At 33.4% G+C, this 69,529-nt stretch overlaps 3 protein-coding genes across 4 annotated transcripts; 2 read left to right on the top strand and 1 right to left on the bottom strand.

Moving 5' to 3' along the window:
- Positions 1–18,625: 18,625 nt before the first annotated feature.
- LOC128235187 (uncharacterized) lies at positions 18,626–27,028 on the top strand. The gene is made up of 9 exons (XM_052949936.1): positions 18,626–18,700; positions 19,942–19,981; positions 20,329–20,376; positions 20,556–20,873; positions 21,202–21,317; positions 21,464–21,695; positions 21,825–21,941; positions 23,367–23,470; positions 23,747–27,028. The coding sequence occupies exons 2-9, from the start codon at positions 19,969–19,971 to the stop codon at positions 24,362–24,364; spliced, it is 1,566 nt and encodes a 521-aa protein (XP_052805896.1). The 5' UTR covers positions 18,626–18,700; positions 19,942–19,968; the 3' UTR covers positions 24,365–27,028.
- A 21,526-nt stretch (positions 27,029–48,554) lies between these two features.
- LOC128234219 (uncharacterized) lies at positions 48,555–58,672 on the top strand. The gene is made up of 6 exons (XM_052948302.1): positions 48,555–48,654; positions 54,721–54,825; positions 56,077–56,376; positions 56,903–57,024; positions 57,323–57,536; positions 57,709–58,672. Exons 2-6 carry the CDS (start codon positions 54,756–54,758, stop codon positions 57,813–57,815), a joined length of 813 nt encoding a protein of 270 aa, XP_052804262.1. The 5' UTR covers positions 48,555–48,654; positions 54,721–54,755; the 3' UTR covers positions 57,816–58,672.
- A 5,429-nt stretch (positions 58,673–64,101) lies between these two features.
- On the bottom strand, positions 64,102–69,261 carry LOC128234221 (uncharacterized). Of its 2 annotated transcripts, none has more exons than XM_052948307.1 (9): positions 69,154–69,261; positions 67,946–68,278; positions 66,893–67,204; positions 66,141–66,185; positions 65,745–65,793; positions 65,437–65,495; positions 64,995–65,054; positions 64,610–64,722; positions 64,102–64,261 (listed from the first exon to the last, which is right to left on the bottom strand). In XM_052948307.1, the coding sequence occupies exons 2-8, from the start codon at positions 68,031–68,033 to the stop codon at positions 64,637–64,639; spliced, it is 699 nt and encodes a 232-aa protein (XP_052804267.1). In that variant the 5' UTR covers positions 68,034–68,278; positions 69,154–69,261; the 3' UTR covers positions 64,102–64,261; positions 64,610–64,636. The 2 variants fall into 2 exon arrangements, with proteins under 2 accessions (XP_052804267.1, XP_052804268.1); XM_052948308.1 differs by lacking the exon at positions 69,154–69,261 and adding an exon at positions 68,946–69,044.
- Positions 69,262–69,529: the final 268 nt, after the last annotated feature.

The following is a 69,529-nucleotide window of genomic DNA, read 5'->3' as shown; positions in this document are numbered from 1 at the left end:
AATAAAATATATTTTCAATAAAGCTGTACAAATAGAGACTAAAACATTTTTATACGTGGAGTAAGTGCAACTTATGTTTAATAATTGAATTTAAAAGATTCTTATCACGGAAGATGGCTATTGTATGGCAAATGTTGGAGACTGCATTTATAGAAAGTTTTTTTAATTCAGGTATGTTTCGTGGTGACAATAAGCATTATCAAGTTCGTGATAACTGTTCATGCGCTTTTAGACCGATCGAAGGTTCACCTTTGTTGGTAGCACATAGAAAGGACCGTCCTTATTCAACTTGAAAAAAAACTGAGTTTACCCTTTTGAGATCCTTTTAATTTAAATGTGAATATCAAATATATATGCCAACTTTATCTAATGAGATTTGACTGGTTAGGGAACGGGAAATTCCTGGGTTTTCAAATGTAGTAAGCGAATGCTTTTAAAGTCGATTTACACATTGCAACGGCTTGTTTTGTATTGATGCTTATCAAAACTCTGCCAAATAGGTCCTTTCTAATTGATTTTTTTAAGAGGTCTGTAAGGTGTCTAAGATACTTATTTGACTGCACCAAATTCAGGCACATGAGAGAATCGCTAAAACGTTTTACCGACATAACGTGCATATCGCAACTCGAGAGAATCGTATCAACACGAGCATATCATTTTCATAGACTTTTGGTGCTTTCGTCACTGTATACGAGTTAACACGACTCGATTCTCCGAGTGGCTAAATGTACTCTGTGTTTTGCAATTTACTTGGTAAATCAGCATCACCAATTGATATGTGTCCATGCATATATGGTGGAATAATCAACTTTAACCCAAAATGCTTTAACTTCATCAAGAACCCTTTATTCACCATGATGACCCTGTATTTAGCCACTTGCAGTCAATGAATTTCATTAATACATTTAGCAGTCCACTTTGTCTTGTTTTATCCTTGTGTCATATTGAACACCTGAGTAAAGCATATGAATGTACAATGAATCCCTTGGGTGACTACCACCTAAGCCTTTCAGTGTTATGCTTGACTATTGGTCTAAATAGCCTTGGTTTTGAGGTCTCAAAGATCTTGGCCACTCAAATTTTAATCCAGTTTTATCTTATATAAATATTTTTTTGGAAAATCAGGTCTGGATTAAGGTGGCATATAAGTGCACATCTCGCTCGGGCCTTAATAGGCACTTACCTAAATGGATATAGATATAACATGTAGTGTAACAACACTCGGAGAACCACTCCTGTGTCTTGAGGCGACATGTTGAACAGGTGCCCAAAATGGGTAAACTGGTGGCTGCGTCTAAGTTTCATCATCGTGAACTGTAACTGAATTTAAACGTTGTCCGTGTAATACTTAAAGTATCTTATTGGCTGATCCAAAGCCTTTCCAACTTAAATTCAGGCCTTGACTTTGATTTGTTCTTAGGAGCTGTACTTCCTTTCTCAGATCAATTTATTTCAGTATTTGATCAGTTAGTCTTTGTTCTAAGGCTATTTATTTGCATAATAAGTTTCTCACAGATTCTCTTATGTTGATCATTTTCTGATAAAATGGCTAACATCTACCAGCAAAAAGTTCAGTGCAGTTTTTGTGGTAATGGAAGAGGCTAGATAAAAAGAGATGAAGACTCAAGGTCGAGCAGACTGTGGACTTTGCCTCGTTGAACGGAAAAACAGAGCAGTGCATCCAATGTCGGGCGCATCATGAATGAAACTCGCCGAAGTTTTCGAACACAGTGAAGTCAAAAAAGCAGTTAACAGCCGCATCAACATCGACATAACTTATTCGATTTTAAATGAAAAGGTGGGCAAGAGCATTAATCAGGAAAAGACACACAATCATGTACATGACTGTGGAATTGATATGAAATAAGGCACTGCCTTGTACGGGCTCTCGGTATGTTATCAACTGCAGAAAATGCTAATGCAGTACATTTTTTCTTAGGTAAACAAGTGTCAAAGGCAAAATTCATTTTATATGACATACTATGACTTTGACTGCACCAATTAGATTATTAAGGTGCATAATAAGTAAGGTTAAGGCAATGCAAAGCAAATTTAATATTTTAATGTTTGAAAAAACTCATAATAACAAACACAAGTATATTAATTTACCTAATACTGAATATCATACAAACATTTACAGTACAAATAAATGATTCCTACTTTAAACATAAGAAGGTAAACGAAACAGATTGAGTTTACTTAAAACTAATTATTACAGTTATCTGACAATTAACCTGTACTAAACTATTTTAATATGTAAAACAGCATTGTGTATATTTTAGATTTTTAAGGTTCTGCAAATAACCTGGAAAAATGGTTTGACCACCTCAGCAGTTTGAAATGAATATAAATTCCCTGTAGTTAATGTTGTTAGCACCATTCCATCATTAAATATAACGATGTATGTAGAAAGTATGAAAATATTTCATTATTTAAAGTATGAGTCTTTAAACTAAATTATACATCTATAACAGTTAAAAAACAAGAGGGTCCTGAAGGCCCTGTATCGCTCATCTAATCCAATACAGATCAAGAATAACAATCTGATCAAGTTCCATGAACATATGGCCTCTAGAGTGTTAACATGCTTTTTCTATAACTTGACCTGGTGACCTAGTTTTTGACTGCACATGACCAAGATCGAACTTGGCCTAGAGCTAATCAATATAAACATTCCGACCACTTTTCAGGAAGATACAGTCGTAAATGAGACCTCAGGCCTCAATTTCTCGAAACTTCTTAAGTCCCGGATTAAGCTGAACTCACTATTTTTGGTTTTCAATAATTTGGATAGTATTTACTTCTTTAAGAGTTTTTATACTTTAGATAGCAATTATCTATATGTTAGTTAAATTAAACCATTTTTCATTTATCAAAATTCCATTCAAGAATGTATTTTGAGAAAATGAAATATTAAAAGCTACTGAAGCCTGTTAAGCTTAAGAAGTTTCGAGAAATTGGGGCCTAGAGTATTAACAAGCTTTTCCTTCAATTTGACCAGGTGACCGAGTTTTTGACAACACTTGACCGAGATTCGAGCTTGACTTAGATATTATCAATATTAACATTCTGACCAAGTTTCCTGAAGATACAGTCATAAATGTGACTTCTATAGTGTTAACAAGCTTTTCCTTTAATTTGACCGGGTGACCTAGTTTTTAACCCCAGCTGACCCAATGTCGAACTCGTCAAGATTTTATTGAGAGTAACATTCTGACCAAGTTTCATTAAGATATTGCCCAAACTGTGACCTCTAGAGTGTTAACAGTCAAATTGTTGACGACGGACGACAACGGACGACTACGACGGATTACGGACACAGGGCGATCACAATAGCTCACCTTGAGCACTATGTGCTCAGGTGAGCTAAAAACAAGTACATAAATTATTCAACAAAACATTAGATCTTGTTATTGATACATATATATTTATGTTGTAAACTTGTAATATATGCACAATAAAGCAATTTAACTGTTCACAACATTATCAGAACAAAAATATACTATAATTATGCTTACATTAGCTCATTCATAAGCTCATTCAGTTTAAAAATACAAAAAGTATATACTTTGCCAATACACTTAATTGTTCAGAACATATTAGGCTTTATTTTAATTTTAACAATGTCACTGTATTTTAGACATAGTAAATTGCACACCCCCCCCCCCCCCAAGCAAGGGTTTAGCAGCCTACTGACAAGATGATTGTAATAAACTATGATGTATTGATCTATTGATAGGGGAATACTTTCCAATAAAATTGACACATTTCTCTGCATTTGATACATATATGCTATTCTTGTCTCTTATTACAATTGTTCATGATGATTACAGTACTGAAGTCATTGATCCAAGATACATAATGCACTCTGGTATAGGGTACTGAAGTGATCGTCCCATATGCCAACTCTGGTATCCTGGATGAAATGTTACTGGTGAATACAGTACTGAAGTGATCAAATCCTGATGCCACTCTGGTATCCTGGATAAAACGTTACTGGTGAATCCAACTTACTGAAGAGATCAATCCCAGATGCCACTCTGGTATCCTGGATAAAACCTTACTCAGGCTGGTGAATACGGTACTATAGTGATGAATTCCGATCTGAAACAGATTAACACCTATTTTAAACTCAGAATATAATAAACAAGGGTCAATTTGTTTACATTGACGCAGATGAAGGGACTATCACACTAACAAATGAAGTCACCGTTGTTAAAAATATGTAAATATGGCCTAAGACCTCATTATTCTAACTATATGTTTCATATAGACACTAACCAATCTTACAATGTATCTCTTCAAAACAGTTTTTTCATATAATATTTTTGCAAAAACAGACTTCAGAACTCCTATAGTTCAATTTCATGCTGTATGCAACACATACTGAAAGTTTGGCAATAATATATATTAAAAACTTTTAGAATGAGTATAAGCACCAGTGGTGTTTTCATAAAAAGCAGAAATAGCCATTTCCATCAATCGGTAAGCCGCAAACTTTTAAAGAGCCATTATTTCCTCATGCATTGGATTAATCTGACCTGCCTACTCTATTAAGATTTTTTCAAAGCAAAATAAGATTTTTCCACTTTATCAGCTGAGCGTTGATATAAAAAAATGACATAGAGCCAAACTGAAATGCTTCATGGGACAAATGGCGCAGCAAAGAAAATGGTAAAAAACACCAAAACTGAAAGATTCATGACAACTGCTAGTTTTTTCATGTATGAGATGGCTACATGATGTAGAAAATGCAGTGATAGCATAATTATGCTAAGTTTAAAAAAATGCTTGAAGCATCTGTTTTGAAAGCTAGATTTGCCTTAAAATTAAGATTACAGCTCTTAACCAGTGTCTATAAGTTGCTTATTTACACCTGATTAGTATAAATCTCACTCTTTGGAATCATTTACACACAAAACAAGTACTGCAAAGTTAACTTACATCTTACCCAATCAATTCTGCATCATGTGTAGTAAGTTGTGATACTTGTTTGCAATTAATGCAATGTTTGCTAAAAAGAGCAAACAAAATGTGCGAATATATGCACAATACAGTCCAAAGACCAATGAAGGTCAGCAGTTTTATTAGAAAATGATATTATCTCATAGCCGCAACAAAAACGGCATGAAAGAAATTCAATTCGGAGAGAAACAGTTCATCAATGAGCTATTGAAATAAACACTGATCATGATGTCATAACAAGCGAATGTTAATATCAAAGAGCAAGAAACATACTGGCAATTTATTTCAGGGAAACCTTGACAAAAGTCTGGTTTATTTCCAAACTTATTGGCTCCAGTAATACATAACATGGCAATACCTGCATTGCTGAAAATCTGTCCAGAGCAGTAATATCAAAAACCAGGTGGCGTGGATGCAAAAAAAATACAAAAAAAGTCTGTAATTTGTGCTAATCTTACATATCCCATTTACAAGTGATTTACACTGAAATCTAAACTATAGTAACACAACTTCTTTATGACCAAACAAATTGCTATTGAGCATTAGTACACTGTATGTACATGACTTTTTTATTTTGTATGTCTTGTTTCTTTGCCCCAATTTATGGAAATATTTTATAACAGGTTCAAGCTTTTTTAAGTCCGTTACGCTTAAGATTTATCGAGAAGCTGGGGTCTTATGCACCAGTCATTTGTAACCACGCCCCCCCCCCAGGTCCGGGGGTATACAGAGGATAGACGGGAAAATGGGCCGTGTGTTTACCTTTCAGGTGGCCCTCAGTGCCGGGTGAATGCGGTGGTTTTGTCTTCGCTTTAAATATAACGGGTAATGGGCCTTACCTAGGGTCCTTGGGGTGCAGGGGCATTTCGCAGGGATCTTACCATCTGTTCGTCCCCACAGGGCGGGGATTTTAGGCAGGGTTGGCTGGATCAAATGTCAAAGTCCCCACTATTCCCCAGACCTGGGGGGGGGGTACAATTGACTGGTGCATTATCGCATGCAGATTTGAGTGAATCGCAGAGAGTGTTTACAGTATTTACTGTCAACAACACAAACTTCTTTAGGCATCTCATATCAAAGCAAAACCATTCATCTTTACAGTCACAATAGCTCACAAAGCCATGGTGTTGGACCGCAACCGTCCATTTATCTTTTCAGTCATAATCTTGCGCTCCGCCATGGGTTTTTTTGGCAGGAGGGGAAACCCCTCCCGCACCCTCCTCTTCCAACTTCTTAAATTAATAACATCTGTCACAAAAAGTGGTGCTGCATTTCAGTTACCTGGTATTTGGACTGTAGTTGTGGCCAGTCGAGCTATCTGATTGGGGCGATTCGGTCCCTTGGGTGATCTCTTGGTCTGAGAATTATAAAAAAAGTCTTTGTCACTGTGTGCTCTATGATACATATAATAAACAAATAATCCACTTTTGGTCGTATATTTTTACATATTAAATATTTTAATGTTACATACAATCTTGTTCATTCACATGGTGTCGGACCGCAACTGTCCATTGATCTTTTCAGTCATAATATTGCGCTCCGCCTTGGTTTCACTTGGCAGGAGGGGATATCCCTTCCGCACCCTCCCCGCCCAACTTCAATATTTAAAAAAACATATGGTGTTGCATGGCACAATAGTTTACCTGTCACACAATTCCTGTATATCTTTTTAGTTTCAATCTCTCAACCAGCGTGTTAGTAATTGAAAGGTGTTCCCATCTTTTGATCTCTGTCAAAACATCTCACTCATCCATTGTTGAGGTTCACAGACGGTATACCCCATCCATCTTTTCAGTGACAATATCTCGCTCAGCCATAGCGATTTCTGAACTGGTAAACCGCATGTCATAAGTTTATGAAATTGATATCTTCATTGTATGATTTACTGAAAAGTGGTTTTACATTTTTACAAAATAATCATACTGTACCTGGCTGACGTGACAAGCTCTGCTATGTGTACCGGTATAATCCATGGTCGTAATTAAATCGGTAATCCAACAGGAATTAATTCTTCGCAATTTCTATCCGATCAACAACTGTCAAACATCTAAATAGTATTGAAATTGTAAAGCCTAAAATGACAACTACTAACTGTCAAGTGTGACCTTCGTATAGAATGGTAAACAATGCGTATGAATATCTTTAATAAACAAGTGAAAACAAAGTATATATCTCAGACAATCTATAGAAATATGTTTTATGTGTGTTTTTGAGTCTACCAAAAGTATTCATAGTAATTGCTTATAAGCATATTTTAAATTATTTTAATAACTAGTAGGGCGCTATTTCGCCGCATGTCATAGTTTAAATTTCATTCTTCCGTATCGTCACGCTCTGATGACGCTGGTGTCCGGCATGCACGCGCTCAATATAGTTTATGAACAGAAAAATTACTGGTTCCATCACCTTTACGTCTTTTTTCAGGCTGATAGTATGTTCAACTTTTGAACGAAAGTAGTGCTATGTGTGACCGTAATAGGGCTCTGCCGAGCTTCGCTCGGTTTAGAGCCCGTTTTATCCATCCGACGTTCCCTTGTTTAGGGGTCAAAACTGATGGGAAAGTTTGCGACAAAATGAAATATGGCATCCTTGATATTAAGTGACCTTTTCTGCAAGAGACTTGACCATCCAGCCAGCCAAGGCAAGTAAAAAATACTTTGGTTTAGAAATGGACGGCGAAGACATTTCCTTAAAATAACTCACCAGTATTGGTTTCAGGTACAGGGATAACTTCTGTTTACAGGTTCAGACTTTTGTGAATTTGTTACATACACTGCAGGCGCCCAATGACATTCAAATATATCCTGACAGAAATAAAATGGAATAAATTGTCAAAAATGTTTGCAGTATTTTGTAAATTGTTCGAGAATTAATTAATCAGAGAATCTGTAGAACTTGACTTTGGATCTGTTTTCGGATTTGCATTTCCATATGGTGGTGTTGGCGGACTGTTCTCATCATTCATAGGATTGCAGTAATATGTCAGAAATATTTATTTCTCATAAATGTTTGTATGAACCATTGTGTATATTAATGTTTAATGTGTCGTGTGACCAGCATCCAGCTATTTTTTTATTTTTCGATTTAAGTAACCATTGTTTTATATCTATGTTTAATGTATCTTGTGACCAGCATCCAGCTATTTTTTGTATTTCGATTAAAGTTTGGCTCTCTTTCGAGGAAAATAAGTAGATGTATTGTGTTTTCATCAGCGTTGTCTGCAAATAAATTTGCGAGAACACAAAGGCGCTCCAGGTATTCACATTATACTGATAGGTTAGCGTGTAAGAAGACCAATGTGCAAAAACAAAACAGATGAGCAGTGACATCCGGTCTATACTTGTTAAGTACCAAATAGAAAATACACAAATATTATAGGTACTGTACGAAAGACACTAACTTGAAAAATTACTCTGTATATGCATTATTGTTATGCCAGGTTAAGGGTGTGGGACAAAAGGCAACTACAAAATTTGATTTGATTTGCCCATATATTATCGAGTGACTAGTTTGATTGACAGACTGCGTCGTGTCTATTCACTACAACTCCACCCAAGCTGATTGGGCTTCCACAGTGCAAAGAGGATGAGGAAGGCCAAACATTAATATGTTTCAAAGTTTTATTAAGCTTTCATTAACAATCTTTTTAAAGAGAAAACATGCATATATTCAACATGTGTTAGTGTGACAATGAGTTGTGGAATTTGCACGGGAGAATATTTTATCAGATCTTCGCTCAAACAGCATTTGCAAGTTTTCGAAAAAGTATGTTTACCAAATAAACTGTGTGTGTGTGTCAAAATGCTTCAGACTACCCAATTAACAATGTATTGTGGGTTTCTTTGGTGATTTCATTTTAAATCAGAAAGATATGCAATATAATCGTGAAAAAAGGTGAAAAATATTCACTTCCTGATTACAAAACTGCAAATATATTTTTAAGGTAAAAGTTATCTCCATAAGCCACGACTTTGTTCATTGGAGGGGGGGGGGTAATAGGGGAATGTATTGCCACAAATACATATTCAATGTGTAGAACGACTTTTTCGTTAACATGCAAATGTTTATTTTCAGCTAAAATGCGATAAAATCACATTTCGTAAATTTGCTCTACACTTTTTATTACATACACATATTGCAAAGAGTGTATGTATGAGCTTGCTAAACATTGAACCTCAAATCTACACAATACGAATTTTGAAAGATTTATGTTTCGGGCCTTCAAACTTACATTTAAGGGGAGGCATGACTATAATTGTTAGAGTTTGAGTAAAAATGATAAGAAAACAGCAATTTCAGGATTATGATAATTGTCTTGTTTCAGGTAGGAATAAAAATTAGTATAAATCATAAACATGCGCTACATGTAACTTATGATATGTATGATAGTAAAAAGGTAATAATTAACAAATTTCAGTATTTTAATGAACTAGTGAAGCTGAATTAGAAACTAGGTAAACATTTTTTGACCCAATATTACCAAAAGTTGAGTGCTAGTAAGTATGTGCCTATAATATGTCTGCAAGTTGGCACGCTTCTCCCCAGACCTTCATGAATTCAAAATGATTTGGCAAGTTGACCTATATATCTCAGTTTTTCAGTGCATTTCTGTATTGAATATTTACTATAGTTGTTGTCCAAACTGAAACCAAATTATTTTTCCCGGACATATTAGTTCTTGGAATCGAGTGTCAGATTTTCATATTTCGGATTGTCAGATGAAGAACTTATCTTTTCGCAGTTATCTTTTATGTGTATCTCTGAAATAAAAATTGTTTTTTTTTACAATGGAAAATATTCTACGTATTCATAATAAAAAAATTATCATTTCTATATTATATAATAAAATCCTTTAAATGGATGTTACATAATAAAATCATTTTAATTCATTTGAAATATAACAATGATTTCAATTGGTATTATATTTTTTTTTATTTCGTACTACAATTACTGCGGTTGCTTATCATTGTTGTTGCAAAACATCAATTTAGTAAGTAGACATATATTATTCAAAACGGAAAACTTAAGAGACTTCATAAGAAAAGTCTGAGTTCAGTAATACAATCGAACACATCTGTAAATGCATTTTGTTTTTAATCATTTATATTTACCTAAATCTGAATATTCCACTTTTTGTGTGCGAGTCATACTGTTGAGGTCTTCGTAGCTAAAGGAAAACAGTTTGTGTAAGTTGTGTTATGCAGATTCATACACGTACTACGTAATATTATATCAGATCAAATCAAATATGATAACATTCGAAGAATATTGTACACAGAGAATCATGTCAATAAAAGCTGATATGCTAGATACTTATCGGCAAACAATGATATTTGCCAAACAAAAACCCATAAATCTTGACACTGTCATTCATAACATATAGAATGAATCTCACTAGAGCTTGGACTAGTATACATGAACAATAGAAAGCCTTGCGTGTAAAATGTGTATCACAGATGCGATTTAGGTCGAAATTTACCTGGTTTGGTCTTGCACAATCTCATGACCGGTAAGAACACCGTCTAAAAGATAATGTTTCAAATAACTTGATCAAATAAGTCATTAAAATGTAAAAGTATGATATATATATATATATATATATATATATATATATATATATATATATATATATATATATATATATATATATATATATATATATATACCCCGCTTTTATCTACCATAGTAAAGGTCCATTACCCCAAAAAGGGATATTTTGACTATTAGAAACATTTTCAACCTTTTTGACACGTGAGCAAACGAAAATTCACTGTCAGGTCATGTGACCGCAGTGGTATTTTGAATGTCATATAAGGGCATATATCTGCTTCAATATTTTAGCTAAAATCATTACGTGATTGTCTCCCCTATACACTCACAGTAGTGAAGTTACTATTCAATGTGTACACAAAAACATCCGACGACAGGAATTGTTTATTTTTGTTCACCTTGTTAAACTTATTTAAGTATATGAATTAAATATATTTAAAAAGTATTTACATTATTTTGTTCGGTATACATAAACAATATCATATGGCACCATGAGTGACACTGATATTGTCAACCCTCGAAACAGAATGTCACCTTCGGTAAAATGCATCGGGTGACATTCTGCTCTCGGATTGACAATATTAATGTCACACATGCTGCAATATGATATTTTTATAATATCATTTCTGTTTATTTTTGAAAGGTTAAGAAGAACGTGCATTAAACAAGATGACAGAAACCCCTAGATAGATAATACACAACAAAACTACGTTTTAGTAACGGGTTTTGATCATGAAAATTGTTATCACTATTTAAATTTTATCTCATTTTGCGGATTTTTCGATACTCGCGGGGTTGCTGGTCATGGTATGATTTGTATAAGGGCATGCGCAACTCCGTTACGTAAATAATTTAAATAGTATAGACTCTGAGTGACAAAACTAATATCTCACTCTTTTTAAAACCGTTTATTTTAAATGCCAGAAGTTTATGAATAGCTTTTTAAGTGTTAAGTGTTCACTGCTAAGTTAGCACTAAACTACGTTCAAACCGTTTATTACAATTTGAACACATCTAATTATTAAAAAAAGATCTTTATCTTTTTTAAATGTTCAAGTCATACAGGATTTATACGAAGTTGAACGCTAGTGCGTTATTGCAATTCGCATTGTCCATTTAGTCGAATAAACGATATGGTTATATATGGCCAACATGTTTTTAACATGCTTGTTAAGACCAATAATTTTGTTCGACGTGTATTTTTAATTGTCGACGTTTTACCATCAATGGATAGGAAAGTTACAAAATTAGAGATAATGAATGTATCAATACTTATGATTACCTAAATCTGTATAAACAGCATTGTTTCTTCGACTACAAGACGCAAGTTCTTCATACCTACAAATGGAAAAGTAGATAACAAAAGTCTAAATCCGAATTTCTGGAAAATTTTGATGCCTATAATATTCTCGCAAAATATATCTCGCACATGTAGAAACATTACATTTAATATTTAAGTTTCAGGTTTACCTTTTATTTTCTATATGTTTCCTAATGGCATTGTCTTTATCTGCAATAAAGGTCACAATATTTACACAGTAGTTCGAATAGTTTCCTGCAGTGTGACATATGAACAAATTCATTCCAATGATGCAACTCTTATTTTTACTGTAAATTATTTATAATGAACTACAGGGACATCCCTAGTACACCAAAACGTAACTATGGCTTTTCTTAAGGGCCACGAATCAAAGCCTAACAGACACACAACGCAGCAAGACAAAAATCATAGATTACATAGAATTGCAAACACAACTTGATCAATGAATGCCTCTTTGCCAACTTCGAATGGTCAGTAAAAACATTAATTCAGTGCAGGATTTATCTAATTTATATTGAGCTACCAATTTCTATTACAACATATGTTAAAGACTGCAAGATATTCGTTTAGCGATCCGTTTTCTCACAAACAACATTAAATCAATTAAACGTTTATAATGGAATTTGCAAAGACAACAAATGTGTACCTCTCTTTTGTCGCTTTAATTTCAAGACAATGGCAGCCACAACAATAGCCACCAACAAAGAAGCACCGAGTATTCCACCAATAAGAGCACGGTTGTTCCTCGAACCTGAAACTAAATTTGTAGGAGATTTTCCGTCAGTCGTATCGTGAATTTCAGCTTCCATAAAAAATGACTATCATATATTTTCCGGTATAAGAGGGACGTGATGATGTGAACAAAATTTTCACAGAAGCAATACTATTCCACTCTAAATTAATGGAATTATTCTTAAGTAAACGATAAAAGTTAGAACGTGGACAATATATCACTATTATGTATGTGCAGTGACTAAAGTACATATACATAATCATAACCCTGTGTCGTGTGTTTTCGATGGTGTAACAATATTTGTCAAACAAACATTTAAAATGAAAAAAGAACATTGATTTATTTAAATAGTTGTTTGCTACTGACAATTTTCTACAAAATAAACAACTTCTGATAATAAAATATTGCAAAAGTATCAACAACACATATATACAGTTTCTGCAAGCTTCCTATTTAGTACGCAATTTGTTTTCGACAGTCGCGTGTTAGGTATGGGTACTGCTCAATATGGAGCATGGCACACTGTGCAATAAAAAAACTAAAAATATTTGCTGAGTAATTTAAATATTTTTCATCAATATGCGTCAATACTGAGTTTCATTTAACAGAAAGGTCAACTTGAACATGTCCCGCTCACCAAAAGCTTACTCAATAGACAGAAAACCAAAATATCTGTATAAGACTTTGAACTAAAAGTATTTGCTTTCGTTTGCATCAGGTGAATTTTGTCCGAGTCTAAATTTTAAGTAGTGTTTACAACCAGATCATTAGAACATAGCCTTAGTCTATGACACTTGACATTTCCCATAAAAGGCCCAGTAGCGTCATTCTTTAACAAAAACCCTATTTAAAGAGGCTAAGGCCGTACAGACACTGACATTATGATATGACCATTCAGTTGATACATTGTACGTTCTAATGCCCCTTTTATAAAGATCGTCACTAGATATAATTAAATAACCCTTACGCGGAGTACGTACCTGTCTCAATTGTTGAAAAAACAATAATTTCGGTTACACTCGAATTGCCGTGTATATTGGAAGAGTACATTTTTGCCTCATACTTTGTTCTTGGTATCAACTCTGTGATTGTAAAGTTAATAGCGTATGTTCCCGCGTCTGCAGAGAACCAGTTATTTTTATGGAATTGTCTCCAAAACACATAGAATGTTTGAAGTTGACCTCCGTTAAATGAAGGTGTCCATTCAATGACAGCGCTGGTGTCGGTAATTACTTTGACAACAAAATGAGAAGGCCTTTCTGGCGGTCCTGTACAAACAAACGAACAATACTTAAGGTTTAACTTTCCGGCAAAATCACTTTATGACAACACGGTAATGATAAATAATTAACATCAATTACCTTCAGGAATTATAAAGAATGTTTCACTAATCGATCCCAGGGTGTTGTGCACAGTGACTGAATACTCTCCAAAATCATTTGGTCTTATTCTTGAAATCCTTATATCGGTTGTCATATTGTCATTGGAAATGTATATTATATCTTGTGTAACATTTTGAGGCCTTTGTTGCATATCCTGTCTAAAAGACCACAATGCAGAAAATGGTGGTGGGTTCGAAAATACTGTAAACGTTAAAATCACATCTTCTCCGGACCTGGCAGCGACATTCAACTTCGGCGAATATCCTAAAGGATACAGTGGCATACCTAGATGGACGAGAACACATATGATACAAATGTTCAGGAACAACAACAACATACAACTATACATGTACTTGTTCTTATTAACTCATTTCGTAATTATTTCTCAATTTTCTCATGTTGTTTCTCTCGCATTTTAGTTGTACATTTGTGAAAATAAGAGTCTATAACATACTAAATGAATAAAAAACTCGTGGTGAAAATATTAAATACCGTATTAAAGTATTGTCTTCACTAGAAAGAGTTCATGCTTTCTAAATGAACAGTTAGTATTAATCGAACAATCTGTGCGCTCGAGTTCATTATGCTTTCCAGTAGCAATACAATGAATGTTCTTGTACTAATTACGTTTATATAAATACCAGATGAGTATAACTTTGACAAAGTAATTTGACTTACACTTGACATCAACATCAAGTGTTTTATAACTTGGTATTTCCAAATTCAACTCATTTTTGGCATAGCAAGCGAACGTTCCTATATCTTCCAAGCAAGAACTTCTTTTGCTCATTTGTAACTCCAGACCAGAATGCACTGAAGCCAGGATTTCGTCGTTTCTTTTTATGTATATATCAGGCTGAGGGTCTCCGTTTATAACACACTTCAATTGTATTTCGTCGCCATGATCGACAATGTACCGTTCGTCATTTGTATCGTTGTACCCGCGAAATGATTCGATTCTGGCAGCATCTACAAGTATAATGCACGTTGTACCGGATATTAGAGTTAGAGATATGACTAATAGATATGGCATATAATTGACATGGTCAGCAAAAATGAATAATGTGGAGAACAAAGCACCTTTTCCATTTTGCAATGTATAATGCCATATTATTTTAACTCTTGGTAAAGTGATACTTTGATTTCTCAATCTCAACATCTTGATACTACTCTTTTTTCTCAATAACGTAATTGCCTTAATAGAACTCATTTTATCCATCAAAGAATGTATAGGGACAACATGCAAGTACCTGAATCAACTTTAAGATACATGACCATAATTGTATATTGGATATTGGAAACAAACTTTCAGATATAAACTGTTGCATGAGGTATAAAACTGACATTTTACGTCGAGGAAGATACTGCGGCTGTCAGTTACATACGTTCCGTTGAATCCTGTAGGCTCCATATAATTTTCGACCGTACAGTTATAAAAACCTTCGTCTGTAATAGATATGTTTTCAATGACCAGGAACATACTGTTAGAAATTTCAAAAATGTTCATCCCAGTTCTTGACCATGAAAATATGGTTTTATTTGGGTTCCCAGGTGTTGCGTTGCATGAATAATTTAGATGAGTGTTCTCTGCTGCTGTAATCGTCGAATTCAAATCTTTAATCGACGGCGGATCTAAAATGCAAACAAACAAAAGATAAATTAAAGTTGCAATAATATATTTTATTGTGCAGGAGGTTTTTTGTGTTGTTGTTTTTACAATTATTTTTCTCATCCTTTTAAATACAAGCGAAACATTTGACAAAAATTGGAAAACTTTCTAAGAATATCTTAAGTATTGCTCCTAAACGGATCTTCGCGAACTTGTGAGTAATTGTGATAGTACAATTTCAGTAGCCAATCAAAGTGCTTACATTGAACATTGATATTAAACATATCATTTCTCGTTCCATTCTGTCGATTTCCAACACTTGGCAACATTGAGTTTTGTATCAATAATATATAGGATCCCCTATCTTTAGCTTGTATATCACATATGGACAAAATACTGCCTGGTGTCATTTTTCCACTTGGAAAACTCCATCTAAAATTCGGTTCTGGGTTTGCTTCGCTATAACAGTTTAAAGTAAGATTGGAAGACAAAGAAACGTTCAAAGTTCCAGGTGCAATTTCGGAGTTCCCAACTTCACATATTGGAGACAACGGCGGATCTACAATACAGGCAATAATATAATTATCAACAAGTTAATAATTAATAAGTATTTAGATCCAGAATGGATACATATTATCTTTTCACTATTATTCTCACTTAACCCGTACTATATAATTCATTTTGTCAGTTACTAAAAGCAAGATATCTGTTGCGTTTTGTAATATAAAATGACTTCGTAAAGTGAATGATATAAAAAAAAAAACGGTTTAACTGACATAGGACTTTCACTGTAACGTTCTTCTCATCAGACCATTCCATTTCATGCGAGGCAAAACAGGTGCAGACGGATTCTGTAGTATGGCCTGCCCTCCAAGTCACAGAACTAACTGCCCTGTCTGTGGTGTTGCTGTAAGTTTGATTTCCATTGTAGCATTTCCAAAAGATATTTGCTAGCGGATTGCCTCTTATCACAGAGCACTGCAGCTGTTGTATCGTTTCCGAGTTTCTTATCATGAAGTAAGTATTATTTGCAATCACAATGCTACCTTCCGGTGCATCTAAAAATTGTTAAATAATAAATATGTAATTCTAATGATTTCACCCTAATAACTCTATGTATTGAATAACCGGAAGAAATAAAATATATATATTAAATTTCAGATTATTCGTTTGAACACTTTTATTCCATACTACCTAAATATAATATTGAGATAGATATTCCTGCTGGAAACTAGGTGGTATTCCATATTACTTGCATTGCAATACACTCCCATACGATGATTTTGCCTTGTCACACTGTATGTAAGAGTGCTGGTGACATTTTTGGTATTATCATCATTGTCAAAGATCATGGTTTCTGTCGAATTCATAATAGGAATATCATCCCTGTAGAAAGGTGTTCTTGAGTTGTCAAAAAGCCATGTGATATTTGCCGCTGGAATTCCGTTCGATGCTTCACAATTAAGCTGAAGTGCATCGCCTTCTTGTATGGTGATAGTGTTGGACCCTTTTCCTAATATTTCAACCAGTGTTATTGGAACTATTAAAATATAATATGTTTGTTTCTTGAATACGTTTGAACATTTTATAACAATACACTCAATACACTTATACTTTTAATAAAGTGCATGACAATATAAAGCGATAAGTTTCATTTGTTTAAAATATAGAACGCTAATATTTATTGAGTCGATTATTTACTAATGAATTTACAATGGCGGATTCATATCGTTGTCATGAATGTCTATTGCTAACCTATGGTTGCTACATTATGTTTTAATTTCCTACCTCTTATATCTACATGTAAGACGTTGCTGTTGTTGCTTATTTGAACCCCTTCTGCAGTAGAGAAAGTACCAAAACATTGCCAAGGATCGGTGTGGTTGAATCTTGTCAAAGGTTTGGTAGTACACTTGTAACTTTTGGGGCTTACACAGGAACAGTTCGATGCGTATGCTCTTAATTGAACAACACATTGTTTTTCAGTGTAGCCAATGATTGCAACATACTTATCGCTTTGTGTAAAGAATTCTACAAAATTTGCAGATCTGTTTGTGGAGCATGTAAATATCTGTGTCATATTTTCCTTGACGAAGGCATGTTCCGCCGTTAAATTGACATTGCAACTTGCTTAAAAATAAACGAAATGACCAGTCAGTTATCAAATAATTATTACACCTTTGTTGCATAGTCGTTGTCAGCGATGATACCAAGTCGCATAAAACGGTAATTTCACTTCATTGATGTATAATTTCCCTCTGTAAGTCTACACCGTTGACATTCAGTAATTTTATCGATTATAAAAACAAGGATGAAAGTTTTTCCAAAAAGGAAATCTATGTATTATGTCTTGCTAATTTTTTTTTTACTTTTTATAAGGTTAACAAGGATCATAACCTTAATGAGGATTGTGTGAGCACAATAATTCATCGCTATTAATTTATATGAATGTATAATTTCGGTACCGTTTATTATTCAATGACATCGCTGGTAAAACTTAACTCTCTGACTAGTTTTTGTTACATGTACTTTAATTAACGGATTTAAAGAATACTCACCAAACTGCAACGATATCAGTAAATTATATAGTGAAAATATCCTCATATTCGAACCACTTTTCTTCAGAATTATGTTAAACATGAGCACAATATATCGATTGTTAACTTCCGTGAAACACCGCTGGTAGAATTAGTATAAGGTAACCTTTTAAAAACCTATCATCAATATTCAACGCTTAAATGTTGTATGCCAAATTTATACATTCAACTATTTATCACCACAACGGATCATCGCTGAAATATGAATTTTGAATTAAATCACGAAAATCAATGAACAAATAAAAAATAAAAAACAAAAGGCCATACTAAAACATGCGAAAACAAATGTTCTCTTTTTACACAAACAAAGCCGATTCAAACATCCAAATTTAAAAAAAAAAAAATTTTGCCATTGTGCGTGTAAAAGTAATTGTACAAATACAGATATGATTTCTGTAAGACAGTATAACTTTAAATATACGTTATGTCTTGGGCTACCTAATCGATATTTCTGACTTTGAGTATAACTTCCTTCCTTGTTAGTGCATGGTTATGTCTAAAGGATATTCATTGTACACACTAGTTGTTACATTTTAAATCTAGGTAAGTCAAATATAATTTTACAATAAATCACTATTTTTCAATACCTAAATGTACTTAATTATAATCATGAAAATGTCGTTTTATTTAATAAATTTCTAATGCTGATGTTCAATAATGTTCAATGACTTTCGATATCAATTATTTTAAGTATGTAGTTAAATGGAATTGATTTGCTTAACTGATTCTTCTGATTCACAATCGGTTTACAATAATGCTATTTTTAACGGGACTAAAGTTAACAACGATTTGATGTATCTAAAATGTACCTTTAAAGTATTAATACTAGGATTAAAGCAGGTACAAAATCATTTTTGATCCGAATGACACAGCCAAAATAAGCTATATCCACTAAATATTGTCTGACTGTATTCAATCAATAGCTACTGCACCCACTACCCGAGTAATTGAAATTATACACAAACATCAACTCTAGTTTGTCTTCAATATATAACAAGTGTGTGGCAACTTATTCAAAAATCATAAAACATGGCAACAGACAACAAGTTCTAGGTATAATGGAGTCCTTATTATTATATTATGTTATGTGAACTTGCGTACTTTGTGTGGTAGACATTAATCTATACATATGTTAAAGCTACGTTGACATCTAATACCGTTTTAAAGTAAAATATTATCTGTGTTATTGAATGCTGGTGGATCGCTAGAACAAGACAAAAGAGAAATAACTATATCAAATTTAAAATAACCTTGTACAAAGTATAATTATCAGTAGTTTATAACGTATTGAAACATTATAGATTTTAAGTGCTTGCAATATATTGGTAGGCATTTTTCTTTGCAAGGTATAGACAAGTGCTGATATTTGTAAACGCTTATTGCAATACATTGTAATTAAAATATTATTACCACTAGATGGTTACAATTGATGCGAATATTACTGCAACGGAAAAATGAATAAATGGAATGACTCCATCACCAATTTAGTTATCATATACAATTAGGAGCTGTAGGTGGCTAACTCTCTCAGTCAAACAAAAACAGAAATATTTGTTTATTAATGGCAGGTACAGTACATTACCTAAGTATACAAGTTTTCGATTTTATTAAACATTTAAACCAAAGTTTTGAATGCAACATGCTCTTAAGAATACATAAATACAAGGAGTAATACAAAAGTACGATTGAGAAATCACAAATAACCATGTAAAACTGGTCGATTGGGTATTATCACATACATGCATTATTTTACGACAATTTGCATGTTTATGTTTACTTTATAGGTAAAGGGGCATAACGAACGACTGAACATGGATTTACTCGGTAAAATAAAGTTTATGAGCTTAATGGAATGAGATAAGATAGATGAAAGCATTGATGTGTTAATAGATGGACAAGTGGATGCCTTGATGGAAATCCGCTTTTACAATTAAGTTTGAATATGACATAATAACGCATTAGATGTTGGGGTATTACCTGTTCGGTACTAATTGAATCTTAGTCTATTTAAAATCTCCAAGTAAAGACAAGTGAATATATGTTTATTGTCGGGTATCATTAAATATTTAAAACATAAGCTGTGTATAGCTTTTTACCGACATAAAGCTCCTTCCAAGGACAAAAAGCTAAGTGATAGCAAGCTTCTTATTAACTGCTGCTCCTAATTTCAGGATGCTTACACCCAAACATTATTCGTTTCTCCATTCTATGTTACACCGGTAAGTTTCGATTTGCATGTTTTTTATCGATATAAACCTAAAAATTGTTGTTTTTAATATTTTGAGAAATTATAACTTAACTTAATCTAATTGTAAGTATTTATGTCATAAAAACATCAAAACTCTAAAATTGTTCTTTAAAATTCATAGAGTAAATACTTTTGTATACTACATTACAGTTTGTTCGGCAACAATAATCATTCCCGGGGATGGTACTTTGATTTTAGAAGGAGATACGCCACTAAAACTTACATGTGTGAACGATTTGCAAACCGCTGTGGACTTTCGTTTCAATTCGAAGTTGATTGGTACATGTTACAAAGTATTTGGTTGCAACAGCAAGGATCCTAACTTTGCTATTTCTGGAAATAGGTCATCTGCACCATATACATACAATTTACATACAGTTAGAAATTTTAACGTGGCGCATTGTGGCACATACCGATGCAGCGACATTGACAACGAAATACACGACTCAATTATTGTTTCATTCAAAGGTAGGACATTCTCAATAAAGGAAAAGCTGATTTAAAGTATACATGGGACAATATCTATTAGCACATGTGCATGAGAATTGGGTGTTGCATTCATATCCAAGTAAAGTTAACAAAATTCCAGCACCTGTTTTGCAATTTCTTGATATTAAACTTCACTTTGTATTTACAAATAAACATTAAATAATAGTATGTTTAATATTATCCACGTGAAGGTAGCATAGTGAATCACTTGTTGGTACTCATACACGCAATTGCCGCTTATTTCGCCGAATAGTCATTAACACATATAACTAGAATCTCTTTAAAACGAAAACTTTGCATATTGTAGGATTCGACAATAATACATTCACAACTGACGAAAAGAATGCATCGTTGTCCATTACAACAAGTTGTACCTTTCACGCAGCGTTGCAGGATATGACAATTTCTTGGTTTTACTTCGATGTTAGTAAATTAGTTTTAAAGGTCATGTTTGAAAATTAGAAATATACATTGTACTTTATATATATCTTGAATATTTTTTCTCGTGTTGAATTACTATTCACACACGCTTAATATTATAATATTTTTTAAGCATTAAAACGTTTCAGAATTCATCTTTACGGTACATGGATCTTTCCACTGTGGCCGAGTTTAGCACAACTAATGTATGTCCTGACTCCCGGTGTGACTCTTCTCTGGCCGAAAACTTCACATTTGGATTAAATTTCATAGAAAGACCAGAACGATTCCGTTTGGCCCTTATTGAAATTAAGGTTGTGTATTCACAATATGTATACAAACCGTTGGTGTGGCGATCTTCAAAGATGTACCCCGTTAAAGGTATCCTAAATGCATGATTTAATTGGTTGTGTTACAATTATTAATATTTAAAAAAATGAACAGAAATTCGGTAATTCGTTGTCCAGTTTATAGATCTGCAATACACGTGTAATATTTTGTCCCTTTCAGATGGCTTTTCGGAAAATGCACAAACTCAAGGATATGTAGAGCGGTCTATCCTTGTCGTAGGCATTACATTAGCTGGTGCCTGTCTCCTTGTAGTAATATGCCTTTGTAAAAGAAAAGGTATGCTAGGTGATAACATTTATATATTGATATAAACTATCTACAAATGATTAAAGCTTTGTAACGCGCTCTGATGTAATTTGCAATAACTGGTCGTGAGATTTTCATTTTTCTAATGATATCCTATGTAAGAGTATTAATTTGAATCCTAAAACAATAATATATTTTATTTTGGAACATTTTGACAAAATCTATGATCGTTATGATACAATAGCATAGATCAATGTTTAATATAGCTAAACCATGAAATACTTGTTAAGCTAAGTATCTTTGAATAAAGTGTTTCGTTCAAAGAAGTGCATTAGTGTGTGAAAACTATATTATCTATAGAAAATCATTGAAAGGACTTTATTGATTATAAAGAAGTATAGAATTATTGAAAGTTCGTATCAATACATAACTGAAGAGCATACATTCCAAAAAATAATTTACCGAAGTTTGTCTTAAATAGGCGTGGGTTTTTGCAATAGTTTAAGCATATACGATGCTCTATGTATCCAAGTGCAATACAGTCAGATGAATTATATGTCATTCCTAAAGAAATTTATTTAATGGCTATTGGAGATTTTTTTAAGTAAAGCAGCGTAGTCAAAATATACTCTGCTAGGTTATATATAACTTCAGTATACAATAGGATTTATCCTCCTTGTTTAGTTTTTCTAGGCAGTGAAAACTACATGAATGTGTTTGCAATAAATAATTGATGATTTATAGTACAGAGTTATTTTGTTTACAGAATAACAGTTTTAAGAATATGTTTTTGTATTTAACTCAAGCTTAAAATCAAACCAAGTAGTACAATTAATTAATAGTTGGTAAAAACCAGATGTGTTTTTATTAAATTATTTGTTTTTAAATATAGTCCCTGTAGGTCGTTAGTCAAAATAAGATTGTATAACTGTAGAAATGAAATGTCCATATATGTATATATAAATATTCATATATATTTATTCATATTTATATATGTGTGTGTGTTGTAATTATACTTAAAGTTAAAGACGTCGCTTTATTAAGATTCATTATTTTATTTTAGTTGGTTTATAAAGATTTATCCGTCAAAGTATGGATTTGATTGTGTTTATTGATTAGAAATTTAGCCCCCTCTCACGTCCAAATACAACGTCAGGTGCTCAGGGATTGAACAAAAGTTCGACGACGTCGTTTTAGGAACGAAGTTACGAGTGCATATAATTTGGAGCGCTTTTCTAAAAAAAACACAATTAACTGTCATTTTAAATCCGTTTTAGTCTAACATTAAAAAATAAATTGTTCAGTTGCAATGAATAAACCAACATCAAAATTTACTATTTGAATCTTGGCTACGACACTAGTGGAATATGTTGCGATCTTACACTTAAACAACAAATATCCTCTATATAGCTATCAATTTATGTAAAGAAATATATATGGGAGTTTTCTTTTCAGGATGGAAAATGGAAAATTGTTTCATTTCTGAGGGAAGAACAAACAGACAAGACGGTATTAGCATTGAGAACAATTCATGTGTAAACTCACCATTAACAAATAATGTAAGTATTACTATATTACATGGACACTTCATAATATTTTCGATAAACTTGTAGATTTTTTAAAAGTTAAGCGATACATAAATTGATACCACTATGAATTACTAACATTCAAATTATTATAATTCTCCGTTTTTTGGTTTTTATGTTTCCAATATGTATCATTTCCCTTCTATAAGTCAAGTTTATAACTTGAATGTCACAACAACAAGTCTTAGCTGTGATTTTTTCATATGATTTATAAAAACACTGATGACAAATAAATCATGTTTTTAATAGGATGAGGAGGAACATTCAACATCCAATACCAATTCGCAAACCAGAGAGGAACATCAAACAAATGTTCAACAAACGAGTGAGGACATTCCAACAGCTCTAATTCATCCGCATACGATATATGAAAATCAAAAAGACCTGAGTATCCCTCAAACCAATAAAGGAAATCAATTAGACTCAAATCAACCGAAAGAGAGTGAAGAAGATCCAGTATGCCAACATGTTCCTGAATCAAGCCAAGAATATCAAATACACTCAAAGCACCCTCAAATCGGCGAGGAAATTCAAACTGTTCAAACTCACCCGCTACCGAGCGATGAAATTCAAACAGACCCGACTATCCCTCAAACTATTAAAGGAAAACAATTAGACTCAGATCAACCGAAAGAGAGTGAAGAAGATCCAGCATACCAACATGTTCCTGAATCAAGCCAAGAATATCAAATAGACTCAAAGCACCCTCAAATCGGCGAGGAAATTCAAACTGTTCAAACTCACACGCTACCGAGCGATGAAATTCAAACAGACCCGACTATCCCTCAAACTATTAAAGGAAATCAATTAGACTCAGATCAACAGAAAGAGAGTGAAGAAGATCCAGCATACCAAATTGTTCCTTAATTAAACCAAGAAAATCAAATAGACTAAAAGCACCCATAAATCGGCGGGGAGAATCTAATATCCGTAAATCAAATATCCGTAAAGCTGACACAAACGATTGAGGAAAACCAAACAGTTCTCACTCACTCGCTATCGAGAGATGAAATTCTCCCGCGCTCGTGAGAAAAATCAAACATACCTGTGTTGCTGTTTAGATTTAAACTCATTATTTGTTGTTTTTTATTTTAAGGGCGGTGATATAAAAAGTCACCCAGTTATTTTTTTACAATGCATTTTGTTGAATATATCATAACCTGTATATGTATAGAAAATTATGAACTTCATTGTTTAAATGTCTAGTTTAACTTTAAGGTCGCCTAGATTCATTAATGTAAATTATGTTTTTCCCTATGATAGTATTTAGAATACATTAATCTACATTTCTTTAAAATATTTAAAATGTTCCATTTATTCCAAATTTTGAAGATGTAGAATAAACAACATTCTTATAGAGTTTGAGAGAACGTAATTTCGTAGACTGTTTGACGCATTCATATTTGGTATATAAGAGCAAACTTTGATGATCTTGGAAGGATATTTCTAAATACATTTTACCAGTGCTAAAACCTTTCTAATTAATCTGAGAAGATAAACTTTCAACCTTTTGTGGGAATTATTCCCATGTATAGTTATATAGGTCTATATGTGTTGTTGGATGTAATTAGTACTCATATAGTGCGTTCATTATTCAATGTGGTTTAAATTCTGTGAGCTTTAAAAATACCAGGATCAGTGAAGATATTTGTACTTTGGGCATTTTGGTTTAATCTAGGTATGTATATTTTAGCATTTCTTATTTGAAAATTATTTTTTAAAACTATCTTGAAGAGAAACTTGATCACCTTTAACCATCTCACAAAGAGATGGAAAAGAACACTTGATATTTAATGATGAGCACTTATTTCTCAATATTCCAACAAGAACTGATAAAATTATCATAGTGTCATTGTGGAGGTCATTAAACCAGTTAAACATCATCCATACAGTTTGACACCTTTTAAAATCAAAACGTTACAGACAAAAGAAAAAAATAGTTCGATAATGATATGTTCCCAACAAATTGGGCGTAATGAATTATAGTTCCAATTTTGAAGAGGCAGCCGTCATCGAATGTGAATAATTACAAGGGTATAACGCTTATTAGTTGTCTAGGTGAATTATTTACGGGCATTGTTAATGAACGTTTGAAAATGTGGTCGCTTAAGTACGATAAATTGACGGATGTGCAGTTTGGGTTTAAAGCCTGTCACAGTACGACGGATGCGATATTCATCCTACACAACATTGTTAAAATGTACTTAAATGAAAATAAGAGAGTATACCCTGCATATATTGACTATTCTTAATGTTATGATTTGATCAATCGTCATGCTCTGTGATTCAAGCTTATGAACGAGGGCATTGTTGGAAAATTATCAAACATTGTCCGTTCTATGAATAGCAACGTCAAGTCGTGTGTTAGACATATGATAACGCTTTCGGATTTCTTTAAAAGCAACGTGTGTCTATTTCAAGTGGAAATAACCTCTCCGATATTATTTTCCCTATTCGTCAATGACCTTTAACACAATTTGCATGAAAACATACCTAACGGATTAACTCTTGACCAATTGTCACACCTCGACCAGCTCGATAGTTACTGTAAAAAATGAAAATTAAAAGTTAAGATTGAAAAGAGCAAAATAATGATATCTAGAAAAGGTGGACAACAAACTGGACGAGAAGCATTCATTTTTATTTGCAGCAAGATTGAAGTAGTAGAAAAGTTTAACTATTAACTATTTGTTATGACATCGAGAGGGTCATCTAGAAAGGAATTGAGAACTTGGCCAGTAAATGACTCAAATCCATGTGTTCATTAAATTCAGTTATTAAAGACATGTGTAATCCAGTGCACATGACGTTTGATCTATTCGATACATATGTAGCATCAGGGCTTAACTATGAACTTTGGGAGTTCTCCAGTGCTAATAACATCGAGAGGATACATAAAAAGTTTTTGAAGCAGACATTTCTTGTTTAAATGACCACTAGTAGTAATGCTTTGTATGGAGAAGGTGGCATGTTGCCCTTGATAATAAGCAGAAAGATAGGCATTAAAAAATATTGGTTTAAGCTCATGACTTAAAAACAATTTTATCACCCAGTGGAAGGAAACCGTTAGAACGTCAACCGGTTTAACACTATTTCATGAACTGAAATCTAGCATTGAAATAAGTGATTATTTGATTGTATTAGATAACTTTAAACACAGGCAAGCTATCTCGAAAATAAGGTTATCCTCACATAAACTAAACATCGAGAGAGGTAGGTATTCAGGTGTAGCGAGACAAGAATGAAAATGCGAACTTTGCAATTTGAATGAGGTAGAGGACGAATATCATTTTAAGATTGTATGTAATGTATATAGTGACTTAAGGAGAGAGTATATGCCTTCTTATTATATAAACATGCCTTGTATGTTCAAATTTATTCAACGTTTCAATGTCAGAAATTAACTATCATCAAAGCTTCTAAACAAAGAGACGATATTATCAATATTGTACAGTAGAATATATTGAGTAATTAATTTCCTTCTCCAGTGTAGTTTATTACGTGTTACACATAAGGAAGTTAATTAGTGTTATCAATTGTGATTGGGTTGTGTATTTATAAATTACCGATTTATGTATATGATGATTAGCTGTATATGCTTAAATCAAAATAAAATTTATGTTATGTTATGTTATGTTATGTTATGTTATGATAATGACTTCATTGAACCAACTCAGACCAATTTCAGTGTTCCATGTATTCGTGTGGCAAACCAAATGGAATATACCGAATGTTCACAAATAACCGTTAAGTGAAGTTTGTGATTTAAACGGATTTAACGGATTAATTTGGTATAGCGTGAATTAATGATTGCATAAATAAAGTGGGAAAAGCAAAATATGTGACAATTTTATCTTCTCAAAGGATTCTTGCAAGGTTCATTTACAGAATAAGTTAAGGAGTAACTTCAGCTCTTTTAAGACATAATGGCTTATACCAGTACAATGTTATGCCATTTGGGATGCAGAATTCGTAAGCTACATTTTAGCGGCTTGTAAGTATGATTATATTATTGGTATTGATAGTTGTGACGAAGTCTTCATTGACGCCGCCACATGAAATGACTATCAAGCATGCAAATAACTTTTCGGTGGTCTATAAGTGTGTCAAAGAATTAGGAGTGTAAAAACTAAGATACTGACAGCTGGTAAACTTATTTGCTCAAATATCGTCTTTAAAGAGCACAATATTGAAAACCGTTACTCACGGGTTTCAGCGATTCGTTGTAGCGTGATTGGTTGATTAATATTATTAATGTTATCAATGTATTCTCAAAAGGTCAAAATATCCATAAGACATTGTGTCTTAGTAGCTAAAGCGACGATATCGTATTTTTTCTTTACTTTACCGGCGTGGTTATGCACCCCGCTACAACAAAACTATTTGTTTATACTTTAATTGTAACTTTTTTAACGATTTAGGAATCAAAGAGTAAAATAATGATTAAACATGTTTTTTATCAAAATTATCAAAAGATTTTGACACTTTATTTGGTTTAAAAATAAAAGTAAACATCAACCGAATAAATGTTTCGAAAGCAATCTTTCGGCATTTTGGAAAAGTAAGATTCATATATCAAATAAAAAAAGTTATTCGGTTCTATATTAAAATATATATTCTAACATGATTGCTTCTCCCGTATCTTTTCGCTAGCTTTCAACGTGACTTTCAGATAGATTTTCAGACATTGTAAAGTAGAAAACAAAACTACCCTGATATATTCGAACTATTTACTTTTCGTTCTTATACAATCGAAATCAGATAACTGAATTCAAAACAGACCACCTTAACAATGCACTATCGCGCAGAACATGAGATTTTATTGTAAGGATTGATTTCTGTTTTGTTTTGGTCTTTGACCCATGTGCCATTAACCATGTTCACATTTAATTGTCAATAAAGATACATTTGTTTCAAGAATGTCATTAAAGGTTCTTTTAGCTACATGGTTAAGTACTTTAATATAAAACAATATCTGAAACGTATGACATAACATAAATTAGAACAACAGAAACAAAATATTTTGTAGAAATATGAATTTTAAAAAAACACACACAAACGTTTTCATACAATTTTTTGCCATTATCATTCGTCCTCTGTTATTCATGTTACATACATAAACACAATTTATAAATCCATTGAGACTAAAGAATCATAAAGAATCATATATTTACAGAGCGACAAGTTTGCCAACTAGTTTCACCATCAGGTAGTTTGGTTAAAACAAGTAGTCAAGAAGCATTATGCAACTTGTTATTTAGCCAAAGTTCTGAAGGTCAACAATTTAGAGAGAGTGCCTTTCTTGGTGAAAGTATTGTGACTACAATGGAAAATGTAACAAATATATTACATCAACATTATTTCATTTCCATTAATAAAAAAATCTACATGCTCATTTTTTATTGTTATCTCCTCTTTCAATGTGAGTCATTTTTGTTTGGCTATTGACTTCTAGTCTGTCTATTCGTCCATACATACATATATCCGCGTATATTGTCAATAACATCCGGCCTGATTTCGTTTAAACTTCACATGATACTACATGATTGTGCATATCATTTGTACGTTCTGCTGGATTTTTTGTTATCGAATCATGGTCACTTTGTTTGCTTTACTATTTTATGGTTGTTTTTGTATATAAAGCTAGATAAATATTGCATTTATTTACAGCCTTAGGTACACAGCCATTTTTCCAATCCCATATCCGACTACACTGTGAATCACCACTAAAGGAGAAACAACAAAGTCACTTTCTTATTTCAGATGTACATAATTTAAAAAAAAAAATGACATTAGCATGCATGGTAATACGTTTATACCATTGTCAATGATGTTGACGGCGTCTTGCGACAAAGGTAATTTATTAAATAACCTTGAGATTTAATTTGTTGATAAAAAATAAGTGATAGATGTATATCCCAAACCTCTAGCTTTTGCGGAACGGTTTCGTTTTCACAAACGTAATCAGGCGGGGCCGTAAATCTGTGTGTAATTACTTTATGTAAAAAACTACCGGCAGACGTCTTGAAAACGACTGACCAATACATATTATATGTATATCCTTTAAAACATGTTAACGTACACATAAGTATTCAACGTGAACGTTTGTTATTTTAAGAGCGCTTTTCATAAGCATATTTAAAGAATTCAATTTTGTTGTTTGGAAATTATTATTATTCTCAAAAGAATTGTTTTATTTTCATGGAAATACTATTGTTGTTAGAATTAAAAATCACAATACGAGCATACAAGCGTGAACATGCATTACTGCCATGAGCTATAACCGCAACGCTTTTCAGACCCTCATATGTTGAACCTATTGCTCCTGAAGCCGGTGTATATCCCTAATGAGTTCTTTCTTAGTTTGCAATGACCGTTACAAGCCGGTTAACCTAACATTCACCAATGGCGCTATGTGGATAGTTGTTGGAAATGTGCTTTAAGCATTGTGTCTTGTTGGAACGGGTTATTGTACCTAACACAGTATCCTGGCTATGATATAGGCTACCTGACTTATTCCTGTGGTTTTTATTGCTGTATTTGAAAACAACAAGTTTAGTAAGGGGTAAATAAATTGATTTCTTGCACAAATGTTAAGAACCGGGATGATGCCTTGTATATAAGAAATTCGGATATGTAATATTTAAGTAGTCGTCTTTCCATTGTTAAACAATGTATTGAGATTTTTCAATTATCATCAGAAAATGATTGTATAAGCTTTAGACATTATAGTATTCCAAAATGTTTGGATAACATGATTTGGTCGTGCGGTGTAGGATATTCTTTTATCTGGAGTGCATTGGTTCATTGCTCAAAATTGTCTTGTATTCTGCAAACAACATACCTATTATATTTAAGATCACTGTATTGAAACATCTTCTGGTTGATTAATGTTTTTGATATCTATGTTGTACTTCTAAATAAAATTTCTTAAAAAGCTACCCTTTTATACTGATTGCTAATATCAGTCTATTAGTTTGTGATATATAACAAATATATTTCATATAACATGTACATATGTATATATTGAAATGCTATCCTTGTTAGATCCTATTTGTGTATATGTTCTAATTATCAATTAATAGAGGGTAATAAAGAATATATCTAATATTTGGTTACATTAGTCGGATAACATAACAAGTAACAAAACTGAGCTTTTTTACAACGACTTACATTATACATGCATAACAAATGTGTCCAAGTTAAGAGCCAAATTTAAACATGCAAACATGTTACAATATAAAAACTATACATCCTCTATTTCTGATTAATTTGTCAAACAAAATACTGTAAACGCCATCAAACTGGAAAATTCCTCGATTCGAAATAATAATCATTCAGGAAAATGCCATCATCCTGAGTTAAACACATGTAACAGTTTCGACTTGCATTAAACAAGAAAGTTATATATCATTTTAAAAAATCCATCTAAAATGTTTTTTGTATCTCTATGAAAATCAAAAAGAGAAAAAACAATGCTGATTAAAATATCTGATATGCAAATGTCGTTATTTATGGTTCATTTTCGTTGTGCATTGTTTTCGACATTTGTAGAAAGAGACAATCATTTCTTCGTGTAGAGTGTCAGGTTTTCATATTTGGAATTGTCCGAAGACGACATAATCTCTTCGCAGTTTTCTTTCATGCGGATTTCTGAAATGTTAGTACCACACAGGTGTTTTATGAAGGATATGTTTCTTACGTAGGCATGCTAGTATATTTATTTGATACTTTATGTTCTTTTATTGCTTAACATGTATGTTACAAAACTTCAAATGTAATATTTATATAATCTAATGCACTAAACATGCATAATGTTGATAAACTATATATTTCAACTATTTGCATTTACCTAAATCTGAATATTCTCCATTGCGTTTGCGATTCAAATTGTTAAGGTCTTCGTAGCTAAAAGAAAACAACACGATGATTAAACACCCTAGAGTAATGTGATATAAGTATTGCATTCAGTGAGGTTAACACTCGATGAATATCATACACAGAGGAGAAATATGCAAATACGAATATTATATACTGAAATATTAAACACTTATGGGCATACTATGTTTTTGGTAAAAGGAAAATACTAATTTTTAACCACATATGAATCCAAGTCATTGCATCTTATTTAAATCACACAAGACCTTAATTGGTTTACATGTATATACTGCATAAAGAATGCATTGTGCATTTAATGGGGACCACAAAAAGGTTTTTAACTTTAATAACTTTTACTTTACCGTGTATGTTCTTGCACAATCTCGTTATCGGCGGGAACCCCGTCTAAAACATATTGCTTTAAGTTGCATGATATAAGTAGGTTCGAACTAACATTATGACTTATACCCTTAAATGCAGAATGTTTTTTTTATTAACGCGATGTATGTTGTTATAATGTATAACTGATAAATAGGTTTGCAATTTAGCCAAGAACATACGATAATTATGATGACAAGAAGTCCTGAATAGATAATATACAAAAAAATCTACGTTATAAAAACGGATTTTGATCATAAATAAATGTTATCACTATTCAAAGTATCCCCCGTTTTGTGTGAGTTTGACTATTAATTTGATTAACAGACTGGACTTGTATCTGTAGGTCAATATGTAGACAAGAACACCGTTCGCAAATAACAACGCTCACTGGACTACATTTTCGTGCTGAGTGACTTAACAAATGTTAGTCTTTGTGATAAGAAGTGAGATACGTATTTATACTGTAATAGTAAACCAGAACATCAAGCTTGATGGTGTATTCACCAACTGTTTCGACGTTTGGGCGTCAAAGGATAGAAACAAACTGTATACAAAATTAGAGATAATAAAAGTTTCAGTACCTAAATCTGTATAACTAGCATTGTTTGTTCGACTCCAGGACGTAATTTCTTCATACCTTGAAATGGAAATAAAAATAGAAAATGTAGATATCCAAGACATATCTTTATCCTCGCACATTTACAAATAAAATAAAATTATATTTCAGTTTGATATTTACCTTTCATTTTCTTTGTGTTTTCTCATAGAGTGTGTATTTTCTTCATCTGTAAAAAGAAGGTCACCATATCTTGTTGTTGTTTTAATAGTTTGGTGTGCGTTGGACTTATTAACTTATTTTTTCGAAATGATGCAGCAACCCTTTCTCTAAATCCAAATATTCATTGAAAGTGTATTCAATTAAAGAAATCAACGCTTTTAAATTGCCATTCAGTCATTTTGCTCAATAGAACATTTTGTAATCCACATGTAGTATGCGTGTTTGACAAAAAGGTTGTCCTCTTTCATAATGACCTACAGATACAAGCCCAGCCCACCAACACGTGTAACCTTGATCTTCCTTAAATGCACACATCTTAAAGTGATACCCATTGCCACAAGACAACAAACATAGATTACATAAACATTGATCAATCTTAGTCAATGAATGTGCTGTTGCATCCTTAGAACGGTCAGTGAAAACAGGATTTTATTGCAAGATTATTCCGGTTAAAATTGAGATTTTAATTGGTATTACAGAGTCTGTTTAAGTCTGCAATATGTTCGTGCAACGGTCCGTTTTTTTTTTCCAAAAACAATTTAAAAAATAAACGTAAAAAGGAATCTACAAACTCAAGAACAGGGTACCTCTCTTTCGTCGCTTTAACTTCCAGAACATAGCGGCGGCTACAGCAATAGCAACCAACAAAGCAGAACCGAGTGTTCCACCAATAAGGGTACTGTAGTTCCTCGAACCAGAAATTATATTGGAAGGAGATTTTCCGTTTGTCGTTTCTTCAATTTCTGCTATAAAAACATTGAATATTATATATTTTCCAGTATTTACTGGAACGTAATAATTTAAACAAAGTTTCACATACGTTTCCACTCTAAATAAATGAAATTATTCTTTAGTAAACATTTAGATTAAGAACGTGGACAATCTATCAATAGTATGTACGCGCAATGTCTACAGTACATGTACAAACTTAAATCCAGTGATTTTGTGTTTTCGACGTTCTGACATTATTTTCGACGTTCTGACATTATTTATCAAACAAAAGTCTTAAATGAGAAGAAAGGAGAAAAGTTAACTAATTTATTTCACGAATCACTCTTAACAGACACTTTTCTACAGAAAATACTATTTTTGATCATCTAATTAAGAAACTGCAAAAATATCAACAACACGTATATACAGTGTCTTTAAGCTTATTATGCATTATGGCATTTGTTTCGACGACCACGTGGTATGTATGGGTTCGGTTCAAAGGGATCACGGCACACTGTACAATAATTCAAATCGAAATATTTGCAGAGTAATTCTTATATCCAAACATCAATAATGGGTTATATGAAATAGAATGGTCATCGTTGAATATGTGGCATGTCCTTTTCAACAATGGCTCATAAATTAGAGATTCAATACATCAAGAGAATATGTGATCAGAAAATATCTGTATTAGACCTTGAAATAAATGTGTTTGCTTTTGTATGCATCAAATGAATTTTGTCTTCGTCCAGTCTTGGTGGAGAATACTTTAACAGATATTTAGCTTCCATTTCTAAAAACACATTTCTTTATTTAACAATACGGCCTTGGTGTATATAAAATGTTATTTGACAAGTGTTCAGTGACATAACGCACGGAAAACATTCACCATCACAGGCCAAGTAGAACAAACAATTAACCCTATTTAAAGATGCAATTACTTACGGACACGGCAAGTTTGATATGTTTTGAATCAATACATTGTATGTTCTAATGTTATGAGCCGCATCGCGCGATAAGGGGCCTTTGGACATAAGTATTACAAATGAAATATTATTCATAAAAAATAGCAAAATTAATGGTTTTTTATGTAAATAAGTTTCTTCCAAAATTCTTTCTTATAAAGGATTTTCATTTGAGCATCATTTTCCCAACAATGTATGACTATTATGTCACTCATATTTCCATAGCAACTACGGCATTCGTTAGTTTGACTGCACCCATAGTCTGTGTTTAAAACAGCCCAATGGATTACAAATACAAAAACATAAATCGTTTTATTTTATTTATGTTCCATAAATATTCCGTGTTATTAAAACACCTAAAATGATACCCTAGTTGTAATATTGATTTGTAAATGTTGCACGTAATTTTAATAATGTACTTTCCTAATGACGTCATGTGCGTGACAATTAAGTTTTCGAATTGCGCAATACATGTTATCACTTTTAAACACATATGTTACGCAAAATAAGTGAAATCATCATGCAATTTTCAGTATTATCTTCTGCAATGACATTTTTCCTAATATCCAATAAAATAATAAGCAAATATATGTCCGAAGGCCAAAAAACTCGCAATGCGGTTCGATTGATATATCTTTTGCTTGTTTAACAAATACTGGCACTAGATCTGACTAAAAAACCTTAAGCAAAGTATGTACCTGTCTCAATTGTTGAAAATGGAATAATTTCAGTTTCGTCCGACCTTCCGTGAAAATTGGAAGAGTACATTTTTGCCTCATACTTTGTTCCAGGTATCAATTCTATGATTGTAAAGTTAATAGCGTAAGTTCCAGCGTTTGCAGAGAACCAATTAGTTGTAAGGACCTGTCTCAAAAAAACATAGAATGTTTGAAGTTGACCTCCGTTAAATGAAGATGTCCATGCAACGACAGCTGTGCTGTTGGTAATAAGTTCTTCTTTAACAACAAAATTTAAAGGTCTTTCTGGTGGTCCTGTACAAATAAACTAACATGACTAAAGGTTTCGACAAAAAACGTTGACAATCACTATATGACGGTAATCACACTAACGATCACGATAAATATACACAATTTACAGCAATTACCTTCAGGAATTATATAAAATGTTTCACTAATCGATCCGAGGGTGTTGTGTACAGTGACTGAATATTCTCCAAATTCATCTGGTCTTATTCTTGAGATCCTTATGTCAGTTGTCATATTGTCATTGGAAATGTATACTATATCTTTTGTAATATATTGAGGAGTTTGTTGCGTGTCCTGTCTAAATGACCACAATGCAGAAAATGGTGGTGGATTCGAAAATACTGTAAACGTTAAAATTACATCTTCTCCGTTTGTGGCAGTGACATTCAACTTCGGCGAATATTTTAACGGATAGACTGGTGCACCTAGATGGATGAGAATAATATATAAAAGAAATTTCTTCAGAACTGCAACACCATAAAATCATCATGCACTACTTTTTTTCATATACAAATTTCGTAATTACTTTTCATTTATCAATGCCATTTCAATTTCGCATTTTTGATTTAACATTACGACTGGTAAATGCGAGAAAGGTTCGAAATAACATTGAATAAAGAAGACTTTCACCCCTCGATATGCAAAAACATTTCCCATAACACACTAACGTCAAAATGGAACAAATGAAGGTAGTAAATATCGTATTCAAATACTGTCTTTGTTGAGCAGAGTAGCTGTTTTGGAAAATAACAGTTAATATTACCCGTAAAATCCGACATCATTACGTTTAAACGTTGTTGTTGTTTTCATTTTTTTCCAGTGTATTTGAAGACGCTTTTTTCAAGTGCAAACATGATAATTATAATCTTAATAAAGTAATTTGACTTACATTTGACGTCAACACCAAATGTTTTATAACTTGGTATTTCCATATTTAACTCGTTTTTGGCATAGCAAGTGAACGTTCCATTATCTTCCAAGCAAGAACTTCTTTTGCTAAATTGCAATTCAAGACCAGAATGTACAGATGCGAGGATTTCGTCATTTCTTTTAATATATATTTCAGGCTGAGGGTCTCCGTCTATGAGACATTTTAACTGTATTTCGTCGCCATGATTGACAATGTACCATTCTTCACCTGTATCGTTATCCCCGCGAAATGATTCAACTCTTGCAGGATCTGCAAGTATAATGCACGTTAAACCGGCTATTAGAATTAGGGATACAACTGACAGATATGGACAGATAAACGACATGTTCAAAAAAGAATACTGTTGAGAACAAAGTAACCTTTTAAATTTTGCAATGTATGATGCCATATTAGTAGGCGATTGATCGATCTGAAATATATTTAAATATAAATTAAACTCTAGGAATTGTGACTTTTTGATTTCTCAATATGAACATTTGGATACTATTGGATACTATTCTTTTTTTTCTCAATAACGTAATTGCCTCCATATGACTCATTTCACATATGATAGACTACCACTCTTGTACTTAAGTTTGCGCCCTTCATCAGTCAACTATGAAAGAAAACTTAATAAATCAAAGAATGTACATGGACAACATGCAAGTACTAAACCAACTTAAAGATACATGAGCATGATTGTATATTGGCTATTGTAAATAAACTGTTAGATATGAACTGTTGCATGAAGTATAAAACTGACACTTTACGTCGAGGAAGGTACTGCGGCTGTCAGTTCCATACGTTCCGTTGAATCCTGTAGGCTCCATATAATTTTCGACCGTACAGTTGTAGAAACCTTCGTCTGTAATTGATATGTGTTCAATGACCAGGAACATACTGTTAGAAATTTCAAAATTGTTTATCCCAGTTCTTGTCCATAAAAAGATGGTCTTATTTGGGTTCCCAGGTATTACGTTGCACGAATAATTTAGAAGTTGATTCTCTGCTGCTGTAATCGTCGGCTTCAAATTTTTAATCGACGGCGGATCTAAAACGCGAAACAAACAAAAGATAAATAAAAATTGCAATGATTATATGTTCACTGTGCAAGAGTTTTATGTGTTTTGTTTTGTTTACAATTATTTTGCTCATCCATTTAAATACAAGCAAAACCTTTGACAAAGATTGAAAAACTTCATTCATATGCATATTTAGTAATTGCTTAAGTTTACTAAACGGACCTTCGCGAACTTCAAATTCAGTAGCCGATCAAATTGCTTACATTGAACATTGATATTAAACATATCATTTCTCGTTCCATTTTGTCGATTTCCAACACTTGGCAACATGGCGTTTTGTATCGATAATATATAGGATCCCTCATCTTCAGCTTGTATATCACAAATGGACAAAATACTGCCTGGTTTAGTTGTTCCATTTGGAAAACTCCATCTAAAATAATTCGGTTCTGGGTTCGCTTCGCTATAACAGCTCAAAGTAAGATTGGAAGACAAGGATACGTTTAAAGTTCCAGGTGCAATTTCGAAGTTCCCAACTTCACATAGTGGTTTCAACGGCGGATCTACAATACAGGCATTAATATTCAACAAGTTTATAACAAGTACGTTGATCTATTTCACTATTATTTTCAGGCAACCTGTACTTAACAATTTTCTTTGTCAGTTACTAAAATAGATTAAAGGACGAATCCTGAAGCGTTTTGTAAATTGAAATCACTTTGAAAAGAGAATTATATAAAAACGGTTTAACTGACATAGAACTTTCACTGTAACGTTCTTCTCATCAGACCATTCCATTTTATGCGAAGCAAAACAGGTGCAGACGGACTCTTTAGTATGGCCTGCCCTCCAAGTCACAGAACTAACTGCCTTATCTGTGATGTTTCTGTAAGTTTGATTTCCATTGTAGCATTTCCAAAAGAGATTTGCTAGCGGATTGCCTCCTATCACAGAGCACTGCAGCTGTTGGATCGTTTCCGAGCCTCGTATCATGAAGTAAGTTTTATTTGCAATCAAAATGCTACCTTCCGGTGCATCTAAAAATTGTAAAACTATGTAATTGTAATGATTATATTTATTGCATAACCGGAAGAAATAATATATATACTACATTTCAGATAATGCATTAGCACTTATTCCATATTACCTACATATAATATTGAGATATATCTTCCTGCTGGTAACTATGTGGTTTTCCATATTAGTTGCATTGCAATACACTCCCATACGGTGATGTTTCCTCGTCACATTGTATGTAAGGTTGCTGGTGACAGTTTTTGTATTATCAACATTGTCAACGGTCATGCTTTCCGCTGAATTCAAAATAGGAATGTCATCACTGTATAAATGGGCTGTTGCGTTGTCAAAGAACCATGTGATATTTGCCTCTGGAATTCCGTTAGGTGCTTCACAAATAAGCTGCAGTGCATCGCCTTCGGGAATAGTAATACTACTGGACCCTTCTCCCGATATATCAACCAGTTCAATTGGAACTATAAACATAGTATGTGTATATACCTTAACAAATTGTGTATCTAAAAACCAACATCTACTCAATACTTATATCCTTTAGCTTACATGTCAATATACAGTGAAAAGCTTAATTTATTCAAAATATATAACGCTCAAATTAATAAGGTCGATTATTATCGGATAAATTGGTAAATGACGGTTTGCTTGCCTCGTCATTAGTGCTAATTGCTAACCTGCGGCTGCGACATTATTTTTAATACGGGTTTGAAGACAAACGCGAAGCGTTTGTCTGTACAAGCCCTCTTACGGTTTGTACGTGTATGCAAGGGACAACTTCTTTTTTGCCGGAGTGATAGGCATTTAAAAATTGGGGCACCACTGAACCGTGGAAATGAGAACCAGATAAGCTCGTCATACATTGTTCATATAAAGCGCGTGCATGCCGGCAAGCAAATTGTGCATATTATGAATACACGTCTAAAGAGTAATCTTTTGACCGGAAATTATATTTCATAACTCTGCAATAATAATACAAAACGAACAGGGTTTGTCATAACAATCCACATCATCAATCGATATGACCTTCAAGACATAATTTATGACTCATCACTATTGATGCCAAACTAACTGTTAACTGTGCGATTGTGTACTTCGTTTATTGTATTGTAAAATTAAAGTATTGAATAAAAATGTTAAAATTTAAGTAGTGAAAACTAAATCTAAAAAAACATTCGTTTTTCATTGAATTTCATTGTGCATGATTATGGTAAACCTGAGAAGAAAAGTGAGCCTGGTGTGGGACTCAGACTCACGACCACAGGAACACTAGCACGGCGCTCTTGCCAACTGAGTTAAACGGGCAGCTGGTTCCAACTCACACAGACTAGACTCGTCCGTCCATTAAAGGGGCTGTCTCACAGATGATTAAATAGCGAAAAAAATTGTCGAAAAATATCATAAATTTGGCATCGATCTGTGACACAGTCCCTTTAACCATTTAGGCCGACATGTAGGCACTCCTGCTCTTTTACTGCTGCCACGATTGTGGGTAGCCTGAGTGTAATTATGCACAGTTTAAAAATGCTTATTGAATTAATATTTTTGTCATGGCGGAGTGGGGCAGATAACTCGCGAATACTTTAAGCGATAAAGATGTATGAATAAAATTACAGAAAAACCACTTCAGCACAAACAATGAAATCAAATGTTTAGTAATTTATAATTTGATTTACAGGGGAGGGTTCCGGAGGGGTTTCCCCTCCCGACAACGATCAAATTTGGCATGTTTGACCTGGTTTCAACAAGCATTATAATGTGAGTATTATAGATTATGAACCCGGGGGAGGTTTAAGCATAAAAGGCAGTGTTTCTTTTTGGCAGAATTACATGATAACACTAGAGCTTACAGCGTCTTTCCGGTGTTTTTTTAACAAGGTTTTCAGAAGGATACCTTTAGGCGAGATGAAATGTATTGAAATGTCTCGCTTAAACTGGCACATATTTCCGCACAGAATTTCTTTAAGTTAACCTCTTTTCAAAATTATTCAGCTGAAGGCATGTATAAGCATGCAAGCCAGTTTTAGACAAACTCTTTCCTACAAAGTAAAAAATGACATTTAAGTAATTAATTATTTAAATTAGGTGAGTTCGGGAGGGGTTTCCTCTCCCGACAAGCAATGTTAATAATACCTTTTTTCTCCTGCATATAATCAGAAAATGCGGGGTCATCAGTTCAGCACAAAAACAGTGGCGGTTTTTGCAATATTTTTCAGAAGTTTTTAACAATTGCTTGTAGATCAGTGATTTTTCTTCATGCAGTGTGCAATTTACTCTTCCTAACAGCTGTTTCGACTTGAGATAGAATATGGTCGAGAAATATGTTCTTCTCAATTTGTTCTTAAAACACAGTCTATATGAATTACTTAAAAGGGGATATTGTTTATGTAAAATTAACAAGACATTTACAATGCCAGCTCTAATGTAGTAAAGCATATAGGCATAGCAAAATTCAAAACATTTTTATTATATATGCTTTGTGGTGATTTATAGACATTTATAAACAATAGAACAATATTTCACTGTTTCAAACATATTGAGATATTTTTTACTGTTTGAAATTTCAGCCAGCTCTCAAATAAATATTGAATCCCATCAATTTAAACTGGTAGGCCAGAGATGTGTTAATTGAGTATGTTGTATATACTATAAGGGTGTCAATGATTGTAATGTTTGGGTAGGTGTTGTGTTATTTTCCTTCCTTATTTAAAACAGACCCGGGAGGAAATGATGAAAACCAGCCGCCTGCCACCCCGCCGAGCTGTACTTGGTGTATGCCAACATGCCGACATGCTAAAATTTGTTAGCACTTCAAGATCATATAATGGAAAATTGTATCCATACTGAAGTATAAAGTGAGTAAGTTTGGTCATATAAGCCCATTGATACTGTTTGTTCCATTCCTAAATGAATTTCTTTCATGTTGTTTGTCAATCATTTCTGGTGGGGCTTTGATAATAATATTATTTTCTAATGAAACTGCTGACTTGTATTAGTCTTTGGTCTGTAGTGTGCATCTATTCGCACATTTTGTTTGCTCTTTTAAGCAAACATTACATTAATTGCAAATTCTATAAGCAATTAATCAAAACTTACTACACATTTGATGCAGAATGATTTTTTATTTTGCACCAGTCAATTGTAACCACGCCCCCCCCCCCCCCCCAGGTCCGGGGAATAGCTGGGACTTTGACTTTCAGTCCAGCCAACCCGGGGTAAAATCCCCGCCCTGCGGGGACGAACTGATGGTTAAACCCCGGCCAAATGCCCGCGCACCTCCGCTAAATTTGGCGCTATGGCAAAACCACCGCGGTCACCCGGCCCTGCGGGGCCACCTGGAAAGTTAAAACACGGCCCTTTTCCCCGGTAAACCCCCGGACCTGAGGGGGCGTGGGTACAATTGACTGAAGCATTAGTGTGCATATGATTTTCAGAAAACATCTACTTCAACAATCACAGCAACACAATGAGATCCCTATTTTAAAGAAATAATGCCACCTTTCATTAATTCATTAATCAATTCTATCAATCATTCATATATATATATATATTCATTAATTCATTCATTTATTCAGTTTATACATTAAAAAACTTGACATTTCTCAAGGCAAAAGAAATAAAAAAGTGAGCCGCTTTCATAAAGATTAGAGCCTTTTCCCTTCATGCATTAAAAAACAACCTTAATACATTGTAAATGTCTTAAAAACCCTAATTTATTGTTTATTTCAATAGCCAGCCTGGTTGCTGTAGCCACAGAGGAATTTTCAAGGACAAGAACCAGTGCTGGTCAAAATGTGGTCTCGTGTGGTTTTCCATACCGGCTCTCGACAAGGATTTCCGAGAAATGAATACCGTCTCCAAGTAAGAAGAAATTCTAAGCATGTCTGGTTCTAATGCTTTCAAAATGCATCTGGGTACTCAATAAGATGAGATTAACCTTTGAGTTGTTAAAAACTGATTGCAAAATGTCCAAAAGACTATATATTTCATAAAATTTGTCCTGAAAATCCTTGAATTCATGAACTTTTCTACATATTTATCACATTTATGACTACATAAAAGGTTGTGTATGCCTCAAATGAGTGTTTACATGCCTTTTTCAAACTTTCACAGTAGTGGCAGATAGTTTTATTAGCGTAAAACATTGCTTTTGTGTCTTGCTTGCAGATCATGATGTACCAATAAGCTCCAGTTAGCTGCGGCTTTTTCCCCCGGCGGTAGTCCTGCAATCTGAATCCAAGAGATACAGCTCTAAATCCAATATTTCAGAAGAATGAAGATGATAGTACTTGTTTGTGTGTAAATGATTCCAAAGAGTGAGAATTGTAGCAAATAAGCAACTTATAGACAATGGTGAAGTGCTGTGCTCTGAATTTAATGCCAAATCTAGCCTTCAAAACAGATACTTAAAGTAAAAAGTTTTTAAAAATGGTCATAATAATGCTCTCTCTGCATTTTCTACATCATGTAGCCACCACAATAATGAAAACACTAGCAGTTGTCATGAATCTCAGTTTTGGTGGGGGGTTTTCCATTTCCTTTGTTGCGCCATTTGTCCCAGAAGCAAACAATTTGGCATATAGTGGTGTTTAGACTGTCTATAAACACATGATCACTAAATTTCTTTTGTTAAACTGAACAGTTCTGTTACCTTTGTATATAAGTGGACCAGAAAAACAAAATTTTGACAAGTTGAAGCATTTCAGTTTGGCTCTATGTCATTTTTTTATTTATTTTCGAAATTTGATGAGGTCATTAATTTTATCAAACACTTCGACAAACCTGTTTCCAAAATAATGTTTTGACAGTGCTTCGTCAGACGGCTATATTGTGAAAAGGTTTGTCGAAGTGTTTTAAGAAACTAAACTCGCAATCAAAATTTGGTTAAAGAACGAAGGTAGGGCTCCGTAATCGGCGTAGACTGCGCTATGTTACATTTACAATGGTGAAGAAATAGTGAAGTTATCTTTGTTTAAAGTATTTTTTCAAATCAAAATATTGCCTTCCGACGTAGCATTTATGACGCAATTTATCACGTGGTATACACACACTGAAAGTGTGGACTGTACTGGACTGTAGACCCGATATCAAAATAATTATACAGCTGAAAAGCACATTCAAAAAAGCCTCTTCGTCCTTGCCATATGAATATTCATAAATTAAGGCTCTGTGCTTAACTTGAAAGAACATGTACTGAAAAGTTTGCGACTTGTTTATATAAAACAGCTAGTTGTTCTTGATGGCCCGAGAGGCCAAAAATGCCGGCCGCGACGTATTGTACAACATGTGTTTCATAAAAAGAACTACGATTTCGGCAATAACAATTCAAGCCCGTAGAGGCAGCGCCTTAGTTCATATTATCTTACCTCTGACATCAACATGTAAGATGTTGCTTTTGTGGGTTATGTCAACGCCTTCTATAGAAGAGAAAGTACCCACACATATCCAAGGATCGGTGAAGTTCAACCTTGTAAGAGGATAAGAAGTGCACTTGTAACTTGTTGGACTTGCACAGGAACAGTTCGACACGTATGCTCTTATTTGAATAATACATACGTCTTTAGGGTAGCCAATGATTGCGGCATACTTGTCATTATATTTAAGTAATTCTACAAATTTTGCACTCTGTTCCGTGGAGCATGTGAATATCTGTGTCATATTTTCTTTGACGAAGGCTGTTTCCGCAGTCAAATAGACATTGCATCTTGCTGAAAAGTAAAACGAAATAAATTCTCAGTAAAGTGAGTATCAAAGCCTAACATTTTAACACAAACCTTGTTAGCGTTGTTAACATTTCATAATTTGAAAATCTAAATCCTTCACTGATATATAATATCCTTTTTAATGTCTTCACTGTTGACAATAAGTTAGATTCTCGATCAAATAATATAAGAATGAAAGTGTTTAAAACTGATTTCTTGATATCAATTGTTGAAATTTCATTAAACGTTATTAAGGTTTACAAGGGACATCAGCTTAATTAGAGGCAGCGTCAATCAAATCATTCATAATTATCTATAAACTATTGATTTAGGTGAAGTTCATTGCTAAATGACATCGCGCTCAGACATGTACCTTATTAAATGGTTAAAACTGAATACTTACCAAATTGCAACAATGTCAGTAAACAACAAATTGAATATATCCTCATATTCGAACCACTTGTCTTCATTATTCTATTTAAACGTCACATTTTGCGTTCACACTGTATAGATTGTAAACTTCCGTGATACTCAGCTGGTAGCTTTAACATAAGGTAACTGTTTACAATAGAATTAACCTGACAGGATTGTGGCTTAAAACAGTTAACCTTGTTTCACACAAAGATGTTGTATGCAAAAGTTCATATATGTTTCATGTACCACCACTATGGCCCATTATTGAAATGAATTTAAAAAAAAAACAATGAATAAGTAACAACATCAAAACATGAAAAAAGGCAAACTGCTTGGCTAAAATAAGCCTAGATGTCCGTTCTTTACTAGGATAACTTTCATTGCTAACACTATACAGTATCTGCGCCCGTGACTATCAAACAGAACAATTTACTTGATACATATGTTCCTCGTCTAAAAAAATAGACGTTCTAAACGGGATTCTTCGAAGGTTTTGCAAGCTTATAAAGTACAAAAATCCGTCCATTTAAAATTATTTGGACTACACATGCTCCCACACAGTATTCAGGTGCAAAGTCACTGCAGGACATCCAAATCACTTATATTGTCGAGCTATTTGTCTTCAGACCACACTCATCAGCCATTGCTGGTTATAATTTTCATCTGCCCTCACCTTTAAATTGCGATACCATCGCTAAAGTAAGATTTTCTTCCTTATTATTTCGAAATCAGGACATAGACGCGGCCATTTTACGACGTTCATGATAAAATCTTGCTCTCAGCGAGACTGCCTGACGTCATCATAGCGGGAAGTTTAAATGCCGGTGTGCCCGTAAATTTACTCCGAGTGCGAGTATGAATAAGCTTACACACCACCAAACCACCATTTGACTTCAAACTTTTGTCAAGGTCACACTTGTGGATACGAAAGAGTCATAACACAGTCATTATACTGCACATGCAGACCTTTTTTAAACTCAACAGAAACTAGCCGGCGGTAAACTAGCCTGATCAAGCGGGTTGTGGGACTGAAAGAGTTAAGGGGCCATAATAAAGGTTGAAGCAAATACATATTTGTAATGCATTATTACTCATAACTCTTTTTCAATGTTTTTTTATGATTAAACACATAATTTTGTGCACGGATAAAAAATATTAGCGATATTTGGCGCTGCGGAATTTGGGACCACGAAGCTAATAATGGCGAAACCCTATTAACTCTAAACAACTTTTCCAATTGGTAGGTTGTTAAATCTCAATATATTTAGAGATGCATATAAAAATTCAATTCAAACTCAATGATGAATATGGCACCTGTTTCTATTGCATACATAAGAAATTAAGCGTATTTCCACCAAATATAACAACGCATAATGTTTAATGTTTAAGTCAGCTTTAGCTTTATGTCTGTTTATGTCCATGTACACACAAATAACATTTTAGATGGATTGTTTCATATTGAAATACAGTTTTCTAGTTTTCTAGTTAACTGGAAGGCGTGTTTTTCTCGTTTAGTATCAAGCATAGCATAGAATGCATAATAGATAATTTGCTAATCTCTTCTCATTATTGTATAACGTACGTCATTATTGATCCATAAAACTGCTTTTGCTATTTTTATTATTTTGAGCAAGCCATAAGTTTAATTTTTATTTTGTTTCATGATTCAAGAATGTTATTCAAGAATTTACCATTTTCTTAATACTTATGTGAAAAACTACAGAAACAAGCTCGGGAGCAAAGAGTTTAAACATAAACCCGGTTTAATGGCACAGGGTAAACGCCTAAGACTTTGAAACACAAAAACAATAAACTTAATAAATTGAACACTGATTCATTATCTAAAATTGCACTTCATCTTGTAATGTTTGTTAACACTCGTCATGAAATCACTGTCCATTTTATTCTGTGAAGTGTTTTCTTTTCTGCGTGATTTACCTCTAGATTTGCAAAAGACAAATGTTTTCATTACTTTCAACATGTATTGCGTTTGACCGTGAAATTATTCCATTATTATGATTACTTCGTAAGTCATCATTGTTTCATTTGTCCCAAACCATGCATTTATGTGATTTTAATTGGTTCACACTATCAATAAGGGGTTCCGGGAGGTAAACATTTAGCGTAATGCGGATTTCACAAATCAAAAACATTTCGGCATTGCAATCAATTACAGCAGTGTAAAAGGGAATATTTTTCAAGACCCGAACGTTAATCAAACGTTCCTAGCCCTTTATATGATTAACGTGAGGGATTATTACATTTTACTACTCATGTGTTACTCCAAATATATAGTATATTGTTAAGTATATTTTTTAATAAGATGGTTTGTTTTCTTCTTCTTTTGTTATGGGTTTATCCTATAAAGTTTCAAAGACAATAAAATCTAGTTCAAAAGTGTTAATATGAAGGACTGAAACATGTTAAGAAATAAGACAAGTACAACGGATGTCCAAGAATTGAATTTCAGAGAAAATAAGCACAGATGATGGCTATTGTATGGCGAATTTTCCCAAGCAACAAGTGTCAGTGTTTGTAAACTTTAATAATGGATTGTATTGTAAGAAGATATGATAGTATTTCTTGATTAGTCTAAACATTATCAAGTTCATTATAATAATGTGTGCACATGAAGACCGATCGTAGGTTTACCTTAGGCGGTAGGACACAGTTAAACACATCTTTACTATACGGCATAAAAACAAAACAAAAACATTACTTTTGACTTTATGATGCCCATTTCGTGTATGGGTGATAACCATATATTTATACTAATTTAATGAAATGTGACTGGTTCGTCAACAAAAAAATGTACAGACCACTATCAGGTAAGTAACGAAATATGGCTGTGGTTCAGATGTGCGATAATGCTATCTACGTTCATTTAAAAGTTACACCGGCTTTATTATGTAGGGATGGCTAACAAAGCTCGGCCAAATAGGCCATGTCTAGCTTAAACTTCTTACAAAAGGTATGTGAGTATAAAATGCAGAGGTGCTTACATACTTTTTTGTGGCTGCAGGCACGTCATAATAATTGTTCAAACGTATTATCGGAATAGCATGCACCTATAAGAACGCATTGGTTTTTGCTTACTATAGTTGAGTTTTGGCCACTTTTTCCTCCAACTATGGAATAACAACCATATACTCAGTTTCCGGTTTGGGAAAAACGAGCGTATTGCTACTCGAGTGAGTCATATGTACACGTCATTATAATTGTCGTAAGTTTTAAGTGGTTTCTATACAATATACAAATCTATTACAACCCAATCTCCATGGATAAAATAATTCCATTATAATGGGTCTTTTATCATTTGGCTGCTCGATCGGTTAGAGGGTTTTAGAATGAGGATGTCGTTTTACGGGCAGGCGTCAAACATTTGTTTCCACGCAATTACTTAAGTAAGCATTGGTAGACAAATGAAAGTTGGTGTGTAGGTAGCTTGTGTGAAGAGCTTGTGTAAAGAGGGTGGTCGGGCGAACAGTGCACATAGACGTTATTGACGGCACCGTTAGCACAATAATGTATAGCTTTAGTTTTCAATAAATGTTTTGTCAAAGCGTGTCAATGGCGTCATAAACTGACTTAAGCCGGGTTTTCCATATTGTACATGTCTGATGTGTGACGTCAGTTTGATTGCATTTCATGCATTACAGTAGTAAATACATTGCATTTTACCAATATAACATTTCGAACAGAAGTAATTGTTGAATCAATATCCATTAAAACCATTGTCTATGCCTTATATATTTTTATTTTTTTATTCAACTTCCATTAAGGTGAACAGTGGACATTAACTTAATTGACAGCACCGTTGACACAGATATTCATATCTCTCATTTTTAATATATGTTTATTTTTGTGAGGTTTGTAGTTTCTGTAAACTTCCGTGATCCTCCGCCGGTAGCTTTAACTTAAGGTGTTTTTACAATACTATTATCCTACCATGGTTGTAAAGTAAAATCAATAGCAATATGTCATACATTGTATTGTATGCTCAAGTTTAATTCTGTATAAATGTATCGCTTTAACTGGTAATATAGGCCTTTTTGAAATGAATATCGAAAGACAATAAACAAATAACAAAAAACAAAATAAATATTCATTAACAAAGCAAGCACGGCTTTAATTGTATCAAGAAAAATGGATTGTGAGGAACCAAATTTTTCCATGTTAAGCAAACATAGCATTTGACTCGGATTCTAATTGCTATTGCATGACATTGATTCTATAGGTAGTATAACAGGCTTAAATAAACGATACGGCTCATGCTTTCTTATGTACATCGAACGTTCTGACTAGGTTAAGCTTCCTTCCTTGTTATTGCATTGATATTTTCTGAAGGATAGACATTGTATGCATACTTTGATTCTGTTAGGTAAGTGAATAATAATTTACCATTAATTTATTATTTTCCTGTAGGTAATTATGATTGTGGAAATGCCGTTTCCATGTATAGATATGTAATATTTGTGTTTAATCGTTTTCAATGATTAACCATATCAATTGCTAAATTATTTGGCTGAATGGAATTGAACTACAAAGCGCATTCTATTATTTGGAAAAACACGATCTTGAAACAATTGTCTTACTTTAAATCATTGGAAATACGATGTAAATCGCGTTCAATATACAACAAATAAAATTGAGAATAAATTAGGGATAAGGACGAGTACATGAAGGCATTTTGAACAATAGCAATTGTATCGTTTCAACTCATTTTCATTGTTTTGTTTCGAGATCGAAGTAGATACGTGACAGGTAATGCATCCTCTATCTGAATTTTTGAAATAACATTCGAGCTTGTGTGAAGAAACTCTTTTGTTCCATGGTATAAAGGACAACATACAATTACTATATCGAATATCGTTTCAATGTATCCGCATGCTAGTAATATCACGGTTAACTACTGCCTAATAGTTAACGTTACGATAGTGGAGCCAATGAATTTACAGAAACACTATCCAATATGGCGTGGCACAATGCAGGAAACTCACAATGACTGCACGTATTTGTTTATCATCGGATAAAAATAACTTGTATAAATCTTAACAATTCATTTTCTACTTGTCTTTATCAGAATTTAAAAAAAAATCTAAAACAAAACTACATCAAAAACAGTATCCATTCTGGTGCATAACAATGCCGAAGGCAATGATCCCAATATTTGGAAATAAAACACTATTTTTTTTGTTCGTTTGTTTCTCATTGTGTTGACGTTAAGTGTGGATTTATTGTGTTATATTCATATTGAGAGCCGTTTTAAAATTTTATGTGGGACGTTGGCGTCTAAACAAAAGATACCCAGTATTTTTGTCCACGTTGTAGTTTTTCAGATATATATTTCTCGTATTTAGATTATTGACATGGTCACCGTCGGTATGTATCGGGAATTCTCCTCATGGATTCCTGAATTGCGCGTTGCTAAATGTCAATTCCCAGCGTGTGTTGTGATCTAAAAGTCCTTGATGACTAACCTCAATCGTTATCTGATTAACCTGGAGTGGATGTATTCAGTTTAATAAACTTAGATTTATAGTACCTCCAATGTGTTAAATAAAAGATGATTATACCCTCAGTAACTAATTTATCATTTATTGTCAGCTCAATGAAACTTTTGACAAATTATCTCTGAGCGAATTTTGGTTCTGTTTGTTTCTTGTAATCGTTCTTAAAAATATGTTCGTTGAAATTTTCGGAAGTCAAAACATTCATCATTACTGATTTTTAATGCCTTGAGGAATATGCCAACATTTCAAATAAAAAAGAAAGCAATAAATTTAATCGAAAAAACAAGAGTTTTACTTTATCTTATCATCCAAGCCAATTTTCAGCATCATGCAGACAATTGCATATCAAGAAGCTAACTGCTTACAAAATAAGGAGCCTTGGTGCGTCGGCTTGTTGTTCGGTTTAAACCGGACATACATTCTAAGTATATCACAGTGACGAAAACACTCAAGGTAGTGAGGGATTTCAATTTGTGATCGACAGGAATGGCCTTGTTAAAAAGAACATGTAATATGTATAATTTTGTGACACAACAATATCCTTCGCTTCGGTCAGCCCGACTGCCTAGTCAGTAGTTTACATAGCCAGCAGTGCCATGTTTGATTTGTTCACTTATTCCGAGCGTGTCATGCCTACCAAAGTTTAAAAAATCGATTTACAGTTTCAAGACGATTTTATATCAGTTCGACAGCTCATTTGTTTATCTTATAAATAATATTGACATTTTAAATGTCAATAAATATTGAATGTGCATTAGTAAATGTTTATTATTTAAATATACCTCATTTCAAGTTAAATTTGCAATATATGTGAACATCATCAATGTAGCAGGTAGTTATGCACAAGTGTAACCACGGCCCCTCCAGGTCCGGGGAATAGCGGGGACTTTCGGGCTAGCCAAGCCCGGGTAAAACCCCCGCCATGCGGGGACGAACTGATGGTAAAATCCCCGCAAAATGCCCCCGCACCCCAGGGACCCTAAGTAAGGCACATTCCCCGCTATATTTGGCGCGAATACAAAACCATCGCATTCACTCGGCACTGCGGGGCCACCGGGATGGTAAAAACATGGTCCATTTTCCCGGCTATCCCCGGTATACTCCCGGACCTTAGGGGGCCGTGGTTACAATTGACTGGTGCATTAAACAGAATCCCAATGTTTACCAATGCCCTCGATGTATAAATACATGCTTCTTAAACATCCTTCGATCAGCAATAAAGCTTCCGTCGAGTCTAAGACGGATGCCAATTGAAACTCTGTTCCAATAGACTAAATATAGTTTAATCTGGTATGCAGTTATTCGTATTAAATAAAAGACATGTATGACGGGTTAAGAACATCAACGAGGTCTGAACGGTCGAAGATAAGGTAGATCCATATTTTAGAGGAGGCACGCTATTGAAGGCATGCCATATTAATGACATTTATTGATAAAGATGTTTTGATGCATGTGCATTATCCTTTTAGTGTTTTTCCTGGTGCCTGGGTTTTTGTTTAATTGTAGGGTACAAAGGTTGTCTCTGTATATGTCATTGTGTTATTATTATAACCAATAACGTTTCATAATGACTATAAAGACATTCAAAATGTAATTCCTCTTCCTATTTTGTTCTTTAAAACAATTTTTCTTTGACTTTCCAGTTTTAAAAATCAATGTGTATCAGGTCTATTTTGTAATATATCAGACATATTTCCTTGGTTGATTTGTCCCTTTTTTGCCAATAAATATTTAAAAGAATGAATACATATAAAGGTGATGATGATTGCTTTCGAAGGGTAAAACTTTAGTCCAATATTGGCATGCAAACATCACAGGCCTTATCGAGTCCATCAAACGGTTGTATGCGTAAAAGACAGCGCATTATCATATATACGTTTCTGTTGTTTTGCCTTTAATCATTAAAAAGGTAGAGTAAGTAAGTCAATCTAGTGCAGTTTCGATTGCAATTTTGTTTTTACAAAACAAAATATTTTGACCACCAATGCCAACCATCGAAATTTACTTAAAATGTGTAAATATTATAATACAAAATACAGAAGATTCCAAGATTAAATGTGGCGTCACGGCACTTTTCTCGTGTTATCATAATGTTTCACATCATTATTCAGATAACTGTATTCTCACAAAATTAAAAGAAGAAAAAAACGTAAAAAGTTACAAGGTGTAATAACATATGTCCTACATATTGCTTCTTGTCATATTCGCTACGAGTTATCTACATTTGCTGTATAGTGGATAACTTAAAAAGAGGGATTATTCATTTTTAAGATGTAATCAAGTATAGTCACAAAAAGTGTTATGCAGTTTAAATCGTGCGTATTAAAAGACCACTTTATTTAAATACGTTCATAATATTGCAACGTTAATCTGCATTTGGAGAAAGCCGAATTATTTTAAATAAGTCTTGGCGAGCAACAAAAATGAAAATAGGAATTATAAATAATTACGCAGAAAAAGGAAATATGTTGACTAAAAGCCTTACAATACCCATTACAATAATTTAAAACTTGTTTAACTAGTTAGCTCGTCTGTGCCTTTCAAAGTATAACTGTAAGTCGCGTTGAAAACGCTAAAACCCGCCACACGGCGTTGTGAAAATGTGCCAAGCGGCGGAACGAAAGTAAGAATTCGGCACAACTTTGCCCTTCTAGTTACGCATTTTTCGAATTTTCCGTTCGAAACTTGGCATATCATCGCCACGGCATTTGGCACAGCCAGACGCATTTCGCCCCACCACCGGTCGTATTTTCGAACGCCATGTAGCAAAATAGTACAAATCAGTCACCGTAGATTGAAACAACTGGTCATAGACATCAGTGATAAGTAAGGCAAAGTCACCCTTAATAGTACCGGCTAAACAGGAATACTTGAGGTTTCAACATCCACGTTTAAATAATTTCAATATTTGAAGATAAGCGGTTTACTCTTTTTTGCCTTACCGACAGTTAATCTGTGACATATCAAGGATGTTTTTAAGTTAAAATTATGTAAGATTTTCTATTCAATTGTTCAGTATTTTTACGACAATTTTTGTAGATAAGTTAATATGAAAAGTGTTATTGCCGTTCAAATGAAGTTTGAAATCAATATATATTCATATTAATTATAATACATCAATTGTTCTTCAATAGTTTTAAGACTTGTGTTGCTTTGAAAATAAAAGCACACATTAAGCGACCAAGGTTTAAAAAAACAAACGAGATAAAATATGAAGAAGATTAATGGACGAACAAAAGTAACTAAAATTCTATTTTTAAATGTTTTTTTGTCATGTTATTGATCATACGCGTGTATGTTCCCAAATGAATTTCCAATTATAAAACATTATACTGAACGCAAAGTGTTTACTTATTAAAACTGTTCTCAAATTACTTAGTCAATCAGTTCAATATTCAATTATTATATTGGATCATGTTGTAACTTTTAAACTACAGCATTCAAACGGGGTTCTATTTGGCTTAGGTCTATTACCATGTGCAATTAATTTAAGTCGCAGTTCATTGTTTGGATGCTGACCTGCTGTCCAATTTGTTCAAATAGTGTCATCAAAGATCTGTCAGTTTTCTAAAAAAAAATCAAAACAACGATTTTTGGTAAGAAGAATTGAAATAAAATAAATTGTTTCAATATAAAGTAAATAAAAAATATTTCATTAACTGGATTCGAATTTTTCTTGATATGCCGTTATTGGACACTTCAATTGCTTTTTGGCACCATATACATGCATTTAGATTCATGTCAGATAAACACAATTTAGAAATTCAATAAGAATAAAAGTTGATTACAAATTAGTATTTATATTCATTGGTGTAGATTAGTTGCATATACTTCAGAACAAAGCGTTATTTTTGTCGACAAGTCTCTCTTTCGCTTTGGTAAACACAAGCTTTTAAGGGGCCTAACTAGGTTTCTAGTTCGATAATCCTGAATATAAACAAATCAGTTGATAAAAGCCGAGAGAGTTCCGTTGCTGGTGTTTGAAAAGGTAACTAATGAATTATGAGGAAATGCTCATATAGTATAATACAGCAATATTTATTTTTCCATCAATAAACATATTATAGTATTATCATCCCCTCCACTTCAATAGGAAAAATATTTGTTTGCGTTTGCCGTCCGTCCGTCCACCCTGTAAATTTATCCGCGCTTAATCTCATTAACAACTGTGCGGATTTGTTAAAACTTCACTGCAGTGATTGTGCATGTCATTAATACAGAAGAAGAAGTTTTATTCAGAAATTATATTATGCACATTATTTGTCAAATTAGATCAATATGATCCATGATTTAAACTTTTCAATACATACAAGATATGCAATTAAACACAAGTAATGGACGGACATAATAAGGTAATGATATCTTCAAATATTTGTCAAGTACAGCATAATTTGTAGTTTTTCAGATCTTGTCAATAATTATCATGAACTAATACAGGTTATGTAAGGTTGTTTTCAAACATGTAGTTCATCATCTAGTTATATTAAATCTGATCTCACAATCAAGCACAATCAAACATTCTAATAATTTACAGATATTTACATTTACAAGGGATAACAATTATACTTTTCACTGCATTATACAATATGTTCATCTTAATACATTGCATAGTTCTTTATTGATACTTATCCTACACTATGTTGACATGAAAGAATAACCCCTTTCTAATAATGCTGCGTCGAATGGAAGGGGGTAACCCTTTTATTTAATCAATCTGTTTTCCAACATATTTTTTTCGATTTATGTCCCATTCACTATAGTCTGGCATTATGCTGGCTGTTTTGTTGTATAGCCATGGTCACCATATAAACTTGACTATTGTAATTTTGATTTTTTATATAAAACCATCTGTTTCATTCAGTTATAAAATACCAAGTCAGCCTTGTAAACACAATTGTTTCAACCCCATAACTTATTACACTATCATTTTCTAGTTTCAGATGGACATTATTGGTAAAACAAAATCGAAATGAACATGGGTTGTACTACTAGTATGTTTCTACCATTGACGCTGATGTTGATGGCGTATCTCGCAGACGGTAACCACTTAAATTGAGATTCAATTTCTTGATCAAAAATGTATGCTTAGAACCATTTTAAAAGTTCACAATTGATTAACTCATTGTCATTTGGTAACTAGTTAAACAATATTCCTTTCAGTGGTCTTATTATGCAGGCAACCAATCTGGCATATCAATTGGCTATGCCATCATGTGACATCATGCTGATGGGCTTGGCTGCGCTCTCGAATGCTATAAATTTATTTGGCTACATTCAGCTTTTGTTTTTCATTATATATTTTTGAAGCAATATTTGAACAAAACGATAGCCTGAATAGCTGGTCAATTGAAAGTTTGAATTACCAGAAATAATAACATTAAGCGTATGTCTGGGGTATTTATATTAAAAAGTCATATAAATAGCGACGCAATTGTCCATTTTGATTGTACACAAAATAGTGTTTTGGCGCCAACATCACACCTCAACTTACTTTCAATTAAATCGCAAGTATGTCTTATTAAAACCCCTTTATCAATATTCCAATGAAAATCATTCTAGAGGAGAACAATTCTTGAGTAATTGATCTAAAACATTGCGTTGTACTAAATTACATTTTTTGCTGAAGAGTGATTTTTGTTTAGAACATTGACCACTTTTCAATGAATATATTCTATGAGAGAATGCCTTTTTTTTAAAAAGAGTGAACACATATATAATTGTGTATCTCTTTTGATGTTGTACATTTTTGTTACCTTTTCCCAAAGGTGGCCACTTAATACAGGTTTGACTGTAGTAAAATGTGTTCAGTTCAATTTCCAGTGTCTCTGTCTTGCACCAGTTTTTGTTAATGTCACAACTTGAGTTATTTATTATAAAGTGAACCAGGCGATAAGAAAATGCGAAAGGTATGCTACTAACTGAGTTAACATGTCAAGGTCATATACATAGATACAGTGAACCAGAAAATAAAACTCCGACTAAAACAATACCCAGCGCGTTAAATAGCAAAAATAACAAATGTGTGTTCTTGCATTAGCATATAGAGCAAAACTTTAACATTTATTTATCGCAATGAACCATCCACTCACGATCGGACAAATTCCCGTTATAGACATTAGGCAACCTTATAAAATGATTTAACCGCATATAAATGTGTGCATCAAAATGTTAAGACATATTTTCTGCACTAGCTGTGTGAAGCTAGAACTAAAAATTTCAATGACATCGTTTGAAACAGGTACATAGGTATATAACCTTACATTTTAACAATTATATATTACCTGTTTCAGCTGAAGTTAGATTAACTACATCCTCAACGATACCCCGCACATCTGAGTTATTTAAATTAACATGTTCTACGACTGGGACAGAAAATGTATCTTGGTTGAAGGACGGTGAATTTCAGTCAACCTGTTTAGTACTGTCACCGAGCTGCTACACGTTACCCTCGTCTCCTTTCAAGTTTTCATCAGACAATGATTCTAAGTCATCTGTTTTAACAATAACAGACGTATCAATGGATTCCTGTGGGAACTTCACTTGCAGTGACAAGTCGGGAAACAAGGATAGCGTTCAAGTAAATGTCATACGTAAGTATTTCATTTTAGATAAATTACTAAGTGTATATTATTTTGTACCATACAAACCTCAATATAGCAGGTCTGCTTTTTGTGGATTTTTGAACACAAATGTCCCAATTATTTTTATAAGTCAATAAGCAGGCTATCAAACAAGATCCGCAATGTTTAACTTTGAAACCCGGTCAGTTACGAGCCCCGTAGAAATATAAACTACATTTGTCTGCTTTAAAATATATAAAATCAAAGATAATTTCCTATATCTTAACACGATTGCACAATTAAAAGACTATTATGAAGGACCTTCCACCCCGGCAATTTATTATTTTGGTGACATTGCTTCAAAGTTTCTTCAAACTGAGCCATTGATTCATTTGATTGCACAAACACCAAGCCTCAAGTGTCCATTCTCCATTTTCGGGAAAAATATCTTTCCAATTCTTTAAATAGATATCTCATTAATTTGTATCTTACTTGGTTTTTGGATGTAGTTTCTAGCCGGACGAAGTACTAAATATATAAAGTATGACGCTTGCAGATTTTAACAGCGACGATCTTCTCCAAACCATCGAACCAGTTCAGGAATCAAGCGGAACGATAACTGTTACAACAAACTGTATCTTTCCGAATTATGTCACTATCCAGTGGATTAAAGTTCAGGTACAAGTTTATTAAAGATGTCAAATGTCATAGCATTTATTGAAATATTTCAGCTATCAAAGGTGAAAATATTAACGAATATAACTGAAGGTATATTCTAACCATGGCGTAATAGCCTAAAACCAACCATTAAAAGCTACTTTTTTCTGGTTCACGGTCGTTGTTTTTGTTGTTGTGTTTTATGCTTTGTTTTCCGAAATTATTAACAAATATTTGTAATGATAAACATACAACTGACAGTTACTGTGGTCTTAGGCTCAACTAAAAGCATCATGTGTTTATGTGTCGGGTTTTTCAGAACGGTATAGATATTGGTGCAATTGAAAATTACACTCAAATTACTGAAAATTGTAAAGCCAACTGCGCTGGGTCTCCGGCTGTTAAAATTCGAACATCATTTCAACACAACGAAGCGAAAGGAAAGTATATTACTGCTGCATATAAAGTTGTTATAAAACACTGGGACGTTGTCGAACCAATCACCTGGACCTCACAGCTTTATAAAATAGAAGGTAAATATATAAACTCTTTCTTGTGTTTCTATCGATCGATATAGTTAAACTTTTGATACAATTTTCCGTAAGATAGAGTGGAGATTTGGTTTAAGCTTTTGCTTACTGGTCATCGTTTCATCCAGCTAATCATATGAAAGTATTGTGCCAATGTACACGTTTCTGGTTTCAGTTAATACTAGAATGACGTCAGAAGGTTCAGACAACAAACGCTCTATATTAACGCTTTTTGCCACAGTATTGGGGATCAAAATGATTAAAAGTATTCATGTTTGGTGAATTCAACAGCAAAGGAACTATCTCAAAATAGAACATCCCACAGTGATGTATTTCTTTCCAAGATTTGTAACAGTATTGTTAAATAATAAATAACACGGAATCTACATCAATCTGCACTTTTGTAGTTATAAGAATGGATTGATTGAACTTAAAAGCACGATCAAATACGGAATCAAGAAGCAACATGGACTAAAAAGAGAACTGTTAATGCAAATAAGGGGTTAAGGGGATCTCACTCCCCCCCCCAAAAAAAAAAAAAAAACACACGAACTTTTGGCGTTTTTTATTTTACAGAAGTGCATTCTGGTGTATTTCATGCACCGTTGTATCACCATATACACATCAAAATATCACTTAAGAAAAGCTGATAAAACCTTGTCTATGGTTAATCCCGTGCATATAGATTAAGAGGAATAAGTTCAAATTGCAAGTTTAGTCTATCTAAACAAACATAGTCTGCATGATGGGTTTATGTTATAGCTAAACTATACTCCACTTGTTTGTCTATTCAACTTGCTCTGTGTAAACTTACTGACTTATCAACCTGGTGATAGTAAATTGTAAATATTATTTGCAAATAACAGATCTATATTCAAGGACATGAAGTTGTTATCAGAATAAAATATCGAAAGACGAGCTTATGAATATGCCTTTTGAGTCACGTACATCTACCGCTACGATAAACGTATTTATTCATCGAATGTTGTTGTTGTTGTTGTTGTTGTTGTTGTTGTTGTTGTTGTTGTTGTTGTTGTTGTTGTTGTTGTTGTTGTTGCTGCTGCTGCTGCTGCTGTTATTGGATCGTTATAATTTGTATTTTTATCAAAGAATCAATATAACACAAATGAGTAATGTACATGTAACGCACGATTCTAAATTTAAGTACGAGTACTACTATAAAAATGTTTAGTATTTATTGTTTTAAAGAAAATATATACATGAAAAATAATCTATGATTTAGCTAATAAGTACAACTATAACAGCCATGCAGATGACCTTGCATGTTTTGACATTGCATTTTAATATGGGATATAGACGATTTTCTTACACTTAGCCGACGTGTCTTTTTCTGATTAACTGAAGGGAAGTAAACACAAAACAACTCACACAGCTATTAATAGAAACACAATAATACTGGTAACGAGTTGTTTACCTTTCTTTGTTTGAGATTAACTTTTGAACTTGAACCGCTTCTGATTACGCATCCGCCTTCGCCGTAAGTTCCACAGTACATTTTGTTCATTTAAGGTACCCGATGTACAATAATGTTAAATGTTAATGCCTGATGGTCCTATATTATTTGGTATCAATTGTTAGGGTTAAATAAAGAAATAATATGGAAATATCAAAATGATAACAATATTGCAAAGACGCTGTTTTGAAAGATTAAAAATATCGTTTAGCTGCCAATATTAGTTGAAGTAATAAACACATTTACAAACTTTCTTACCGTTATTTGTAATGCAGTTTCAGTCGTTTATTTTACACATCAGCAAGAAAGGCCCTTTCAAACGATACCAAAATTATGAGGGGTCACTAGGCATAAAATATATTGCCAAAGGCATAATGACAACAATAACAAAAGTCTTATTTGAACATTGGATATCTAAGGTGTTCAGGCTGTTCAACAACTTGCTGTGTTCTTGAGAATATCACACCTTTGACTAGGGTATTAAATATTCAACATGGCTGCGCGCTCGACAACATGTTTCAAACCCCAGTGAGTGATTACTGCCAAGCATTTATAAATGGCGATATTTTATAGTTGGTAATCATTTGTTGACTTGTAGCGTTATGTGTCTTGTTTGATATTTATTTCGACGTGATCCTCGTGCCTGAAAAAGATCTTGGCTAAATTTAAGGCTGCTAGTTCCTGCAATTTCAATTGTTTTATAAAAACAACAATTTTAGGCATGAGAAATCAAATGGGATATGTTGGGATGTAGAATACAAAGGTTAGAAAACGATAGCTTCAAAATCTCAGATGTCAAAAATGTGACAGAAAATTTAAGTCAGGTTTGTCCGCTTGAATCATCTTCAAAATAATAACATAAATATAACATCAATTTAAACATATATGCAAACTTGGACCTAAAGATGGCTTTATCCCTGCAAATTAAGTTCGAACGTGGTATAGGGAGTCACCATACGGTTGAATTGTCGGTCGGTCGGTCGGTCGGTCGGTCGGTCTGTAAGTCAGTCGGTCTGGCGGGCAATCTGTTTCTGGACGTTTGACTACTTGCAACACTTTAAACGGACTGTGTTTACACTTTTAACACATACTCGTCGTGAAATTTACCAGTGCCTTAAGTATGTTTCATGATCCCATGCCAACTCCTTTAAAAGTAATATCCTCTAACTCATTTTTTATTGTTTAGTTTAACACTTTTTGTAGAGTTTAACGTAGAATTGCACTAATACTTGATACCAATGATCACCAGGAACGTAAACTTACAATGGACTCCGAACAAGAGACACGAACGTACAAACACATCATACACACGTACAAATATCACAAACAGAACACACATGCATTAAAATAGCTTCACGATAAATGATTGGATTAACGCATTGGAAAAGTCGGTAAACCCGGACAACGATTCTACTGGGGCCCGTAACTAATTAATATGGCCATGATCTCACACTCGTCCCATCATTTATCACTAACAAAATAAAAAAAGAGCTGTCACCGGAGGCTAATGCCCCCAAATGCCGCCTGGACACAGAAATGGCAATATATTACTTTTAAAAAAGGCCAAAACTGTTTTTTTACACTGCATCACAACTTATCATGCTTAACCAAAAGTGTGTTGTTTAATAAAAACATATTGGAGTAATTAAGAAGTAACGCGGCTGCTAAGAAAATGTAACAAAGGGCAATAACTCTATAGTTAGGTGAAGTAGAGTTTTGTTTATTGTACACTGCACTTCCTATCATTGTATTTTACCATAATTACATCCAAAAAAATTCAAGTTATGCTTCGTACAAGAAAAAGGAACAAGGACAATAACTCTGTAAGAAGCATCATTCGATTCATGGATTCTGTATTATGCACTTCCACTCATTGTTCTTTACAAAATAATTATTTTAATTAAATTTAATCCAATCGTTTTCGAGTTATGCTCCTGACAAGAAAAAATGTGATGAGTTTTTATTCTTATTTTTTAACATATACTGCCGAACCTGCTTTCATCCGGGAAAATTTGACGCAGATAATTATATGCTCCACAAAAAAGACTGCAAAAATTGTATAATTATTTACATATGACGGCAAGTATGTCGCAGTTTTTGGCTACGCTAAAGACCAAAACCTCGTCCAAATAGGAAGATGTATCGAATTGTTTCTGTGAACAAGTCAAACAAGTCAAAGTGCACTACCAACTCCTTAACAAGATTCAACCACTACGAATAACTACGAAATGGATATGTGGAGGTAAGTTATCTACTGTAAATGGCGTGATATAACTCACAACAGCAACGTATTACATGTTCATGTAAGAGGCATGATTCTAACAATAAGATGTAGGAATTATAGTCGGCAGCTTCGCTATACATGAAAGCGATGTACTGTAGCTTAATTGTGAGAAACATAATGGAATTTCAAGCAGGAAGATTTTTCTGAATGTTATATGTAGGTATTATTTATAAAATTGTTCTAAAGCCTTATCAGAAAAGTATTATTGCTTATATTTTTCCGGTAATGCAATACATATATGAGTTTTTAGGCATGTAATCATTAACAATTACATATATTCACAATATATTTTAGATGAACCGAAAGGTGGCAAATAATACTTACTTCATGATACGAACTCGGAACTGTTGCAATGCTCTGTGATGGGTGGAAATCCGCAAGCATGTCTCTTTTGGATATGCTACAATGTAAATCAAACAAAAACATAACAGACAGGGCAGTTAGTACTGTGACTTGGAAAGCTGGATATAATACAGAGTCCGTCTTCAGCTATTTTTCTTCGCTTAAAATGGAAGGGTCGGATGTGAAAAATTTCACAGTGAACGTCCTTTGTTATTGTTGCCCCTTTTTATATAATTCGCTTAACGATGGTAACTTCACATAACAAAATACTTCAAGATTCTTTCTTTTATTAATATTAGTAACTTGCAATGTGAATTGCTTTGTTTCGGTTTGTCTGAAATTCATATGGTGGTGATTTTATTAATGTATACTATGTTTAGTTGGGAACTCCGAAAATGCACCTTGAACTTTGTCCCTTTCTTCTATTATTTCTTTGTGTTCTAATAGCTAAGTGAACCAAGAACTGAATTGTTTTTGATGGACTTTTTTCCTATAAGAAACACGAGATGAGGCAGTATTGTGTCAATGTCTGATGTACAAGTTGAAGATAGGGGTGCTTTATATTAGCAATACACAACTCATGTTGCCAAATTTTGGAAATCGACATAGTGGAACGAGAAATGAGCCGTTTATATCATTGTTCACTTTACTGTAAGCATTTATATTGGTTACTGACTTTAATGTTCGCAAAGAAAGATCCTTTAAAGAGTATTACTTCAAATAAACATATGAATTATTTTTTTTAATTTTCGTCCAAAACATTATTTTATTATAAAAGATGATCATAATAATTGTAAACAAAATATACCTCAAATAAAGTTTGCCTACTTAACATGTTAAATGTTTGGAGCCGACGATTAAAACAGCGGTGAATCAACAACTGAAATTTTCGTGCAACGCTACACCCGGAAATCCAAATAAGACCAACATTTCGTGGAATGAGGTGAACAGTTTTAAAATATCCAACGGTATGTTTCTGGTCATTGAAAATGTATCTGATACAGACGAAGGCTACTACAACTGTACGGTTGAAAATCACTGCACGCTTAGGGATGACAGTCGCAGTAGCTTCCTCGACGTAAATTGTAAGATTTTACTTGATGCTATTGTTCTTATCTGACTGCTTGCTTGCTTGGAATATCTTTCTACAATCATGCTCATGTATCTTTGAGTTTATTAAATAAAGTTGTCCCTGAACGTTCATTAATTTGTCAAGTTACTTTTTTTAATTTGACTTATGAAGGACGCAGACTTAAGTACAAGAGTGGTAAACCATGTTATGTGAAATGAGTCCTGTGGAGGCAATTGCGTTTTTGAGAAGATAAGAGAAGTATCAAAGTGTTCCGATTGAGACTAACGATACATTGAAAAATGGTAAAGGTGCTCATTGTTGCTGACCACGTAGTGTATATGTCCATATATGTCAGTCGTAATTTTATATCAGATCTACCAAATATCCATTTTGCGGGTATAACAATAAAGGTGAAAAAGGTATATTGTAACAGTTGGACTGTTTTATATTCATGGAGCCTCAATCAGAAATATATTTTAAAAGAAATGACGAATCCTGAACATTTGTATTATATTTTTTCTCATCAATCTAGGTGGTGCACTAGCCTATGCCTTAAAATATCGACCGAAGTTGAATGACACTGCCACGGCCGGGGAACATGTGATTTTAACGTTTGTTAAGTATTTTCAAATCTACCACCAATTTTTGCATTGTTGTATTTTAGGCATGATATGCAACAAAGTCCTAAAAAGCTTCTCCGAGATTAAGTCTACATTACTAATAATAATATGACAACTAACATCACAAGGATCTTAAGAATAAAACCAGATACATTTTGAGAGTATTCAGTTACTATGCACAACACCCTCCGATCAATTTGTGAAACATTTTTATAATTCCTGGAGGTACTTGCTGTTAATTAATTATCTCTACCATGTTGACAACACGGTAGAGATAAGTACTTTTTGTGAACAATTCCGATCTTAAGCCATGTTCTTTTTATCTGAACAGAATCACCAGAAAAGTCTTCGCTATTTGATTTTAAAGATTGTTAATTTGATTGGATACCAAAATATACATGTTCAAGTGAACGCATGTGACGTCGACAACCGAGTTATGTGGAGAAAAAAGTGACGTTTTCATTGTTGTAAGGTCTCGTGCCTCATAAGCAGGCAACCATAGCCATTTTCACATATTTTCTAAAATGTTCTTTAATTTAATGCTTCACATTTTTGTTTCTTTGTTTTGTAATACTATCCTTTCTTTTTTGTTGTTAACCTGAATGCCACAACAGGGCTAATTTAAGCGTATGACGTCACATACGTACACACATTGCTGTAGGTCTGATCTCTATGAAAAGATACATGTATTATCTGCAGTGTTGATATAATGATAGTTAATGGTATATGCACAACAAAAGAACGAACATAATGGTCTTATATACAAAACAAGTAATAGCATAGTTAATTTTCCTGTACATTTAAACAGTAATTTGAAGTAATTATCACATTTTTATTGAAACTCATGTGTCTTTATTATTCATAAGGCCACATTAAAATTGAGATAAGATGCTTTGTCACTGGTCTTCGTGTTGCTATCGTCTTCCTCTGAACTGTCTGAAATAAAACAAAAGTAACTTGTATTCATTTATTTGTAGCAGCTGACTTAATTTATGAGAAACTTAAACACAGTCGTATTTGCAAGGATTTGAAGGTATACGATAACATATCGTTTTGGGAGAAATTTGAGCATATAAACGAATAAAAAACTGCATAACCAATAAATAGATTGATGGAAATATTTCTGTTTAGTGTCATTTACAGCATGATGTAATACATTTGTCCTGTTTAAATATCTAAGAATCAAAGTTTTGTTTTTCACTCGTTAAAAAGGAGACTGTTTGAAATACATGTACGTACTTTTTATATGTTTATGTATAACAGCAAATCTCAATACTTACTTACTTATCTCAATGCTGTAAATGACACATTTTAAGTATGATACGATAGCGCTGTAGCTTTTTCAGTCTTCCGCTCTGCATCTTCCTCTGTTGTTTTCGGGGGCCTTTTAACTTGTTCTAAATAAACATGAAATAATTTAGGTCATTTACTCTTTTTTTATATTTATACTGACATGACATATCAATGCCACTCTCACGTTTATATATAGCTTGACTCATTTGTTGTATATACACATAAGTGTTAATAACTGACACTAGACTATGTTTGTATGGTAATTCTTAAAGTTAGTATGACTATTTTCAAACTATTACAAAATGCTGTATGTGCGTGCGTGCGCGCCTGCGTGCGTGCAAAATGTACTAAGTGCTGCCTTTGCAATACATCTTACTGGCATAGAAATCCATTTCCAAAAAGTCAGAGTTGTTTGCGTCTTTCTTCAAATTATTATCTGAAACAGGAATAAGATGTGTTTTAAAAGTATGGATTATAAGTACCATTTCAACTTAGTATACACACACATTTAAAGAGCGTTTAATAACTCTCATTGATATTGACTGCTACACGAATGCTAATATGATTCATTTTTTTAACTATGTATCTTTATCAGATATTGGATGAATAATTAATTGTTGAGTATCCTGTATCTACAACACGGTTACCGGCAATACAGTGTAAGATGTTTAATACAAAGATGCGTTCGGGTAAGTTTCTAGACGAATGCGTTGTTAAACTGCAAAGTTACTATATGATAAACCCAGCGACTCCAATGTGCTTTATGCCACACCTCGTTATCCATGCACCATTTCAAGCATAAAATGCATTACCATTACCTGTTGTCGATTTAGTATTCGCTTGTGGACCATGAGATGCAACAGGGTGCAAGTTATACCTGAAATGTTTTGAAACCGAATTATAAACAATGTGTTTAAAGGTTTTTTTTTAAAAACATGAAATTTATTTTAATTAGGTCTACTCCAGTATGAATTTCCAACTAATATTACCACTGAAAGCATTAGGCAATTTAAAAGCTGCAATGCCATATTTTGCGTCCCGGAAAATCATCTAAACAATTAAACTAGGTCTTACTTATGACTGCATTTAATCACAGAACGCAAAGCACACATTAGCAAGTATTTACCTAGAAGAGATTTTACTCTTTTCTCGAGGCACTGGGGTTTCACGACGAACTGTGAAAAAAAACTTAAATATTTTTATAGAACATAGATTTTGTGCAATTGAACGTTTACCAAAGTACAATTAAAGAAAACTTTGAATGATTGTTATGGCCAATTACCGTACGGATTATGTGGTATATCTTAAGCTAGCTGCACGGGAAACTAAACGGGTAGGCTTAAAATGGAACGCCATGATGTTTGGTGTAACAATGCATTTAGCAATCCCGTTATTGTCATTACGATTTAGTTAGTAATGTGCATCTGACGTTTTTCCGGGCTGTGTCTCTACTTATGATGTTAATAGTCCTGGCGATATATATCGGCCAAACAAGTTTAAGCTATTCCATATTAAAGTATACCTGTTTTGTTGATAACCCATAATGTCAAAGGAGAAGTGGGCGTCTCTGTAAAATAAAGAAGATAATAACAAACGCATGATCATCGTCTGTAACCACGGTACTTTCTTCCGTAACACTTCATACATACTGTGGGAGAATTGACTGACAAACTCTCGTTTAAATTGATATGCATGAGGCAGGGGAGACAACTCTTCTTTAATTGAATCGCACGTTACAATTAAATACTCTTTAAAAACCGTGTATTTTCAGTTGTCTCTGCAGGTGCACGATTGACATAGCTGGTTAAAAACGTGCAATACTTTTTTTTCTACTGGAGAACATAAGTATCTGCATATGTGAGAGTCAGATTTTCTGCGAGGTCCATATAGCGGAACCAATAAAACTACCTCAGTATGTATTCATGATAATTCTATATATATTCTAAGCCAAATCGTCCACGGTACATAACAAAGCATAGCGCAGTAATGTATCGGGTGTATCCAACGATAATTCATATAAATAACACAAGTCACATCTCACTTCACAACCCTATCAAAGTAGCAAATGATAAAGTTGAAGAACGTGATGTCACCGCTAACTTAAAGACTTTATGAAAGTAGTAAAGGATTAAATAGATAAACGTAATGCCACCTCTCACTTAGATACTTCATTAAAGTCGTAAAGTTTTAAATTAATTAACTTAATTCCACCTTTTACTTATTAAGACTTTATCAAATTAGTAAAGGATACAAATGATGAACTGAATCAATTACGTGGAAGTAGTAATTTGAAGTTCCAATGCAGTGTTCCAATTTCGTTGGAAACAGTAACTCGATAAAGACCGTAGTCCGAATCAGAAACACGATAAATGATAACATAAGTTTCAAGACCATCCATAACGAGTATTTGGCGTTCCGGAGTGCTTTCTATCACCGTCCATGAGGATTCAGTGTACATCTCCCAAACAAAGTCATCAGGACTTGGTACTGGATAGGCCACTATGGCCATACGGAATATTGCAGTGGCACCAGACACCCGCACTAACTCGTCACTATTTTGAAAGTAAGGCGATTTTCTTGGCTTGTCTAAAACACAATACAATATATATAAAACATATACATAAAATGCACTATTGGCTATGAAAAGGTCAAACAGTTCATCATAAACAGGTCGCCTCTATTTGGGCGCCTTTTGTATAATAAAAGTGAACACAATAACAACTTTAAGTTTGATTTGAGTATAAGCATCACCAATATTTCACAAGCTTTTAAACTATTAAGCAAAAACACTGGAAAAATCTAATCATCTTATCCATGACACATATTATCCAATTTAAGCTGAAATAATTTGAGAAACAAAGAAAAAAATAAAGTTAAAGGAACTATACAATTCTGTTTGATACTTTACTGAATATACATGATACACTTTACTGCTAGACACAATGATTCGGTTGTCAAAAATATCAGAATCAGTTGAACTGAAGATATCATTCTTGAATTTCTTCAGTAGAAATTGACGAAAACATACTATTTTTTAAATTGTCAGAAACCCATAAGAGTGGACCTTGATAATATTATAACAAATTTCATAAATTCTAGCAAAATATCCGCGTTTCTGTATCATATTGCTTGACAAAATGATCCAAGTATCATTAACGAACCCATACGATTCTGAAATGTTTATACATTGTTAGTATGTGTTAGAAGTAGCTTTATGTAATTATTGGCAAACTATTAGAACTGTAAGTTAAATATCACTTCCAATGTATTTGACAAGATGTATCTTAAACTTTCCTATCAGTATGGTAAACAGTAGGTTGCACTTACACCAGATGTCCAACGTAACCATTCTGGACTTAAACACAGTAGATCCATCACCTGCATTGGCTGTGCAGTATATGATCCCTTCTCTCATTGAACTTGTCACCAAAAAGTGACAGCATAGATGTCGTGGCAAACGTTTTGTCCGGGTATAACTGGGAAATAGTGCTGACAGACTGATGAATTGCAGTGTCGTCTATTGTTCGATTGCTGTAAAACCATGCCACATCGGCCTCAGGAATCGTGCGAGTAACCGTGCAAGTAAATGTAAATATTTTGTTTTCACAAACGATGCAATAGACGACGACGGCTTTGTTATTTTAATATCCGAAGGGGGGACTGAAAAATATGAGAAATATGATGAGTAATTATAACGACTGTAAACAGGGAGATATATAGACAAATGTTTGCTTAGTTTTTATACAATATACCTTTTTTCAATTTGACCTTCTGCCGTCGGGTTCATTTATTTCTTTTGTCTATTAATGATCGACGTGATTAAATGGTAAACATATCGATTCGAAAAATGTTTTCAAAATCGGGAAATACAAGAGGTTAAAAAGAACGGTCTTTCGTAAAGGTGTTTGTGTCAACTTTGTTCAATTCAAGAGTATTAATTTCCCTATCATTGAATAGTATACATGTCAAAACCGCCTTCAGTTCAAGTTTGTGTTTCTATAAAACTTCACTGTGACACCTTTGTTTTAATCCTTTGATAGTTTTCCGTAGCATTAATGATCTTATGAGAAATGTGAATGTCCTCAGATGATCCAAAGTGAATTTGATATCAAGATGTATATATACTTATATTTGATAAAAAGAAAATATCTAACTTTATGGATCGGAAACGAAAAAGTCAAACTTTTCGATTCACATGTAAATAAATAATCCTGTAAACAAATGAAATCAAACATAACACAATTGATTGAAAACCGTGTTATTGTAAGGACGTTGTTGTTGTTTTGCATGAAAGTTTATATAGTAAATAATGAAAATTACAGCTGACCTGTTACACTGATATTGACCGTATTGCTATATGCCTTTTAAGCGTAGCATTCCCATTCATCGCCGTGGTTTAAACTGATCACACGTTTTATGGTCAAAGTAAACAAAGATCTATTCCGGCACTCATGTTAATAAAGATTTATATTTGGAGTACCAGACGGCTAGATAGAGGTACATGTATCGTCTTTGTTTATATTAAAAACGCCTACTTCACTGTTTTCACGAAGCCAGGCAAAAAATGAGTCGTTGCCGTTGGTACTGTTGCATGTTAGAGTCAAAGTCTCGTTTTCGATCACAGTTGGATTGGTGGCTCCTTCCTACGAAATGATACAGATTTTATTTGTTAAATACAATGGAAAATACAAGGAGTCAAATAGCAGTCGAATCATTAACGAAAATCCTATATTAAAATAACATTTGACAAATAAGTTTTAAGTGGATTTTTGAAAGACACATAATATTAAATTGTACGAACTTATCACGACCTTTACGGAATTAACATTGGTTTATTAATTTAAGCTCAAAAAACATATCCTTTAGCAACAATTGAACTGAAGTTGAAACATAAGCTCAAATAATGAAATT

Source organism: Mya arenaria, chromosome 5 (genome assembly GCF_026914265.1).
Source record: "Mya arenaria isolate MELC-2E11 chromosome 5, ASM2691426v1".
NCBI classification, from domain to species: Eukaryota; Metazoa; Mollusca; class Bivalvia; order Myida; family Myidae; genus Mya; species Mya arenaria.
This window is presented reverse-complemented; position numbering and strand designations above follow the sequence as displayed.

Coding starts and splice junctions, on each gene's coding strand:
- LOC128235187 (XM_052949936.1), top strand. Junction 20,377..20,555: donor CTCCATTCTATGTTACACCG/GTAAGTTTCGAT, acceptor ACTACATTACAG/TTTGTTCGGCAACAATAATC. Junction 23,471..23,746: donor ACTCACCATTAACAAATAAT/GTAAGTATTACT, acceptor TGTTTTTAATAG/GATGAGGAGGAACATTCAAC.
- LOC128234219 (XM_052948302.1), top strand. CDS start 54,756: ATGAACATGGGTTGTACTACTAGTATGTTTCTACCATTGACGCTGATG. Junction 56,377..56,902: donor CGTTCAAGTAAATGTCATAC/GTAAGTATTTCA, acceptor TGACGCTTGCAG/ATTTTAACAGCGACGATCTT. Junction 57,025..57,322: donor TCCAGTGGATTAAAGTTCAG/GTACAAGTTTAT, acceptor CGGGTTTTTCAG/AACGGTATAGATATTGGTGC.
- LOC128234221 (XM_052948307.1), bottom strand. CDS start 68,033: ATGAGAGAAGGGATCATATACTGCACAGCCAATGCAGGTGATGGATCT. Junction 65,496..65,744: donor AAGAGTAAAATCTCTTCTAG/GTAAATACTTGC, acceptor AAAACATTTCAG/GTATAACTTGCACCCTGTTG. Junction 64,723..64,994: donor GGAAATGGATTTCTATGCCA/GTAAGATGTATT, acceptor ATGTTTATTTAG/AACAAGTTAAAAGGCCCCCG.